Genomic DNA, 57,025 nt, shown 5'->3' with positions numbered 1-57,025 from the left:
GAATTCCTGGATCAGAGATTAAATTCCTTCCAAGCCACATCAACATCTCGTGTAGGCCTTCTTTGATATGTTGATTAATGGAACCGTGAAGTGAAGTGAAAGTTGCTCAGTTGTGTTTGACTCTTTGTGACCCCAGTGGAATTCTCCAAGCCAGAACACTGGAGTGGGTGGCCTTTCCCTTCTCCAGGGGATCTTTGCCACCCAGGGATCAAACCCGGAGTCTCCCGAATTTCAGGCAGATTCTTTACCAGCTGAGCCGTAATGGAACAACTACAGAACGTGACTAAGTGGAGCATTATCTCTTTACATTCTGAGTGGAGAACAGCCAGGCAATAGACACTGGAGTTTGCTTGCTTGAAAGCAAAGTTAAAGACGTTTTCCTTTGTGCTGTAACTTCATGGAACTGTTATTTGTGGTGGTAGTGATTTGTTTTATTAACTGTGTCCTAAGAGAAAGAACATGCATGAATAAGAACCCCATAACCAGCTTTCTTCACATAAAAAAAAAATGTGAAGTGACATGACAAATGAATCTGCTAAGAAATTCCTCTCATTTGACTGAAGCCAAAACTCCAGAGACCAAAAGCAATAATCATTGCTACTTTCTCCTGCTGATGCTTAGCTCAAGATGTTTATTCAAGAGAGTTGAGGGAAAAGAAATACAAAATATAGGATTTTCAAGCAGTGCTTTGAAATTAAGACTAACATTCTTAGGGAAAGTAATTTCAAAAGCAAAAAAAAAAAAAAATATGACACTAGTCCCCCTTCTTATTTGAGTTCTTATTTGAGGACTTTTATCATCATCTGGAACAGGATTTCTCAATCACGGGTGCACATTGGAAACATCTCTGGAGTTTTAAAGTTGTGCCTACAGTTGGACTCAAGCATCAGGGATTCTGATTCAATGAGTTTGAGGCTGGGCGCAGCATCTATAATTTTTAAAGTCCTAGATAAGAATGTATATATGTGTGTGTGTGTAATATTTTTAGTAAATATATATATGAATGTATATGTGTGTGTGTGTGTGTATATATACATATGTTTTTTTACCTAGGAAGCAGTTTTAATGGTATGACCTCTGTTACCTAAAGGAAAGTGGCATTCTGCATTTTGTTCTTCAGTGGAATTTACAGTCACTAATACACCCTCCATTTATTCGAATAGGGAAACTGAGTCAGACCACCACACACACCACAGACCACACCTCATCACCACTGAGACAGTCATTACCAGAGCTGAAATCACACCTGGGATTTGCTTAACCCGTAACCATTCCCAATTATTTGCAGCTATGTAAGCGGTAGTTAAATTCTGCTTGTCAGGGTTCCTCTCTGAACTGTGCATGGCCCCTACCTAGCTGTGAGCAGAGTGTCAATCTATGACAGCAGGACACTTAGCATTTATCTTCTCTTCCTATCTAGGAAAAAGCAAATCCTGTATGATGTAGCCCTTGTCTCCCTTCACTCACCCCAGCCACACAAGCCAACATTTTCTGCCTCAACACATCAGGTGGTCTCTAGACAGAACAGGCCTGCCCGGGTAGGGAGATGGGCTGGACAGCCGCTGGCATGGGGCAGGCACCAGGGCAGGGGTGCGGCGCTGGGCTTCGCAGCAGCCCAGTCTGGCCGGGAGCGCTCGAGTTGCGCTGAGGAGTGTCTGCTCAGTTTCAGGGAGTTCTGCCATGAAGTAAGGAGTGCTTGGGGGAGTCTGGTCCCAGGAATTCAGAAGTTGTTGAAATCTGGAGATCCACTCTAGCTGCACGTTCAGAGTCTGGAAAGGCATTGAATTAGGCCCCCTCTCTGGCTCTGTCTCCTCAAAACTAAAGCCAAGGAACAACAAGCTGATCTTCATGAGATTCATCGTCTGCTTTAATGCACACGGACAGCTATCTTCCATAAATGTTTCATGAGTTGAAAGTCAGGAGGAATTTGTCACAGGAATCTTTGACAAAGAAACATTTAAGTAGTTTAACTGACTTTAACTACTGACTTTTTTTTTTGGATATTTCTTTTGCTGACTCCCTTATATAGATTGGGCTTCCCTGGAGGCTCAGATGGTAAAGAAACTGCTTGCAATGCAGGAGACATGGGTTCAATCCCTGGGTGGGAAAGATCCCCTGGAGAGGGCATGGCACTGCAGTCCAGTATTCTTGCCTGGAGAATTCCATTAACAGAGGAGTCTGGTGAGCTACAGTCCGTGGGGTTGCAGTCGGACTCACTGGGCAACTAATACTCAAATGCCTCAGCAGCACAGACCAGCCGCTTCGTCGTGTGGGCCTCACCTGTATGTTTGGCTGTGGCTCCCACATTTCGGAGCCCCCAGCGCTGATGACCGTGCTGAGGACTGGACCGCTGCCTCACCCAGGAATGTCCTGCCTCAGAGAACGTGGGCCTCTTGCTTCTGACTGAAGTCTCCTTCCTCTTCCTCTTCCGCCTTGTAAAGACAGGCTTGTGTGGCAAAGCCCGGCTCAGACGTTGTGCACGCCTGCATGCATGGCCAGTCACTTCCGTCGTGTCCAACTCTGCGACCCCGTGGCCTGTGGCCCGCCCGGCTCCTCTGTCCACGGGATTCTCCAGGCAAGAACACTGGAGTGGGTTGCCATTTCCTCCTCCAGGGGATCTGCCCGACCCAGGGATTGAACCTGCTTCTCCTGCATTGCAAGCAGATTCTTTACTGACTGAGCCTCCAGGGAAGCCTGGCTTAGACAGTAGCACGTGTCAAAAGTGGTCCCTGCTTCAACTCCTGCCCTGGGTTGAACTGACTACCCCACCCCCGCACCTGTGCCAGCCCCCTCAGGCGCACTCACCGGCCGCCAAGGTTGAGAGTCACTGTCTTAGGACTGGTATCTATTACATGTTTATTTGAAATTCTGCAGCAAACCAGGCTCCTCTGTCCATGGGATTCTCCAGGCAAGAATACTGGAGTGGGTTGCCATGCCTTTCTCCAGGGGATCTTCCCAAGCCAGGGATCAGACCCAGGTCTCCCACATTACAGGTGGACTCTTTACCATCTAAGCCACCAGGGAAGCCCTATGCTTCTCTCTTTCTCTGTGTGTATATATATATATACATGCATATACAATAAATTATTATAAATGAATATATTTATTTATATCTATATGTTAATATAGTATATTTTATAAATACATTTATATTATAAATAAAATGTTCTATATAATGAATATATATTATATATATTAAAATATCTGGGAATTCCCTGGTTGTCCAGTGGTTAGGACTTGACATTCTCACCGAGGTGGCCTGGGTTCAGACCCTGGTTAGGGAACTCAGACCCCGCGAGCCAAGTGTCCTGCTCGAAAAGATACGTGTGTGTGTTAACGGCTTTGTTGTCTTACTCTTTGCAATCCAGTGGGCTGTAGCCTGCCAAGTTTCTCTGTCCATGGGATTCTACAGACGAGAATATTGATGTGTGTTGACATGCCTTTCTCCAGGGGACCTTCCTAATCCAGGGATCGAACCTGTGATGTATATATGTATGCATATATACATGTACAAATATAACTATATATTTAAAATATATCTGATTACAATTATTGCTTGTAAGTGGTAGAATTATGATTAATTTTTGCACTTTTCCACATTGACAGAGTTTTTTCATGAGGATATTTTAATAGTCATTTTAAAGCAGCCTCCTCTGGCACTTTTTTTCTCTCCTGTGACTCTTTTATCTAAAAATGCCCGTGCTTCTCCACGCCGTTGTTCTCTACCGCTGCATACCATTAGTTTTCTGTGCCCTTACCACAGTTTGCACACATACACCTATGTATTCACTTGTCGATTTTCTGTCTTTGCCTGCTAACTACAAACTGCTCAAAGAAAGGACTATGCTCTTCACTCACCAGTGAATACTCAAAGCCTAAGAGGGCCTGGCAGAGAGTGGCTGCTCGAAAATTCTTGTCACTTAATGAATGGCTGGACAAATGAATATGTGATATAATAGAAGGGAGTCCAACATGCCTTGAGGGGGAAAGAGAATGAATACTGTTAGAAATGATCCAAGGGACTTCCTTGATGAGCCAGGGGTTAAGACTCTGTGCTACTAATGCAGGGGCCTGGGTCTGATCCCTGGTCAGGGAACTAGATCCCACGTGCCTCAGCTAAGGCCTGAAGCAGCCAAAAAAAAGAAAAAGATCCAAGAAGGTATCACAAAGAAGGAGACACATGAATGAGTGTGGGAAAATGAGTAGGATTTTCCTGGGCTGCGAAGAAGGAAGCTTTCAAGGCAGGGAGAACACCCAAGGCAAGGGAACAGAGGCGTGATACACAGGTTTGTGAAACAGAAGTCGGGCGTGGCCAGCAGGTCGGCAGTTATATGAGGAAATGGGTTGGAGCCTATTGTAAACAGTCCTTTTTTTTTTTTTTTTTGAGCATTGATTTTACATTGGAGCACAGCCAGTTAACAGTGTTGTGATAGATTCAGGTGGACAGCAAAGGGACTCAGCCATACATACACATGTATCCATTCTCCCCGAAGAATCTTGTAGGACTTCCCAGGCATTCCAGTGGTTACGACTCCGTGTTCCCAATGCAGGGGGCATGGGTTCAATCCCTGACCAGGGAGCTAAGATCCTGCATGTAGTACAGGTGCAGCCAATAAAATAATAAAATAAATTTTTAAAAAATGAATCTTATAAGTAGAGAGGATTTTAATTTACAAGGCAAGCTTAATACAAGTAGACACAAGAAAAGGGGGACAAACGGCAAAACTCTGGGAAATACCTTCCTGAAGAAGTAGAGAGAAAACGAATTTAAACAGAGCAGTCCAAGAGAAGGAAAACCCAGAGAGGAAAGTGTAACATGAGGCAAGGCAAAGAGAATTTTAAGGAAGAGGCCAAGAGTGTCAGACAGTTCAAAGAGACCAAAGCTTCAATTTGATCATGAGGAAGCCCCAGACAAATCCACACTGAGGGCCAATCTAGAGAATAGCTGATCAGTTCTCATTTTAAATGTCACAGTCAGGTAAGAAAAGGAAAGATGAGAAGCTGTCACAGATGGGAGGAGATTCAGGAGATATAATACCTAAATGGAGAGTGGGGTTCTTGGACTGGATCCCAGAAGAGAAAAAGAATATTAGTGGAGAAACTGGTCAAATCCAAATAAGAAACGTGAGTCAATGAACCCACAGATGAAAAAAAACAAATAGAGTGGCCATTCTCCCAGCCACAGGAGAGAAAGGGGCCTTGGCAGAATGAACCTATGAAAGTGCTTCTAAATACTTTGATGCTCACTAACGTGACGCAGTGAAGACAGCCAACCAAATGAGGCTAAAGTTAGAAGCACTCCACACGTCTCGAATTAGTAAGAGCAGAGATTACATTACTCATTCTATTTTCCAACCCTAGTCTGCTAAGCGTTTTTCAGGATCTCCCTTTCCTGAAGGTTCAGTAAATGCTTCTGCGTGTGCTTTGCTTTGTGATGGCAACCAAGCAGCCTTTTTCTTTTTTCTAAGCTGGTCATCTGTTCCAGTTTCCCAGATTTTCACATGAGTGAGTGATAGCCCCTCAGTCGTGCCGACTCTTTGCGACCCCGTGGACCATAGCCTGCCAGGCTCCTCCGTCCTTGGGACCCTCAGGCAAGCATGCTGGCGTGGGTGGCCCACGAAAACCAGGAGAAGACTTGGGAGAGTAGGACAGACATGTGGACGCTGCCACGTGTGAGACAGACAGCCACGCGGGGCCTCCCTGAAGCACAGGGCGCTCAGCTCCGTTCTCCACGAGACGGAGGGGCTGGGCCTGGGGCAGGCAGGCGTTAGAGGGACGGGGCACTGTGCACGCGGGCTGACTCGGGTCACCGGGTAGCAGAACCCAACACAACACTGTAAACCAGATACCCCCGTAAAAAGTGAAATAAAAACTAGGACAAAACGGGTGAACTGAAGGATATTTGGGGATGTTCATATGGGGCTTGATAGAAAAGAAAAAAGAAAGGTAATTATGGTTCTGAGAAAAATACAAATAATAATGCAAATATACTTTTTTGATCCAAAAACAGCATCAAATTTGTAAAATTTCAAATAAAATGCTTTCAGATATTTCACTGAGGAAAGTGAGGTTATTTCTTTATAGCTTTTTGTCAGGTTTTATCTTCAAAATGGCTACATGAAATTCATCAAGACATTTTAACGATTCTCTCTTCAAATTATTGATAGTCATGCATGTGTGCTAAGTCGCTTCAGTTGTGTCCAGCTCTTTACGACCCTGTGAACCATAGCCCACCAGGCTCCTCTATCTACAAGATTTCCCAGGCAAAAATACTGGAATGGATTGCCATGCCTTCTTCCAGGGGATCGTCCCAACCCTGGGATCAAAACCACACCTCTTATGCCTCCTGCGTTGGCAGGCGGGTTCTTTACCACTAGTACCACCTAGGAGGCCCTTGATAGTCACTACCTGCAAAAAAACTGGGCATGAAGGTAACCAAAAATTCTTAAAACCATTATTTTTCAACCATTCAAAACATTATAATAGTTTAAAATATATATAAGGAATCTAAGGAATTTTCCTTTTCTCTCATTGACAAATGACGTATTGAAATCTGTATATTAATATGAATGAATTTGAGCTTTACTTTAGCTTATCAAATAATTTAAATAATGAAGCTATAATTTGCTGAGTGCTATACATTAGTAAATATAATGTTCATCTGTACAAAGTCAGTTTTCATTCCAATTCCAAAGAAAGACAATGCCAAAGACTGCCCAAACTACCACACAGTTGCACTCATTTCACATGCTAGCAAGGTAATGCTCAAAATCCTTCAAGCTAGGCTTCAACAGTGCATGAACCAAGAACTTCCAGATGTACAAGCTGGATTTAGAAAAGGCAGAGGAGCCAGAGATCAAATTGCCAACATCCTCTGGATCATTGAAAAAGCAGGGGAACTCCAGAAAAGTATCTACTTCCGTTTCATTAACTACACTAAAGCCTTCGACTCTGTGGATCACAACAAATTGTGGAAAATTCTTCAAGAGATGGGAATACCACACCATCTTATCTGCCTCCTGTACACAGGTCAAGAAACAAGTTGGAATCAGACACATAATAATGGACTGGTCCCAAATAGGAAAAGGAGTACGTCAAGGCTGTATATTGTCACCCTGCTTATTTAACTTACCTGCAGAGTACATCATGAGAAATGCTGGGCTGGATGAAGTACAAGCTGGAATGAATATTGCCGGGAGAAATAGCAATAACCTCAGATATGCAGATGACACCACCCTTATGGCAGAAAGCGAAGAGGAGCTAAAGAGCCTCTTGATGAAAGTGAAAGAGGAGAGTAAAAAAGCTGGCTTAAAGCTCAACTTTCAGAAAACTAAGATCACGGCATCTGGTCCATCACTTCATGGAAAATAGATGGGGAAACAATGGAAACGCCAACAGACTTTATTTTCTTGGGCTCCAAAATCACGTGGATGGTGACGGCAGCCATGAAATAATTAAAATATGCTTGCTCCTTGGAAGAAAAGCTATGACATACCTAGACAACACATTAAAAGGCAGAGACATCACTTTGCCAACAAAGGTCTGTATAGTCAAAGCTGTGGTTTTTCCAGCCATCATGTACAGATGCAAGAGCTGAACCGTAAAGAAGGCTGAGCACCAAAGAACTGATGCTTTTGAACTGCGGTGTTGGAGAAGACTCTGAAGAGTCCCTTGGACTGCAAGACCAAACAAGTCAATCCTAAAGGAAGTCAAGCCTGAATATTCACTGGAAGGTCTGATATTGAAGCTGAAGCTCCAATAATTTGGCCAGCTGATGCAAAGAGCCAACTCATTAGGAAAGACCCTGATGCTGGGAAAGACTGAGGGCAGGAGAAGGGGGCGACAGAGGATGAGACGGTTGGATGGCATCACTGACTCAATGGACTTGAGTTTGAGCAAACTCCAGGAGATGGTGAAGGACAGGGAAGCCTGGCATGCTGCAGGGCATGGGGTCACAGAGAGTCGGACATGACTGAGCGCCTGAACCACGGCAACCGCATCATCAACCCAAGTGTCCGCCAGCGATCCACATGCCCTTCCCACTCCCTCCGTTTTGTCCAAGCCGGGGTGCATTTCTGTGTCGAGCCCAGATTTCCTGTCTTCCTCGGGAGCCACCTTGGGCAAACTGCTCCTTCTACTCTGCCTCCCTGTTGCCCTCCATTTCCTAGTCCAACCGCTAATGCTGGCCTTTTCTAATGATCTCCAACATGAATGGCAACTGAGAAAAAGGTGTGTAGAAGGAAACTTTCACATCCTGAAATTCTTCTTACTGTCAATTTAGCTGAAAATCAATTACCATTCACAGGCAATTTACAGCTGAATATGTGACTATATTTCAAACACACTTTCTGATCAAGAGCATCTGGAGAAAATTGATACATTTTTTGTGCTTCGCAGTTTACTTTCCTCCATTTTTAAAACATTCCATTAATGAAAATGGCTTTAAAACAACAGACTCTCTCCTTTGAAAACACTTTTAAGAACTTTTGATCACATGCCAAGTTTTTTGGCCGCTTCTTCAGAGGGTTCTACCTGACCCCCATTTTCCTCACTCTCTCCCCAAAACCTCAGCTTTCAAGTCCTTCAGACAAGTAAGCCCTGGGAGTCAAGTTCAGAAGGAAAATACTTTTCTGAACATGTATTTTCCGGGGGGCAAAAAAGTAATTTATTAAAAACATGCAGCAGTTTTGTCCTTTTTACGTCTCCTGTTTTGAAGTTGCATGCAGTAACTCACTTCTCTCTTAGATTCAAGGAAACCCAGAGCCAGCTTCAGTTCTTCATGAAAACAGCAGTGTTTAATATTTACAACTCCATGTGCTAGGTAGTTTTGAAGAGGAGAATATGGAAATCCTACTTGGCTTTCAGAACAGCGAAATTTCTTTCTGTTTCTCCTAATTAAGCTCAAAAAGAAAGTTCTTGAACGAGGTATTGAGTGAGTAAAGAGGAGAAAGAAGGTGAAGCTGAAGTTCACACTTCGAGATAGAACATCAATGGACAAGTCACAATTACAATTCAAACTTGATGGCTTCTTACCCTGGGCAAACCTCCAAGAGAGTTGTCAGATTCAGTATCCATGGAGAAATGAGTCCTTTGTTGGTAAAGCAAAAATTTCACCCTTTGAGAAAACAGTGGAATTTAAAAGAAGCTACCCAAAGTTAGACATGGGGAAACCCAGAATTCCATGCATCCCCAGTCTTGTGTAGCTGAAGCTTTTGGTGCCTCAATTTACCTAATTGTCAGGTGGTGATGGTGCCACCTGCCTCGACTTTTGGTACATGAAGGGCTGAGTGAGTCTCACTGAGGTATCATCTCAGGGCTTTCTGAGAAAGTAAAGGTGCCATACTAATGGCAGGCAGTTTGGTGTTGATTAACTTTTCATCAAATAAGCAGACCTCTCTAGACTTCTTGGGGTTTCCCCGGTGGATCAAACAGTAAAGAATCCGCCTGCAATGTGGGAGACCTGGGTTCGATCCCTGGGTTGGGAAGAGCCCCTGGAGGAGGGCATAGCAACCCACTCCAGTGCTGTTGCCTGGAGAATCCCCACAGACAGAGGAGCCTGGTGGGCTGCCGTCCATGGGCTGCGAAGAGCTGGACACGACTGGGTGAGCAAGCAGAGCACAGTGGGGCCTCTTGAGGTTTGTGTTCCCAACCACGCTCTTCACGCCCCTTTCCTGGTCATTTACGTGTGGATTCTTTAGTTTTACCTTCCTGATGGACCAGATTGTGTTCAGTTCTTCTAGTTTCCCCGGAGATGAGAAGAGCAAAAGAAAACAATTTGGGGCACTATTTTCTCCAGAAGTTTCTCAGCAGTATAAGGATAATGAGGACATCAGCATTTGGAATCGTAGATGCCAACTGAGATTCTTGCCAATGTAAGACATTATCTCTACAAAATGCGACAAGTAGGATGATGAGATTGTGGGCAGAGCTGCCATGTAAGATTGCACGGTGTATGCACTGCCCAGAGGCGCCCAGCTAGGGGATAAAGACTGCCTGACGTCCACTCTTCTACGCCATTCAAGCATGAGGTCATTTACTCAAGATGCTCTGCGTGGGTTTCTAGCTGGAGTTACATACACCTCAGTGTTCACAGCAGCACTGCTTACTGTAACCAAGACATGGAAACAAACTAAATGCCCATTGACGGATGAATGGATGAAGAAGAAGATATGGTATATATATACACAATGGAAATTACCCAGCCATCAAAAGACAATGAAATAATGCCATTGGCAGCAGCATAGATGGACCTAGAGATTAGCATGCTAAGTAAAGTCAGACGAAGACAAGTATCATACGGTATCACTTATATGCAAAATCTTTAAAAGTGATACAAATCAACTTCTTTACAAAAAAGAAACAGTCTGATAGACATAGAAAGCAAATGTACAGTCACCAAAGGGGAAAGGGGTTAGGGGATACATTAGGAGTTTGGCATTAACATATACACACTGCTGCTGCTGCTAAGTCGCGTCATTCGTGTCGGACTCTGTGCGACCCCGCAGACGGCAGCCCACCAGGCTCCCCCGTCCCTGGGATTCTCCAGGCAAGAACACTGGAGTGGGTTGCCATTTCCTTCTCCAATGCAAGAAAGTGAAAAGTGAAAGTGAAGTCGCTCAGTCATGTCCAACTCTTAGTGACCCCATGGACTGCAGCCCACCAGGCTCCTCCATCCATGGGATTTTCCAGGCAAGAGTACTGGAGTGGGGTGCCGTTGCCTTCTCCGATTTACACATTGCTCTATATAAAATAGATAAGCAACAAGGACCTACCGTGTACCACAGGGAACTAAACTCAGTACTCTGTAACGACATATGAGGGAAAAGGTTCTGAAGAATATATATTTTATTTATATATGTACAACACTGAATCACTTTGCTATACACCTGAAAATAACACATGATCAATCAACTATATTTCAATTTTTAAAAAATGCTTTGCCTGCCCTGAGAGGCATTTTCTTCATTCATGCAAAGATTTTATGTAGACTAGAGGTCTTGACTGTAGGCAATTGTTTAGATTCTGATGGTGGTTGGAGGACGCAGTGGGAGCAAGTAGAATTATGGCTTTTTCTTTCTTCTTTAATCCAGGTCAGCCGCGTCTGAGGCCACAGACTCCTCCAGCGGTGCTTCTCACGTCTCCTGCCTCCCTCTTACACGTTTTTTAAACAGTTTTCGGCTGCACAGGGCCCTCGGAGCCGCATGCAGGGCTCTCCCGTCGCGGCGAGCAGGACCTGCGCCCCGTTTCAGAGCCCAGGCTGCTCGTTACAGCGGCCCCTCTTGTCGCAAAGCACAGCCTGGAGGAGCACGGGCTCCCAGAGCTGCGGCTCGTGGGGCTAGTCGCTCCAGGCACGTGGGGTTTTCCCGGACCAGGGACTGAACCCTGCCTTGGCAGGCGGACTCTTTCCCACTGCACCGCCAGGGAAGTCCCTCTTGCGTATTTTTCCTCACTCGACTTTTTCCATTCTTACTTGCTGTTCCCTTCCGTCTATCCCTTGCTGTCCCATCTTTATCTGCCCTTTTCCCTCACTCCCAGGAGACAGACAGGAGCCATCTCTGTTTTACAGGCCTCTTCCTGAGCCTTAGTCCACAGTGAGAGCCTGTAATCACAAGAGTCGCTGCTGCTACGGCTGCTAAGGCGCATCAGTCGTGTCCGACTCCGTGCGACCCCATAGACGGCAGCGCACCAGGCTCCCCCGTCCCTGGCTCTACTCACTGTCAATTCTCCACACAGCTACAAAGTCGTAGACATCCTGCTTCTCTGTTTGATCCTCTGACTGTCCTGCCCAACACCCCTCCCCTGATAAACGGATCCAGGGCCCGCAGCGCAGACAGACCTGGTCCTGCTCCAGTCATCGGGTTATTGGCATTAACTGTCAGCTGTGGAGCCTCAGTCAGACGTGTTGTCACTTAAGATGGGGGTGCCTGGGATCCCATGTTTAACCATGAGAAAAGAAACTCAAAACAGGAGAACTGGGGGCAACTCTCTGGCTGAGGTGAATTTTGGAGAGGTTGACTTGAAAGAAGCACCCCTAAAACATGTGATCATTCTTCCCTTCACATGACTTTTAAGCACTTTTCAGATGGGCTTGAACCAAGATTTGCAGTCTCCTTGCCTGCCTCTTGGCCTCCTCGTTACTTCTCCATCTGAGATGATCAACTTTTCTCTAAAGGGCTCATACCACAGCTTTCTAATTGACTGTCCCCTGCTGGGAAAGATTGAAGGCAGGAGAAGGGGACAACCAAGGACGAGACGGTTGGATGACACCACGGACTCAGTGGACATGATTTTGAGCAAGCTCCGGGAGATGGTGAACGACAAGGAAGCCTCGTGTGCTGCAGTCCGTGGGATCGCAGAGTTGGCCTCAACTGAGCGACTGAAAGCAACAAAGATGTCACAGCCCACTCTCTTAGCCAGGCTGGGCCAGAATCTATCCTAGGTGGTCCAGCATCTTCCCCTCCTCACGCCCTCACACCCTCCCAAGCAATCCTCCCCACCCCTGTGATGCTGATACCCCTGACCACAGGCGACCCTCAAGGCTCCTGCTCCCGGCTGGAGGGCTTTCCTAAGCTGTGTCTAGCGCTGCTCGTGGTCCTGTTAGACACGCTGACTCAGTACCTTTGGACAGCTCAACCCGGCCTGTCCCAATCGGAACTATCGTTTCCCCTCTCTGCTGCCACACAGACCTTTTTCATTTCCCAGTTTGGGGAACAGTCATCAGAGATCCCAGAAGTCAGGAGTCACGCCCACAATCACCTCTTCATTTTCTCCTAATTTCTCCCAATTCTGTCCCCACCTCTTACCCTCACCCTCCCTGCCAGCAGGCCACCACCACCTCTTGCCGAGACAGTTTGATGAAGGCCCAGACTCACAATCCTGTGACCAGTCTCTCACCTTCTCAAATCACCCTTTACTTGCTGCCAGAATGAGTTTTCTAAAGTGCAAAGTGAGACCTATTATTCCTTTAATTAGTTCAGTTCAGTCGCTCAGTCGTGTCCGACTCTTTGCGACCCCATGAATGGCAGCACGCCAGGCCTCCCTGTCCACCACCAACTCCCGGAGTTTACTCAAACCCATGTCCATCGAGTCGGTGATGCCATCCAACCATCTCATCCTCTGTCGTCCCCTTCTCCTCCTGCCCCCAATCCCTCCCAGCATCAGGGTCTTTTCCAATGAGTCAACTCTGCATGAAGTGACCAAAGTATTGGAGTTTCAGCTTCAGCATCAGTCCTTCCAATGAACACCCAGGACTGATCTCCTTTAGGATGGACTGGTTGTATCTCCTTGCAGTCCAAGGGATTCTCAAGAGTCTTCTCCAGCACCACAGTTCAAAAGCATCAATTTTTCAGCACTCAGCTTTCTTCACAGTCCAACTCTCACATCCATACATGGCCACTGGAAAAACCATAGCCTTGACCAGATGGACCTTTGTGGGCAAAGTAATGTATCTGCTTTTTAATATGCTGTCTAGGTTGGTCATAACTTTCCTTTAATAGCACTTCTCAAACTCCTCCACTTAAGTACATCTAATGCAAGAAGAGTGAACCAGCCCCCAGGAGGTTTGGGAAGGGTCACAAGAGCACAGTCCACAGGCGGGGCCTTCCACAGCCCAGAAGGCCCCACCCACAATGTGAAGTTTCTTGTCAAGTCCCACTTTTTAAACTCATTTTGTCAATTTGCATTCTACTCTATAACATATCTGCTTTTGTTTTGAAATTAAAATAAGATGTCCCCAAATCTTCAAGCAAAATTCATCTATAGAAAGGTGCGTGTTTAATCCTATGGCTGGCAGAACTTCGAAGCCCACTAGTTTGAGAAGCACGGGTCCGAGCTGGAATGTCCATTGCTTTGCATGTTATTTGCATGACTCGCCTAAAGGTGTCCATCTGTCTCTGCAGCTCCAGGCCTCCGCCCAGCTCCGTGAAGTCCAGGCACGGAACCGCTCGTCACTCTGTGACCAGCACACTGGCTCCCATCTCGGAAAGGTTACCTGTGTCCTGTTTACGTATGCTGTCTCCTCAAACCAGACCACACCCTTCCCCCATCTATCCGCTTATCCTCTAGATCCAACTCGAGTATCACCTTTCCGGTGAAGCTCTCCGTGATGAACTCCCCTGGAGACTGAGTTCACTGTCCCTCACTGAATGCCCCCCAAATCCGTACGTTTTCCATAGCATCATCTCACTGGATCTTGACTTTTAATGTGATTTTATTTGTAGAATAACTGCTTTACAGTTCTGTGTTGCTTTCTGCCGTGCATCAGCATGAATCAGCCATGGGTGTAAATGCCCCCTCCCTCTTGAACCCGCCCCCCACCCCTCTAGGTGGTCGCAGAGCACCTGGTTTGCATACTGTGCGCGCTTGCTGCGAGCTCAGAGCTTCAGCTGTGTCCAGTCTGTGACCCTATGTGACTATAGACCACGGCACAGCAGTCTCCTCTGTCCACGGAATGCTCCAGGCAAGGATCCTGGAGTGAGTTGCCAGGCCCTCCTCCAGGGGCTCTTTCCGACACAGAGATAGGACCCGCATCTCCTAATGTCTCCTGGCAGGCAGGTTCTTTACCACTCGAGGCCCTGGGAAGCCCAGTCTGTGTCTCACTTGATCTTAATTCTTTGCTGGGCCTCCCCTCCCTACCTGACCGTGGATTGTTTCGGGGCAGTGTCTGGATCTGACTGTAGCACCCTCCAGGGCAGATCTGGCTGCCCTGAAGGGCCATGGGCATGTTCAGTTCCTCTTTCGTTGCTCACTCCTTCCCGTCTGTCCAATAGGATGACCCCCAGATGGACAGGAGCTCTCCAGTCAGTGGTGGATCCCTAGCTTTCTTCTCCTGCTGTACCCTCCAAACAAGCTCTGAAGACCTGACGCGTGTAGATTCTCAGTGAATATCAGTCAAATGAATGGCCCATGATCAGCACCATTGTTTTCTCAATCTTACCTTTCAGAGAATCCTGGTATCTCTGAACTTCCAACATCTAACCACAGGCCAGCACTTATTGGACATTAAATAAATGTGTAATAAATAAGCAAATGAATAAGCTAACGTGTGTGCATTTCAGTGTTTCTTTAAAAGTGCATGTGCTCATTTTAATTTTTCATCCTAACACCTGGTGTTTTTACCAACCTGTTAGAAATTGATTTTTCACTCGGAAATGGGATCTTGACAAACTGGTGATGAATGAATTTTTTTTGAAAGCCTTAGCTGTAACCAGTGTGTTTTTGTTTTTTTTTTTTTTAATTCTGGCTCCTTTAGGAATTGAACTTTTGGGTGGCTTTGATCTCTACCATAGCTAATATAACTTAGTGGGTAAAAACCATGGTCTATCTCTGTTAATAAGTATAAATGCACAATAAATGTGTTTTGAAGCCTGGCGCTACTCCTAAGCATTTGGACAGAGCTAAGAGCAAGTTCTTGGTCTGCCTCCAGGTCCCCAGTGAGCACCCAGCGAATTCTTTGTTCATAACTTGCCCATTCCCATCTGGATGTAAAAATGGAATGGTAGAGGATGTTATCCTTAGCTTAGCCACTGTTTGGTTATAACCTGGCTGCCAGGAACTACGGTCAGGCATAAGCCAGTGAAGCAACTTCAGACTAGAGATGATTTTGGCTTTACCAAATCTTAGAACAGTGTTCTTCCTTTTTTTTTAATTGAAAATTTTCAGTAAAAAAGCTTGTGACCAAACATCCCCAATATCCACATATGTATTTATTTGTAAATTTTATACACCCAAGACCATATGTAAATAAATGAATGAACAAGTTAAGTAATGTGTGTGCATTTCAGTGATTCTTTAAAGGTACATGCACTCACTTTAATTTTTCACCCTGCCATGTGGTGTATTTACCAACCTCTTAGAAATTGGTTTTTCACTTTGAAATGGAATCTTGACAAATTGGTGATGAATGAAGTTTTTTTAAAGCCTTATCTGTTATCAGTTCTATTTTTTAATGTATCTGTAACTATGAAACTTCTATAAAACTCACACTACTACAAAACTCTATTTGCACATCTAAAGACAATGTGCAAATGAATAGAAATAGAAGTTATATTTTCTTCCTTCACCCCAATGGATTGTCTCATGAGTAGCCCACTGTCTGAGGGGCTCACAGCTTTCTCTGGAAGGCTTGGTTAGAATAAGATTCTCCAGTATTAGGCCATTGACTACATGGGAACCCAGTTCACCCACCGGCTTACTCCCTTCCATTAATCCTATCAAAAGTAACTGGCTTGAGACTTTTCAGAAAAAATTAGAATTCAGTGATAGAGTGATGATTTAAAAGGCTTTATTTCCAGTGGAACCAGCTTCTTATGGTCATGCTAAATGCCATATTTCATTCCAAATGAAAAGATCGAGGCTGCTGATTATATTGTAGGATAAGGAGAAAAGCAATAAGGCTGCAGGACATTCTCAAAGCAGGTTAAAAATGGCATGGCAAGGAAAAGGAGGGTTTTCTCTCACAAAGCCACAGACACTGGACAAATCAGCTTTCCTTTTGAGCAAATCAGCCATCGCCAACACGGCCCACCGCAAACCCTTCAAGATTTGTGGTAGTAACAAGTGCTGCAGTGGCAGTCGGTGTGGTTCTCCACTCTGACGTTTCCCATCACCGTGGCCTAAAGGGGACGGAAAAAAGGGTAGATGATAGACAGACGCAGGCGGATAGACAGCTAGGCTAGCAAAATTGAAAACTGCTCGGTAAACTTGTCTCTAGCCAGCTGAACTGAGTAGATGCTTGCTACGTGGGAATTCTGTGCTGGTCCAGTGCCTAGCAGGGGGCCCAGGTTCCCATCCCTGTCAGAGAACTAGATCCCGCCTGCCACAACTAAAGTTCCCACATACTGAGTGCTACAGCCAAGACCCTGTGCAGCCAAACAAATAAATAAGTCCTTTAAAAAATAGATGCTTGCTATATTTGCATAGTCTCCTTTTCAGCTGATATTTTCATTCTGAATGTTTCAATGTGCACTGTGTAAGTATTCTATGTTCTCTCCCAACCTGCCCCGTATCACCTCTGTCCACTTTCTTCATTCTGGATAGATCCAGCCTGTGTCCAGAAGGCCGCTGACTGTCTTGATTAAAGCAGACAAGCTCAGCCCTTCGCTCTACAAATGCCCACTGAAGGACTGGTCATTAGCTGCCTCCAGTGTGAAGCCCATGGATGTGCTGTGAGGTCATTTCTCTGGTTGAACTGTTAGAAAGTTTCTGGGGCCCTGTAAGTCCTCACCTTGGTAAACGCTTTGGCCACACAGCATGTGGCTTCCGAGGTGATGTTCTTGGGGACCAACATTGTCTTCTTGGACCTCGCTGGAGTGGGGTATGCCCTGGAGAAGCAGCAGCCCATGCACTGATAGATTGGAGCATCTGGCTTGGAGAAGTATTTGTTTTCCTTTAGCTTGCATTCAGGACAACCTATCACCAAAAAACAGAAGTTTAAAAGAGAGAGAGAGAAAGAAAAAAGAGAGAAAGAAAGAAAAAGGCTAAGAGTAAAATAATCCAAAAAGAATTTTTAAAAACTATGAATTATTCCTTATTACAGGACAACAAATATTCTTTTTTTCTATTGGAAATTAAAATAAATAAATACTTTTTGGTTGTATGTTCACCTCCATACACAATATCTGTTTGTCCTGACTACAGTTATTTTCAAAGGAAAATAATTTTGCAGTTGGGCATGGACATCTCAGTGGTAGAAGATTCTTTAGGAATGACTTCTCACTTCCAGTGCTGATAGTATGTCTGTAGGGAATGCAAGACTAGACAGATGAAAACACCACGCTCATCCAAAAGAAGAGTTTTGCCCAGAGGCAAAATATTTTGCACTTTAGAATCTACTATTCCTTTCTCCCATAGAAACTCCAAATATTGACAGAGGAAAACTTGTCAGAATCAAGAAAGCTTGGTGAGTGGGACAGCCTGCTGCTAGATCTGGCATCTGCACTTGGAACAGGGGTTAAAATATTACCACTTGTCTGGAGAAAAACCATCACCAATAGTAGCTCACAGTTTCATAGCAGATGGGGTGGTATCAGCTACTATACGAGATTTTTCAGAAAATAGAGCAAAAAAATTTACTGCATAAAGTGGTTTTGTTTTCTAACTCGTTAACTGATATGAAAATTCATCTACAAAGGCAATGTTAAAAAAAATCCCAAATCTTCTGGGAGAAATGCAAAAAAAAAAAAAAACCAACAAGCTAAACTGAATAAGGAGCAGTTTTTGCTTGCAAAACTCAGATAAAGAATAATCAGGAATCTATTTCAGATGGAAATGAACAAGCTGCTATTTAAATGGACATGTAAAATAACATTTTCACTGTACATTTTTGGAAACTAATTTAATGTTCACAATCTAAAAATGCCTTGATATATACCCAATGGCAAAGATTTATCACATTTGAAAAGGAGGTATAAATGTAATTAATGGAGTTATTGATGTTCATCTAGAAATGTGTGCTTTCTTGTTACTGCAAACTCAAGTTTGGTCACACACCCTGCATTGTAAACTCTCCATCAGGAAAGGAATGGAGAATTTGCAGAAACAGAGACAATATGGCCAGAATGACAGCTGCATATTTTCTGTAGTAATCCATGGCTCTTCTGCAAAACAGACATAGGAAAAAAAGTTACTATAAAATTGACTTAACAGGCATAACCACACCCAGTAGCTTTAACATTGCTGCAACTAAGTCATCAATGTCTTAACTCCTTGGCCTACAGCTCCCAATACACTTTAAAGCCACAAATAAAAAAGCAATTTCTCTTTAGGAAAGGGGTAGAGAATTGACTCTTCTCATTTCTTATATCAACCAGTATAACCAGGCATAATGATAACAAAAAGAAATTCTGTTTCCAAAATCGTAACATCCTGTTAAGAATCTTTAATTACCTTATTTATAAAATATGAAACTTCAATAGATAATATCTAAGGATATCTATAAGATGGATAGATGGATGGATAAATAGACAAGCTTAAATATGATTTATAAAATAAACAGTATTTGAGCCCATCCTTCCTAGTTCCACGTGGGAGAACAGAAGGAAATGACAATGCCTCTCTCGTTTTTTATTCACTGGGGGTAGCTGAGTTGTAAAGCTAGTTATGAATTGCAAAGTAAATGCTAATCCAACAATGTGGCAAGAATAGACAGCAGGTAGATTAATCAAAGCTTTCCTAAATGCACTTCCTAACTTATCTATACCTGCAGTACAGCTTTACCTAAGCATTCTGAATGCATGAATCATGTTAAGTAAGGTCAGCGAATGATTAATCACATCCAGATATTAACTGCATTTAAGAATTGGGTTTTATCTCTACATGTTTTAGAAAAATCTCGTTTAAGATAAAAGGGGCAGACTTTTATCCTTGTTTATTTAAAGAGCTTATGTTCAAACCATGAAAGATAAGAGACAGAATCAATTACCTGTGAAAATACAATTCAGAACACTTAAAGAATTAACACCAATTTTACAGAATCACTTTTATAAAATGGAAGAGGGAACAGTTCCCAACTCAATTTATGAGGCCAGGATTACCCTGACACAAAAGCCAGAAATATACAGAACAAAGAAAGAAAACAAGAGATTGGTACATCTCATGAAATTTATTTTTTTATCTCATATTTAGATGGGCAAATCCTAAACAAAATAATAGCAAATTGAATACAGTAATGTATAAGAAAAATTATTCAACACAACCGACTGGAAATAATTCGCAATAGTCAAGACTGGTTCAATATTTGAAAATCACTTAATTGTAATCCACCATATCAAAAGAATAAAGAAAAGAACCATATGATTATACCAATCGACACAGGAAAGCTTTTGACAAAATCCAATACTCTTTCATAACAAACACTCTCAGCAAACAAGAACCAAAAGTTTTCTCAACTTGATAAAGACTGGATAAAGAGCATTTATAAAAACCTACAGGTAACCTACAGATAATATCATACTTAATGTGAAAAACCTAATGCTTTCCTCTGAAGCTCAGAAACACAGTGAGGGTGCCCATTCTCATCACTCTTATTCAATATAGTACTAGACATTCTAGCCAGCGCATAACCACAAATTTAAAAGGAAGAAGTAAAACTGTCCCTATTTAGAGATGATATGATCATCTACATTTAAAAAAACAAAACAAGGAACCTACAAAAAAGGTCCTGGAATTAATTAGTGAGTTCAGGAAGCAAGATTGAATGACAAGAACAACATACAAAAATCAACTACATGTCTATATACTAAAAACAATAATGTGGAAACAAATTAAAACACAAATACTATTTATACTCACTCCAAAGAAAATAAAATACTTAAGTATAAATCTAATGAAATATGAACAAGACTTGTATGCTGAAAATTACGAAGTATCGATGAAGTAAATCAAAGAAGACCTAAATAAATGGAGAGACAAATCATGTTCATGGATTGGAAGACTCGACATAGTAAAGATGTCAGTTCTCTTCAAATTGATCCCTATGCTTAGTGAAATGTCCATCAAAATCCTAGCACAGCTTTTGTACACACAGAGAAGTTAATGATTACTGAATGGCGAAGGATCTGGAACAGCTGAAGCAATCGTAGAAACACGGAGGGAGGAGACAGGCTTCCTGGTTAAGCATTGAGTCTTATAACGCAACTGCAGTAATCAGAACAGCATGATATTAGCAGAAGGACAGACAGGACCGAGACCAATGGGACAGAACAGAGAACCAAAACACAGACTCTACATAAATATGCCCAGGCGGCTTTTGACAAAGATGTCAGAGCAATTTAACAGAGGAGTTCGACATTCCAACAATGGCTGCTATAACAATTGGACATCCATAGGCAAAACAAATACAAAAGCAGGACATATAAACAAAACACCTCAGTGTAAATCTCACACCTTAGATGAACATTGATTCCCTGGGGTGGGGGGAGGAAGGCTCAAGAGGGAAGGAATACGTGTATTCTTGCAGCTGATTCATGTCCTTGGGCGGCAGAAACCAACACAACATTGTAAAGCAATTATCCTCCAATTGTAAATAATTGTTTTCAAAAAGTTAAAAAAAGAAAACTAATTCAAAATGGACCATCCATTTAACTGTAAAATGTGAAATCATAAAATTATTAGGAAAAAAATTGGGGGGGGGGGCAGGTTCTAGGTGAAGAGTTTTTAGAGTAGACAAAAAAAAAAAAACTTATAAAAAGAAAATCGATATATTGGACCTCATCTAAATTATGAGTTAACTCTCAAAGAGGACGAAACTGCAAGATACAGACTTGGAGAAAACGTGTGCAAGCTGCATATCTAACAAAGGACTAGCATTTGGAATGTATAAAGAACTCTCAAAAGTCAGTAGAAAAAGAAATCCAGTTGGAAAATGGGCATTGCCCTGGAAAAGATACATAGAACCCAGGGATCAAACGCAGGTCTCCCACATTGCTGGCAGATTCTTTACCAGCTAAATGGGCATTGCCCTGGAAAAGATAAATAGAGCCCAGGGATCAAACGCAGGTCTCCCGCATTGCTGGCAGATTCTTTACCAGCTAAATGGGCATTGCCCTGGAAAAGATATATAGAGCCCAGGGATCGAACGCAGGTCTCCCGCATTGCTGGCAGATTCTTTACCAGCTAAATGGGCATTGCCCTGGAAAAGATACATAGAGCCCAGGGATCAAACGCAGGTCTCCCGCATTGCTGGCAGATTCTTTACCAGCTAAATGGGCATTGCCCTGGAAAAGATACATAGAACCCAGGGATCAAACGCAGGTCTCCCGCATTGCTGGCAGATTCTTTACCAGCTAAATGGGCATTGCCCTGGAAAAGATACATAGAACCCAGGGATCAAACGCAGGTCTCCCGCATTGCTGGCAGATTCTTTACCAGCTAAATGGGCATTGCCCTGGAAAAGATACATAGAACCCAGGGATCAAACGCAGGTCTCCCGCATTGCTGGCAGATTCTTTACCAGCTAAATGGGCATTGCCCTGGAAAAGATATATAGAACCCAGGGATCAAACGCAGGTCTCCCGCATTGCTGGCAGATTCTTTACCAGCTAAATGGGCATTGCCCTGGAAAAGATATATAGAACCCAGGGATCAAACGCAGGTCTCCCGCATTGCTGGCAGATTCTTTACCAGCTAAATGGGCATTGCCCTGGAAAAGATATATAGAACCCAGGGATCGAACGCAGGTCTCCCGCATTGCTGGCAGATTCTTTACCAGCTAAATGGGCATTGCCCTGGAAAAGATATATAGAACCCAGGGATCGAACCCAGGTCTCCCGCATTGCTGGCAGATTCTTTACCAGCTAAATGGGCATTGCCCTGGAAAAGATATATAGAACCCAGGGATCGAACCCAGGTCTCCCGCATTGCTGGCAGATTCTTTACCAGCTAAATGGGCATTGCCCTGGAAAAGATATATAGAACCCAGGGATCAAACGCAGGTCTCCCGCATTGCTGGCAGATTCTTTACCAGCTAAATGGGCATTGCCCTGGAAAAGATATATAGAACCCAGGGATCAAACGCAGGTCTCCCGCATTGCTGGCAGATTCTTTACCAGCTAAATGGGCATTGCCCTGGAAAAGATATATAGAACCCAGGGATCGAACGCAGGTCTCCCGCATTGCTGGCAGATTCTTTACCAGCTAAATGGGCATTGCCCTGGAAAAGATATATAGAACCCAGGGATCGAACGCAGGTCTCCCGCATTGCTGGCAGATTCTTTACCAGCTAAATGGGCATTGCCCTGGAAAAGATATATAGAACCCAGGGATCGAACGCAGGTCTCCCGCATTGCTGGCAGATTCTTTACCAGCTAAATGGGCATTGCCCTGGAAAAGATATATAGAACCCAGGGATCGAACGCAGGTCTCCCACATTGCTGGCAGATTCTTTACCAGCTAAATGGGCATTGCCCTGGAAAAGATATATAGAACCCAGGGATCAAACGCAGGTCTCCCACATTGCTGGCAGATTCTTTACCAGCTAAATGGGCATTGCCCTGGAAAAGATATATAGAACCCAGGGATCAAACGCAGGTCTCCCGCATTGCTGGCATATTCTTTACCAGCTAAATGGGCATTGCCCTGGAAAAGATATATAGAACCCAGGGATCAAACCCAGGTCTCCCACATTGCTGGCAGATTCTTTACCAGCTGAGCACAGGGAAGCCCGAGAATACGGGAGTGGGCAGCCTATCCCTTCTCCAGCGGACCTTCCCAACTCAGGAATTGAGCCAGGGTCTCCTGCATTGAAGGCAGTTTCTTTACCAGCTGAGCTACTAGAGAAGCCCATATAGAAGGCAAATTAGCACATTTAAAATATTCTACATCAACCGTTAGGGACATGGGAATTAAAACCACAATGAGATATTACATACCTAACAGATAAAACAAAAATAACATCAAATGGATGCGAAGAAACAGGATAATTCAAACTTTGCTGGTTGGGAATATAAAATGGTACAACCTCTGTGGAAAATAGTTTGGAAGTTTCTTATAAAACTGTATGTACATGTACTTACCATGTAGACCAACAGTTACACTTGGGCATTTGTCTCAGAGAAATGAAAACTATGTTCAAGTAAAACTTGTACACAGAAGTTCAGAGCAGCTTTACTTGTAACAGCCCCAAACTCAAATGATCCAGCTGCCCTCGGGTGGATGGAGAGGAACGGTTGGTTATGCAAACACTGGTAGCTCCATACCAGAGAGCATGGTGTGGCAGCAAAGAGGAACGCATTATTGACAGACACGCAACTTGGATGGATCTCAAGGGTATCATGCCGAGGGAAGGCTGCATACTGTATGATTCCATTTATATAACACTTTTGAAATAATAAAAGTAGAGAGGTGGAGAATAGATGAACAGTTTTGAGGAGTTAGTATTGGAGAGGGAGTTGATGGGAGTAAATGAGTGTGACTATACAAAGATGGCATCAGGGAGCCTGTGGCGACGGAAGAGTTCTTTATCTTGATTGTGATAGGGATACACTAAAACACACTCAGGGTGAGACTGCAGAGAAACACACACGGCACTGGTGAAATCCACAGCAACTCTGTGCCGCAGCAGCGTCAGTCTCCTGGCTTCCCCTCTGTCCTGCCGTCACGGAAGGTCCTCTGGCGGGGTTTGCGGTGTGTGTGCTCGCTGGCCCAATTGTGTCCGACCCTCTGAGATCCCATGGACCTGCCAGGCGCCTCTGCCCGTGGGGTTTGTCAGGCAAGAACACTGGAGTGGGCTGCCATCTCCTCCTCCAGGGGATCTCCCCAGCCCAGGGCTCAGACCCTCTCTCCTGTATCCTGCGTGGAAAGGCAGGTTCCTCCCCCACTAAGCCCCCTGGGAAGTGCTCCTGGGGGAGCTCGCTAAGAGCACTCAGGACTTCCCCGCGTGTTTTTCTGCAACTTCCTCTAAATCTACAATTTATCAAAACCAAAAGTTTCTTTAAAAAAAAAAAACATTTCACAATGAGTCTTAAAATTTCACATGATTCAAAACTTGTGGCTATTTTTCATGTGGACTGACATAATAAGACCATGCTTTTGCCAGATGTTTATATAAACCCATACATCTTATAAGAATAATTTGTCAGACAGCAGAACTAACAGTTTATAAAACAGAAAGCAGACTATGCACACATTGGTAAGGCTAAAACATATGTATGTCATTATTTCTACCTGATCTGTATACTTATGCCTAGTATTTAGGGGTTTTATTTATCTTCATCCATGATTAACACTGAATAAATATTGTCCTAAGTCAGTGGCTCTCAACAAGTGATCTGAGGATCCTAAAGACTTTCAGTGGGTCTGGGAGGTCAAAATTATTTTCACAATACTAAGATGTTATTTGGGTTTTTCACCCTTACCCCTCATGAGTGTTCAGTGAAATATTCTAGAGGCCATATAGTATACGATACTGTAACAGAGTGAATAAAGAAGCACGTGAGAATGTAGCTGTATTCTATTAGCTCAGTGCTGTTTAAATTTTTGCTTAAAAGTAAAACAATTCCATTCTTCCCACTGACTTTTTTGTTTTGGAAATTGTCATTTTTTAATAAATATATTTTATCTATGCTAACATGTTTTTTAAGTGGTTTTTAATTGAATAAATATTTTAAAACTCATAACATAATCTCTAAATCAAAAACTATTAATAAATATAAGTTCATTAAAAAATTCTTTGAGCTCTTCAATAATTTTTAAGATCTTAAACTGTTTCTAAGATTCAAAAGTTTGAGAACAACTTCTTAAGTGATATACAAAGTCACAGGGAAAATATCAGAATTGCAATGGGTTTCCTTTTTAAACTAGTATCATTTTCATGCTTTGATATTGCAGCTCATATATTATGAAAATTCAGCATTATGCAGTGAACAATTATATCAGAATTAATTCAGAGAGAAGCATTTATAACAAGATGGCAGAAAGTGAGAGCACAGTGCTGCTGCACATTTTAGGCTTTGCTTTATGCTGAGGGGAAGATTTAAAAAGCAGAACCAAGTCACCATAGCTTCAGCTTTTAATGACAGAAATGGCTTTGTCTTCATTTTAAAAAGAGATGAGATTAACCAAGCAAAAAGGGATTAACCCTCAAATTCTAGGTGTTTCTGAAAACATTTTAACAAACATTTTCATCAGTCTAATCATGCTGAGGTCTTTCTGTTTGGGAATTTGGAAGAAAAACGTTAAGATCCAGGGCAGGAACAATGATTATGTTCAGCTGGGATTTATGCGATTTTGCAAAAAATGCTTGATCTAAATCAGATATACTAATCCCAGCCTCTCCATATTCTGAGTGAGGGCACTGCAGGCATCACAGACTCTAGACATCCAACGCCACAGTCCATCTCAACATCCACTCAACATGCCCTCCCCTCCTGCCCCATCAAAATAACATGAGGCCAAGGAAACGTGTGTGTGCTCAACTTGACCTGTGAGGCCTTTCTCCCGTTTCTCAGCCCATCACCTTAGACTTAGTTTAAGGAGCTGCCGGCCACCAGCTTCATGGTGAATATTTCATCCTACCTCAAAGGCAGAATAAATAACTCTGCACCGCATTTACCTGTAATTTTGCTTATGATTTTTAGATAAAGTTCCACAATCTGTCCTGAATACTAGCCAGTTACGTACATTTGTCTTTCCATCCATGTAACGCTTCTAAAGGGTAAAAACTGTGACCCCAGCCTACCCCCTTTCTAGCACAAGGCCTAGAGTAGATGCAGTTTTGCTGTACCATGACTTTGTGTGCATGCATGCTAAGTCGCTTCAGTCCTGTTCAATTTTTTTGTGACCCCATGGACTGTAGCCCGCCAGGCTCCTCTGTCCATGGGATTCTCTAGACAAGAAGACTGGAGTGGGTGGCCATGCCTTCCTCCAGAGGATCTTCCCAGCCTGGGGATCAAACTCATGTCTCTTATGCCTCCTACATTGTCAGGAAGGTTCTTTACCACTCGCGCCAACTGGGAAGCCCCACTGGGACTTTAGATCAGTAATAGTATCAGTCAAAACTTCCTTGTGTAGAGCTGTCGTTCATACTGAGGAACAAGATAACTCTTGAATGACAACTTAGAATAAACGTTTAGTTAAATAAAATATTTTCAGATAATAAATTCATTAGAGACAATGTAGTCTCACTTGGCTATAAGATTTGTAGCTGGTTAATATATGAATGTGTAAGTGTTAAATATGCTGCAGGTAGGAGTCATTTTATGAAATGATATATTAAAAAAACATTAAGATCCAGGGCAGGAACAATAATTATGTTCAGCTGGGATTTATGCGATTTTGCAAAACACGCTTGATCTAAATCAGATATACTAATCTCTGAAGTGACTTAGCACGCCCGCATGCATTTTTGTGGCCGTTTTTGAAAAGTTCACCTGCTGTAGCGGTGAAAACTTAGGGAGAGTGAACAATAAAAAGGCTTCTCTTTGCAGCTCCTCCACTCTATTTTTATCAGAAAAAAAGTGGTTATAAATTAAGGTGCCAGGATTGAGAAATCTATTGTCCTAGTCTATCTATCCTATTATTAAAAGGCTTCAAGGCAAATTAAGTGTACATAGATACATAAATATTACATGTGTATATTTACATATGTAATATGTGTGGATGTGTGTATATGTGTTTGTACATGCATGTATGTACATGAACACACATATATGTACATAACATATATAAAAGATTATTCCAAGATGACAAGTCTTTGGTACAATGTGACATCCTGCCCTTTATTTATCTGCAAAGATGCTGTCATTTCTATCCCCACAGCCAGAGAATGAGGTTTTCAATTTTTATGAAGGTGGTAATAGATGGGGTGATTCATCCATACTCTTCATACTGGGAGGTGCAACTGATTCATAGCACACTTTTGAGATGACTGGTTAGGAGTAAAAGCATAATTCTGTGTTAACAAAACAGATTAAATCTAACTGATTTCTAGAGGGTTAACCTAAGGTTTCACCTCATTAGTCCCATCTAGCCCAGCTGACAACCAAGAAGAAGAAAATAGGCTGCCTTCAGTGAAGGATCGCTAATGAAAGGGACCCTTGAAAGAAAAGCCTTTAATCCCCAGCACACTGCCTGGCACGAGATAGGGATTCACGACATGTTTGTTAAACTGAAGAGAGGTCTGTAAGCTTCACCATCTTGCCTGGTACGTACATGTCCGTGCGGTCACTTCAGTCGTGTCTGACCCTTTGTGACTCTATGGACTGCAGCCCACCAGGCTCCTCTGTCCATGGGATTCTCCAGGCAAGAATATTGGAGTGGCTTGCCATGCCCTCCTCCAGGGGAATCTTCCTGACCCAAGGATCAAACCTGCTTTTTTTATATCTCCTGCACTGGTAGGTGGGTTCTTTACCACTAGCACAACCTGTGTCTGGAACAGCGAATAGCAATAGTTCGGCCTTGATGAAAGATCTGAATGTGGACAGTCGTGGGGTAAGTGGAATGTTCAGCATCCTTCATCCTTTATCCTACCAACTCCCAGGGAGTGGATCCCCGAACAGGCTCACCTCGACCTCCTATCAACTGACCACCACTGTCTCTTGCTGGATGGCTTGGTCAGTGCTCAGGAAGCTCAGCTTGAGCGGCCTTGACTTCTCATTTTCTTTCTTCATGTGCTCTAGTGTCAGTAAGTGGTTTTTTACCCTGGTCTTATAACAGATTTTGAATCCCAGGTCCAGCAGTGTGTGTATTTTGCAATCCCACGCTGCAGCCCCAAACCTCAATAATCCTCCAAGTTCTCAGTTCTTCCAAGTAGACATCGAAATTTCTCCTAAGCCCCAAAGTGACCTTGAGACCCAGCAGTGCATTCACTGATGGTCAAAGGATGGCTGAGAGGTCGGGGGGAATGGAATGGGGAGACACTGGTTAATACTCCCAAGATCTGTCTCAAATCCCCTCATCCATTCTTTGATATGAATAATTAATATCTTCTCTAATATATGAAAATCTGAGCTTTGGATGATTTGACAGTTCAACATTGTGAAACACAAGATTTAAGGTCCAAGTTGAACCTTTGAAAGATTTAAAGACTGAGTAAGTACCTGCTACATACCAGGCACGGGGCCAAGTATGAGTGACTCAAATATGAGTACGTTTCCTGCTCTCTGACCCAGATACAAAGCTGAGTAAGTGTGAGTTCAAGTGGCGAATGCTGCAGCAAAAGCATCTGCAGACGTTGAAGCATCTGATAGGCTGGGGACAGGAAAACGGAGGGGCGAAAAGCTAGTGAGAATACAGAACGCATGCTTCATGGGGACAAAAGCCACGACAGTAGGAAACAGATATTTTGCCATTTTGCCATTTGTTCTAGAGCTTCAGGTATTCAGCAGTCCTCATAATTTCCCCAGTCTAATCACAGAGGTGGCAAACACTGTGGTCACAAACCGCTCCCGTTCCCAAAGGAAAGGCAGTGAAGTCACAGAGCTCTGCAGCTGTGTCCGGGCTGGGATTTCTGTTTATCAGCTACTTAGCAGTGCTTTATGGCTTCGCAAAATCCTAAAAGGGACTCAACTTACTTTCCACATGAAGTGAAGAGAAAGAGCGAACAAAAGGGGCGGTCTCAGACAAGAGACATAAAGTGCAACGTGCACAACTATACTTTGTAAACAGAATCAAACCAAAGCAAACAAAAAACAGGGGTTCCTGTAAAAACAAGAACAAAAGATGGCCTTTAAACATTTTTTTAAAAAAGGCAAAGAGCAGGCAGTATTTAGAAGGGAATTGAAATGCTCACAGAATTATAGGAATTTCAGCTCCTTTATGATCCCTTGCAACAGTCATGTTTGAGAAGCTCCCTTTCGTTATGTTCTGTGTTACGCCCTCCTTGTCCTCTGTCCCTCAGTCCGGACCCCGCCCGCCTCCCGCCCCATCCCGGGTCACAGGGCGCTGAGCTGAGCCCCTGGGCCGTGCAGTAAACTCCCACTTGCCGGCTACGCTAGCACAGTGATGTACTCACATACGGCCCTTCCGACCCGGGTGAGGGGGCACTTCCCCGGAGTTCTGATTGGCATTTCTCTAATAATGAGCAGTGTTGAGCATCTTTTCATGTGTTTGTTGGCCATCTGTATGTGAGAAGCCTCTTTTCTTAACTGACTAAATTTAAGGGACTTAAAATAAGATGTACACGTTCCACTTTAATTGTTATATTAAGGTGCTTCAGACTGTTGTCATAATTATGTAATTAAAATCTGAGCTCTACCATTAGACCCTTCTGGCTTTTCTAGCCAATAAGCATTTTTTAACTTCTCTGCAAACTAAATCAGCAAGAAATTTAGATAGGACAAATTCTATGCACCATAAAAATACTGTTTTAAATGAGAAATTCAAATATTTGTTGTTTAAAACTACTCTATCTTTTTTTAATTCAACATTATTGCAGTTATAAATGCTCTCAGGAACAAAACGTTGACTAGTGTCAACTTATCACACGGAAAAGTAAAACATCCGGAAGCCAGAACAGTTTTACACAGCGCACTATTGTAGCAATGTAAGAACCTTCCCTGTAACTTTTAAAATTTGTGAGAACATTTTTAATGTTTATTTGAGCTATTTTCATGCATTTGGCATACCAACTATGATTTCCATTTAAAAGCACTAAGTCATACAAACGTTGCCCTAAAGTCTCTCATCTGTGATACGGGCCTGAGATTGTAGATTTCTCATTCCCAGCGCCCTGCTTTATAAGCATTATTTTCCTGCGATAAAAACAGAGCAGAACTGCAAAAAGCAGTCCCCTTACGGTTTATCACCCCTAAGTTTGCTCCGCTATGGAAGTGTACTTCCCGAGATATGGACACAAAAAGCGCTCTCGGTCTCATTCACTCTGCAGCATGACCCTGCTACTTCCACACCCAAAAGCTGCGTGTGTGTCTCTGCACCCCGCGGCTCTAGGCGGGCTCCGTGGCTGCTCACGCCGAGGGAGGCCCCTCACCGCAGGCCAGCACCGCGCCAGTCACGGCGGCAGCCCCGCGCGGACCCGGCGCTCCTGCTTCCCGCGTCCTCGGGGCCCGCGGCCACGCGGGACGACCACGCGGAGACCACCGCGCTCCCAGAAGGCTGTGAGCCACGTGGACCTGCCCTGAGAGTGAGCCGCCACATGGAGAGAAAGAGGCCCGAAAGCAATGCGTAAAGCGGCCCTCGGGATGACCCGCCCCGGCAGGCCTTCGGGACTCTGGCCCCAGCCACCGGCAGACCACAGACGCATGAGAAGCGGAAGGTGAGGGCTGCCCGAGGGCCGCCCAGCCGGCCTGGGGGCTAAGACTTCGCCTTCCAGGGCAGGAGCTGCGGCGTGGATTCCTGGTTGGGGAACTAAGATCCTACATGCCTCGCAGCCAAGAAGCCAAACATAAAACAGAAACAGTAGTGTAACACATTCAACAGACACGTAAGTAAAAACTGCCCAATCCACCTGCAGAACCTTGAGAGATAATCGCAACTTTCTGTTTTACCCGCTAAGCTTTTCAGTGCTGCGATGCACAGTAAGAGGTAACCAGAACAGCTGCCCGTCTTGTAATAAAGCCTCTCCTCTGGGGTCTGAGATACGGGACCCCAGTCTTTCCTCTCCTCTTTCTTCTGCTGCTTTTCCTCTGCGGGGTGTAATTTATCTAACACACATTCAGTTAATCTATTAGGGAGAAAAGTGTGAAAAACTTGGAGTTAGCATTGTTCACAGTACCTGTCATACTGAAATCAGTAATAATAATAACTTCCACTTTAACAAGAAAACCTACCATTAACTGAGTACTTGTGTGTGCTAGGTATTCTTTTGAGCACCTTCAACACACAAATATATTTAATGCTGATGGTAACACTGTGAGGTATTCATTTCATTTTGGCAGAGAGATAAAGAAATTCTATAAGTGAAGTGACCCAGGCAAGTTTATAACATTCATCACTGGCAGAGCTAAGATTTTAGAATGTCTCTTTACAACTCCAAGCTCTGAATCCCATATTCCTAAACTGCCTTCAAATTTTTATATTTCACAATGAGCTTCTTAAACTGTTTTTTCAGGTGATATGCTATAATTGCTAAGTTGCTTCATTCGTGTCTGATTTCTGGCAATCCTACAGACTGTAGCCCACCAGGCCCTTCTATCCATGGGGATTCTCCAGGCAACAGTACTGGAGTGGGTTGCCATTTCCTCCTCCAGGGGATCTTCCCTATCCAGGGATCGAACCCGTGTCTCTTATGTCTCCTGCATAGGCAGGCGGATTCTTTACCACTAGCACAACCATATACATAAATAAAACACTGACGTCTTTTCGTTTAGAGCAACATTATGCTGTACCAGCTTAAAGATCATTTGCTTGTGTAGCTTTTTATTTTGCATATGTTTCTGACTTCACCTTCTTCAGAACAACCTTAAGAAAGGGATTTCATTCAGATAAAGAGACAATTTATATCTGATCAAGTTATGAGAACTAGTGTCTGATTAATGGGAGTGAGAAAAGCAGACAATCATTGGCTTTTTAAAAAACATTTTTTTTGGATGTAGATCATTTTTAAAATCTTTGTTGAACTTGTTACAATAGTGCTTATATTTTACGTTTTTTGGCCTCAAGGCATGTGGGATCTTAGCTCCTGGACCAGGGACAGAATTCATACCCCTGCATTGGAAGATCAAGTCTTAGTGCCTGGATCACCAGGGAAGCCCCACGCATGAGGTTTCATATCCATTCTCTCTACAGTTCTATAGGGAAAGCATTATGGCACCTATTTCAGAAAAGTGAAAGGATTTGCCAATATCATTTGGAGAGTGAGCTGATCCTAAGATCGTGCCCTTCACCTGCCCAGAAGCACACAGGTAATCCAAACTCTTCAGAGCATTGATTTAAGCATGGAGCACGCTGTTGTCTTTTCAAATTCAGTTCCTAACACTGCCCTTGATTCAGCTCCCACTCTAGCCTCAGCCCACTCTCAATCACTCTTGCTCTCTCCCTCACAGACCCCGTGAACAAAGAATACTGGAGCCTTTCTGTAGTGTTAGCTCTGAGGAATCAAGGAATTAGCGGATTCTCTTGTACAATATTACAGTGAGTGTAGTCAGTGCTATGGTCTTTCTGATAGTAACATATGGACAGGAGAGCTGGACCGTATATAGAATGTGAATGCCAAAGAAATGATGCTTTCAAATTGCCATGCTGGAGAAGACTCTTGAGGTTACCCTGGACATCAAGGAGATCAAACCAGGCAGTCCTAGAGGAAAACAACCCTGAATATTCATTGGAAAGACTGATGCTGAAGCTGAAGTTCCAATACTTTGGCCACCTGATGCGAAGAGCCAACTCACTGGAAAAGACCCTGATGCTGGGAAAGACTGAGGGCAGGAGGAGAAGGGGACGACAGAGGATCGACAGTTGGATAGCATCCCTGCCTCAGTGGACATGAGTTTCAGCCTGCTTCAGGAGATAGTGAAGGCCAGGGACGCCTGTTGTGCTGCAGTCCATGGGGTTGCGGAGTCAGACACAATTTATCGACTGAGCAACAACAACGGGCAATGCTATAATGTTACACACCAAACCCAGAATTTGCAAGGATCATAAATTGATAGTAAACTACTCTGGGATTTACAGTCTATAAAAATGGAAGTTTGGTGCTGTAGATCATGCTGTTCTCAATGGAAATATGAACTGATTCCTGTGCACTTTCTCTTTGTAAAAGCAGAATATCTTGATCTATTTTTTAACAAAATGCACATTACGTTCTAATTTTACTATTTTGTCTCCTAACGCTTACTTTGAGTTTTAATGTATATTTGAGAAATACACAATAAAACTGAGAATTTGTTCTGGAACATAATAAATTGCTTTTCTCACACTGTTCACATGCTACTATCTTCAGCAAGAAATGGTGAGAAATATGACTCAAAATTCCAACAACTCTATTACTGCAAAAAAAAGAAAGAAAAGGGGGAAAAGAAACTTAAAGCAAAGTCAAAGTTAAAATGAAGACACAAACTTTTCATAAATGGTGATTGTTCTTATCACTTAAAAATAACTCAAGACTATAGCTAAGTATTAGAATCAAAATATTGGGTGACCAATATTGTGAGTAATTGAATTGGTGTTAAGTAGTTATTTAAAAGACATCTTCAGAAGCTTAAAAATATTCCTCTGTTCTAATATAAAATATCTTCTTTTTGGATAGAGAGAGGATAGTAGAACATAGGAAAACAAAGTTCCCATGAAAGTGACATGAAGCTTCTGTATTCCTGTGAGACCCATGTAGTGTCAGCTCATAATTCTTCTATTTGCCCAAATCCTGTTTCTCAAAAATAATGGGGGGTGGGGTGGGGCAGGGAAAGCACTAGCTCCCATTCTACGAAGCACTGATGCAAATGTAACTGTTAGCAAACATTTCTGGAAACTCAGCAGAACAAACAAATTCGAATTAGCCAAGTGATGTTGAATTGCAAGGTCCATCAGTAACAGTGGGAAATACTACTGACACTTACCTTAGTGGCATTCTATGAAAGAAGGAAAAGGAAACATGTTGTTCAAGAGATTTCAGTGTTACAATTCAAGTCTACCCAAGAAGATCTGTTTGAAAAGATATGCAAAGCTATGGTCATTGTGCTGAACAGGTGAGCTGGTTTACCACTGACCAGCTTGAATACAGCTGAGCGTCGTTTAAAACCTGATGACGAAACAGTATCAGCAACTTCCATAAGGTCTACTCTCCCCCTACCTGACCCCTGGAAGCCACTGAAACGGATGCCTTTCAAATGACAGCCAATATTTCTTGAGAAAAATTTTTAGTTACTGACAGACACTCACACATCACAGCAGGAGACAGTTGGTTTCTGGCTTCAGTTAGATAACATCTTAGCCTGTGATCACAGACCACAATTTTGCAGACTTCCTCCCAATTCAATCATGAGTGCTGAAAGGAGAATGCGTAAATGCCTGTCTCTCTTCTTATGAGGGTTTATGCACAACCAGCTCCCTTGTGTCCTCAAATATTTTACCCCTCAACTAAAATCCCACAAATTATTTCATTCATATTACCGTCCTCTGGACTTTTTGCAGAATGTAGTCAGGGCAGTTGATTGTGGATCTGAAGAAGAATTTTAGCTTTGTCTTGTGATTTCTCAGCAACTGCTTTTATTAAAGTCTTCACCTGCCTTATATACCAGCAGAGTCAGAAAAGCTGCATGTTCCCACCTGCATCTAAGCCCAGGGATCAACAGTAAATTCCACCCAGTGATTGAATGGTACTTCACATAATTACCATGGCATCCATTTGATCTTATCTTGTTTCAGCCCTTAGATTATTTTTTGTTTTGAGCCATTTTCAGGTGGTGTTGACTGCAAGGTCAGCCTATGAAACATGAGTACTCTGTTATTTTCTACATAATTTTATCAAGACTTATACACAACATCCTGAAAGTTGACACTTTCCTATAAACAAGATCCTACAAGTATTATATTTAATTAGCTAAGTACCTGATGTTTACTTAAAAAAGCAGGGCTGTAAAATTCAGATTCTAGATACGGAGCGTTTCTAGCCTTACAACATTATCCCAGTAGAAAACAGAAAAAGAAAACATACACGTATTTAGACTTTTCTAAAATTAAACATGCATCAGGCTTTAATAAGGATGCATGGGGAAGGCATAAGGCGATGCTAAGAAGGACTGACTGCTTCCCAATATTTCTGCCTTTTCCCCCTCACTTTACTTTTGTAAAGCTCAGTTTTTCCTAAACAGAAAAATATTTCAATGTCGCAGCTTGCCAACTGTGGGACATCTTGCTCCAAGATTCCCAGTACACTGTATTCCTAAAATTCACCAAGAGCCTCAGGCTCCTATGAGGACTGCTTCTATCCTGCCTTTAGGGTTGTGATCCTAAAAGCCGTCCCTGCCTCCGTCTACTCTGCTTAGGGCCATTTCTGTGAGAACTTGGACACAAGGTACCAAGTACTTCCCCAGGGGGAGATCCCTGTAAACACAAAAGGCGATTCTCGTTTAACAAGGAGAGAGGGACCAAAGGAAACAAAATTGTTCTGGGGCTTATTATCTCCAATATGTCGATTTGTTTGTTGTAGCCACACGGTCCGGGAAACACACCCTCTCAGAAGGACAGTGCAGATAGTGCATTATTACCCCGGCCGGCCCCGGGCAGAGTCTCCTCTTAGGCGAGGACCCCGACCAGTTTGTGTGAAAACCTTATATACCCTAAGTGTGTGTGCCCAAACCCGCCTCCCCAAATTCCCTGAACTAGTCTGAACAAAGGAGAAGAAAGACACAATCAAAGTTAACCTGTGATTCATCTGCCTTAAGCCTAGGTAGTTAACAGTGGACAATTATCAATAGGCCTGTGGTCATACCCCAATAAGCATAGTAGAATGCATGATTCTATTCAGTTACACAGATAATTAAGGTATTCTTTTAGGTATTGGAGAGTCTAGGTACCAGCCCTGGGGCTCTTCCATCCCAGGGGGCCTGGTTTTCCAGTTGGAATGCCGTTTCCACAGATCCTGGGCTTAGAGCTCGGAGTCCACAGTCCGGCCCGAGACGCAGTCCTGCTTCCACAATGGAGCCTGTTTGCATCCTCCTTCAGCTTCAGTTCTTCCACCTTTTTCAGATTTCCATACCCTCCTTCCACAGTTTCTTCCAGTATCTACTCTATCCAATCACCTTTAAAAGATATATGTTTTTTGGCTGCGCTGGGTCATAGTTGTGGGATGTGCAGGATCTTTAGCAGAACAAGGGATCTAGTGCAGGGATTAGACCCGGTCTCCTGTAATGGAAGTGCAGAGTCTTAGCCACTGGGCCACCAGGTAAATCCCCTGTTCACCTTTTCCTGGTGATGATTGGGATCACCATTCTTCATGAATTTCTGCCACGTAAATCCCAAAGGACTGGCAGTGTATTTTCAAAGTAGCAGGCTTATTTTGGAAACCTAGAACCTTTATAGCTTCAGGAGAAGAAAGCCTTTCCTGTCTTGTGGAAAAATTCCTTTGTCCTCCCTCCCTAAGTCATTCGGTCATTTCACTCTCCATTATCCTAGTCTCTCCCCTCCATTTGCGCTTTCTTTCAAAACTTCTTTCTTTTGTATCTGGAAAATTAAGTAGAATTTATGTTTCTTGTGTGATATTATTAAAGTATTTTCACTTGGTTTATGACTAGTTATGGATTCCATTTTTATTCCACATGTTTCTGTGTAAGAATTAAGAATATTAGAGGATTCGTATGAACATTTTATAGTGTTTTTAGAGCTTACAGTTTTTTAACACAAATGTGGTAAAATAAACGATACGAAAGAGTTGTCAAAAATAATCCCTTCTGGGAGGTGGGTTGTAGGTACAAGCTTTAGGGGACATATACAGACCTATGGCTGCTTCATGTTGATGCATGGCAGAAGCCAAAAAAATATTTTAAAGTAATTATCCTCCAGTTAAAAATAAGCAAATTTAAAAAAATAAAACAGTTTCTTCTACATGTCACCTCTTCCCGACCCCAGATCCCAATTTCTCTACTTGTAGTGCTGTTTCCAGTTCCTTATATATGTTTCTACGTATAGCCTATGTATACATGAATAAATACATTAACTTCCCATCCTTGTCCAAATTCTCCTTAAAACAATGAACAGAATATAAAATTGGAGGAAACTCTGCATTTGTCCTCAGACTTTAGAGAAACATATTTCTGTTAATATAGGATAAATTATACTTTTCTATACTTTTTAAAGTATAGAACACATTTTACTTTTCATTATAATTGGGGAAATTAAATTTTAGTTAACTGGGAAAATGCAATTTTTATTTATAATTGGGTGAAGTACTATGAACAAAAACATTTTAAATCAAGCAATTTTACACAGTTGCTTCCACGTATTATTGGCAGGACTGCTGCCCTCCTGACAGCTTTCCTTCCCCCTCCTTTGGATAACTTGTAGGGCTGGCGGGTGGGAGGTCCAGATCTGTCAGTCACTTACCGTTGCCTCTCAGATGCTAAGGGGCTCCTCCGGTGGCTCAGGCAGTAAAAAATCCACCTGCAAGGCAGGAGACCTGGGCTCAATCCCTGGGTTAGGAAGATCTGCTGGAAAAGGAAATAGCAATGCACTGCAGTATTCTTGCCTGGAAAATTCTGCGGGCAGAAGCCTGGCGGGCTACAGTCCATGAAGTTGCAAAAAGTGGACACAACTTAATGACTCACACCAGCCACCATCTCTGTTGCTAAAATCTGCGATGCCAGTTACAAAGAGGCAGACTGGCGAAAACACTAGGTTTTTACCTGAAAACTGGATTTGCCTCTTGGTGGATGTCGAGCCACTAGACGCAACCAAACTGAAGATCAGGGGAAGGACGTATTTCTTATTACTTGCAGCAAGTAAGGAGAACACACAGATCTTTCCCAAAGCAGTATCTCCCCAAAAGGCAAGATTGGGGAAGTTTTAAGTTAAGGGTATGTGCTTATTCATGAAGGAGCTTGAACTCAGCATAGAACTGGGACAGAGGTCAACAGAGTCCTAGCTTTAGTTGATTGAAGTCAGGAGGGTCAACAGGTACGCAGGTCAGGAAGCAACAGTTAGGAATGGACATGGAACAACAGACTGGTTCCAAATAGGAAAAGGAGTACATCAAGGCTGTATATTGTCACCCTGCTTATTTAACTTATATGCAGAGAACATCATGAGAAATGCCATGCTGGATGAAGCACAAGCTGGAATCAAGATGGCAGGGAGAAATATCAATAACCTCAGATATGCAGATGACACCACCCTTCTGGCAGAAAACGAAGAAGAACTAAAGAAAAGGGCCTCTTGATGAAAGTGGAGCGTGAAAAAGTTGGCTTAAAACTCAACATTCAGAAAACTAAGATCATGGTATCTGGTCCCATCACTTCATGGCAAATAGATGGGGAAACAATGGAAATAGTGAGAGACTTTATTTTGCGGGGGCTCCAAAATCACTGCAGATGATGACTATAGTTGTGAGATTAAAAGACGCTTGCTCCTTGGAAGAAAAGTTATAACCAACCTAGACAGCATATTAAAAAGCTGAAACATTACATTACCAGCAAAGGTCAGTCTAGTTAAAGAGATGGCTTTTCCAGTAGTCATGTATGGATGTGAGAGGTGGACTATAAGGAAGGTTGAGCACTGAAGAATATGCTTTTGAACTGTGGTGTTAGAGAAGACTCTTGAGAGTCCCTTGGACTGCAAGGAGATCCAAGCTGTCCATCCCCAAAGGATATCAGTCCTGAATATTCATTGGAAGGACTGATGTTGAAGTTGAAGCTCCAATACTTTGGCCACTAGACGCAAAGAGCTGACTCATTTGAAAAGACTCTAAAAATAAATAAATAAATAAATAAAAAATGAAAAGACCCTGATGCAGGGAAAGATTGAAGTTAGGAGGAGAAAGGGATGACAGAGGATGAGATGGTAGGATGATCACCGACTCAATGGACATGAGTTTGAGTAAACTCTGGGGGTTGGTGATGGACAGGGAGGCCTGGCGCACTACAGTCCATGGGGTCTCAGAGTCGGACACGACTGAGCGACTGAACTGAACTGAGGAGGGCCAGTGTAATCATCCCACCCTCCACATGGGTGGGGCCTTGGTTCCTGCAGAACTCAGAGATATGCATGTGTTATTATGTACTGTGTATCACTATACATCCCTTGAGAAAGAACTAGAACGCTGCTTTATCCCTGCACTATCGCTTGCCTTTTCTGTTTCTGCATTCCTTTGTTCCCTTAAGATTATTTATTACTTAATGACCTGTACGAGAAAAGAATTTGAAAAATAATAGAAAAAAACATTTTTAATAAAAGTATTTTTCAAAGTGAGTCTTCCTTGGTGGTCCCATGGCTAAGAATCTGCCTTCCAATCCAGGGGACATGGGTTCTATTGCTGGTCTGGGAAGATTCCACACTTTGAAGGGCAGCTAAACCTGTGCTCCGCAACTAGAAAAAGCCCATGTGCCACAACAAAGACCCAGTGTAGCCATAAAAAAAAAATTTTAAGATTATAAATTACTGAGGCCTGTTTAAGGGCAAGCTTGTGGCCAGCTTTAGATCACAAAATGGCTTAGGTGAAAAATCACTTCTCTTATATCTAGAAAGCCATTCCTGGTTCTCTTTCTCTAGGGACCCCCTAACTTAACTGGTTCCAGATGACAAGGAAAATATCCATCCTTACTAGGCAAAGTCCTGAAAGCATGTCATAGTACAGAGTAGGCATCAGGAACATCTTTTCATAGCAGTATGACACAGTGACTGCAAGGAGATCAAACCAGTCCGTCCTAAAGGAAATCAATCTTGAATATTCATTGGAAGGACTGATACTGAAGCCCCAATACTTTGGTCACCTGATGCAAAGAGCTGACTTATTAGAAAAGACCCTGATGCTGGGAAAGATTGAAGGCAAGAGGAGAAGGGGATGACAGAGGATGAGATGGTTGGATGGCGTCACCAACTCAATGGACATGAGTTTGAGCAAACTCTGGGAGATGGTGAAGGACAGGGAAGCCTGGAGTGCTGCAGTCCATGGGGTCACAGAGTTGGATGCAACTGAGCAACGGAACAACCACAGCTATGTGACTCGGAGAAGTACGTACAGGCTATGCTAAAATGCACGGATTTTTCCTAATGACATTTTGTCATTTACACTATTTTTTTTTTTCAAAATAACTACCCTTGTAAGTGTTTCATATACTCAGTTGATTTGTTTTATAAAACATAATTTAATCTTTCTAATAGCTAAGTATGATTATCATAAACATGTTGCCTCAATCAGAAAAACAACTGAGGTATGTAAAATCTTTGCTTTTTCAAGTAGCTTTTGCTTCAGTAATTGCAAAGATGCATTACATGATTTTAAATTTTCAAGCAACACGGGAGTATTTATAAAGAAAAATAAGTCTTCCTCTTAACACACTCCCATTCCCAAAGGTATCCACTTTTAACAATTTCTTAATGTTTCCAGAAATTTTCTGAGTACATAAACACATTTTATGGGGGGTTACTGTATACAAATAGAAAAATAATAAACATATTGTTGAATGTCTTGCCTTCTTTTTTTAAATCTAGCAATGTATCTTGGTGGTCTTTTCCATATCCAACTACACAAATCTAAACATACTTTTTAAAATAGTACCCAGTAGGAAATTCCTTGTGGGCTAGCTGTTAAGACTCTGTGCTTTCACTGCTGAGGGCCTGGTTTCAATCCCTGATTGGAGAAATAAAATGTGCAAGTGGCTTGGTCAGAAAAAAAACAGTACAAAGAATTATGACTCATGAATTACTTAACCAGCCTTCTAATAAATATTATTTGGATTATTTCCAAGGTTTTAACTATTACAAACAGTACTATAATTGTTATCTTTGCTTTGATTACATGTACAATTATAGTTCTAGGATACACTGAGAAGTGGAATTGCCGGATCAAAGAATTTGCGTATTTTAAACTTATTTAGGGATTACCCAAGTGCTCTTCTCCACCACAACCACCCCAAAGCTGATGTCATGAAGTATGTCAATTGCTGTGAAATAGATGAAAAAAGTATCTAATTTTTGTTTATATAATTTTGAGCAAGGCTAAACATCATGTCACACATTATAGATCATTTATGGATTATTTTTCTGTAACTACCTATTCAAAAATATTCCTCAAGCTGTTAATTTTATCTTTAATTTATTGTATCTATTTTATATATAGTAGTTTGTATGTGCTAATCCCAAACTCCTAATTTATATCCTCTCTACCCATCCCCCACCACCCCCCACTTTCCCGTTTCCTTTGTCTGTGAGTCTATTTCTACACAACACGATAAATCCACTATACTTCAGTTTTTTAAAAACTGAATACCATAATAAATTTACTTACTCAAAAAAATAGAGAAATTAAACAGAAATCATATCTTTAACAACCTGGTTGCTATAAATTAAAAGTATTGGAATTTTTCCCTCAATATTCTCTTTGACTTGTCGTGAGCCTATGAAGACAGAACTCCTAACCTCAACTTGACTCTTTAATGTTGCGTAGCTGTTTCTTGTAGTCTGTACTGTGTTCCAGCTAAATCAGATTGATCAAGCTGTTTGTTTAAAATACAGATTCTTGGGTCCCATCTGGGACCTCCTGGATCAAATTCTCAGTCAGCTGAGCCAAAAGATTTGCATTTTCTGTACCAAAGCTTGCAAACCACGGTTGTGCAGCACCACTTAGCAAGCCAGCCGTGTCGTTAAGGTGTAATGCCGTGTGGTTTCATCTGCAGCTGTCCCTGTAGCACAACTAAATTGAAAATGGTAGAGTCGCTTGTTCAGCTCTGCAAGCCTCCACTTCCCACCGACAGCTGGGACCCCAAGCCCCAGGAATCTGCGATAGAGATAGCCCGAAGCACCAAACGACTATCCCCGTGGTCACAGACTCGAAGGCTGGCAGCAGACAGCTTCTCAGCGAAGATGAGGTTTTTAATCAGCAGCAGCAGGTAGTTGACTGACAGCCTGAAAGAACAACCTGAGACGTGATGTCTAAGCCACGCAGAAGCAACAAACTCTCCCCAGAAGTGATGGACAAGAAGCAGGCCAACTTGACACATGCTAACCACCGGAGAATATTCCCTGCTACTTCAGTCAAAACAGCATGGCCCAATCAATAATGCAAACATCCTGTTTCCCGGGCTAACAGACTCTGTCACTGGCATCCTCAGAGAGATAAAGAGAGCTGCTGCTACAATTATGCATAATCTTCCTCTAGCCTGAAATGTCAATAGAGGAGGCAAATAATGCTGCAGAGAAAGAGAGGAAAATCCCACAGGTGAGAAGTAATTTGGTTAACATTTTTCCTTTTTTTGGGCTTTGCACATATCTCCTCCCACTTTCATTTCAGAAAGCTTTCAGTAGTGGACTATCAATGAAAGGCTTCACGGAAGAAATGGGTTTTGTGCAAAACTCAAAAAAGAAGCAATTGAATTAATAGAGTAGTTTAGTTATATTTATAGTGCATGAGGTGAGAGAGAAATGAAGACCAAAGGAACTTCCTACCCTCATTCTGCTGAAGTCTTAGGGGACATTAGATGTGATGTGGGTTTGCCTAAATCCTCTCCATCCTGAAGGGCTTGGCTATTTTGCTGGGAGAGGTAAGGGTGCTACGTTCAGAAAATTGTGTCTTTTCCCTCTGTGTCTGTATCAATGGCCATGTGCAGATTCAGAGACAGTGAAGAACTTGGTGGGAGTCCATCATAGTTACTTTCTTTAAGTAAAAGACATGTCCTTGGATTGACGCCTTTGGTGGGTCACAGGTGCCCCATGATTCCCTCAATAAGCAGGGCCAGCAGTGCGGCTGTCCTGGTGTGAAATCTTGGCAGCAATTCAACACAAAGTACGTTTAAAGGGAAAGAAGGAAAGTGAAAGCTGCTCAGTCGTGTCCGATTCTTTGTGACCCCAGGGACTGTACAGCCCATGGCATTCTCCAGGCCAGAATACGGTATTCCTTTCTCTCCTCCAGCAGACCTTCCCAACCCAGGGGTCGAACCCAGGTCTCCCAAGTTGCAGGTGGATTATTTACCAGCTGAGCCACAAGGAAACCTTGTCATGAACATTGTCTTGACACTCTTGCACCACACACCTAACCACCCCAACCCCCAGGCTCTAGTTGAACAGGAGGGTGGAAGGATTCTGCCTAAGCTCATAGTCTAAGTGCTGCCTAAGGGAATTCCCTGCTGATCCAGTGGCTAAGACTCCTTGCTCCCAAAGTAGGGAAATGGAGTTCCATCCCTGGTCAGGGAGCTAGATCCCACATGCCATGACTAAGAGTTCAAATGCTTAGTCCTGCAGGCCACCACTAAAGATCCCAAGTCCCGCAACAGAGATTCCGCATGCCACAATGCAAGACTGAAGATTCCACATGCTGATGCAGCCAAATAAATAAATATTTTCTAAATAAATAAATGTAGAAGGACGTGCACTCATCTTCTCTTTCAAGAACTACAAAATTGCAACTTACTGCTAGACAACCATTGAAAGGAAAATGTTGGATCACACCAATAAAAGATTCCCCGTGTCCAAGGGCAAAGAAGAAGCCCCAACGGGACAGTAGGAGGGGCAAAGTTGCATTTAGAATCAATGGCTCCAAGAGCCGCTCAAAGAAAGCCTTGTGCACACCAAGACCCTGAGACCCCCCAGGGACTGAGCCAGACGTGCCTTTGAGTGTCTGAGTGTCTCCTGCAGAGGCATGGGTCAGTGGTGGCCTGCCAGGGAGCAGGGGTTCTGGCTGCAGCAGACCTGGGTCACACAGCATTACCCACCACAGAGCCACCAAGCAGATGACCCACAAACTGCAGAGCAATTATACCAAAGAAATCCTCACACTGTTAAGAAAGTTCTAGGACCCATAACAGAGTTCCCAACCTGGGGATCCAGCAAAGGGCCTGAGAACCCCAAGGGAATTTGACTTTGGAGGCCAGTGGGATTTGCTTACAGAACTTCCACAGGACTTTTGGAGGGCACAAACAAGACCACGTGTGCGCCAGGAGCCAGGAGAAAGGAGCCGCGTCCCCAAAAGAGACTGAGTCAGTTTTTCCTGTGAGTATCAGGAGCTTCTGGTGGAGGCATGGGCGACAGTTTGGCCTCAGGCCAAACAGGGAGGGAACATAGCCCCACCCATCAACAGAAAATTGGATTAAAGATTTACTGAGCATGGTCCTGCCCATCAGAACAAGACCCAGTTTCTCCCACAGTCAGTCTCTCCCATCAGGTAGATTCCATAAGCTTCTTATCCTTATTCATCACAGGGCAGACAGAATGAACACCACAATCACAGAAAATTAACCAAACTGATCACGTGGACCACAGCCTTGTCTAACTCAATGAAAGTATGAGCTATGCCACGTAGGGCTACCCAAGACGGACGGGTCATGGTGGAAAGTTCTAACAAAATATGGTCCACTGGGGAAGGAAATGACAAACCACTTCAGTATTCTTGCCTTGAGAACCCCATGAACAGTATGAAAAGGCAAAAAGATAGGACACTGAAAGATGAACTCCCCAGGTCAGTAGGTGCCCAATATGCTGCTGCAGAAGAGTGGAGAAATAACTCCAGAAAGATGAAGAGATGGAGCCAAAGCAGAAACAGCGCCCAGCTGTGGATGTGACGGTGATGGAAGTAAAGTCGGATGCTGTAAAGAGCAATGTTGCAAAGGAATCTGGAGTGTTAGGTCTATGAACTAAGGTAAATTGGAAGTGGTCAGACAGGAGATGGCAAGAGTGAACATTGACATTTTAGGAATCAGTGAACTAAAATGGACTGGAATGGGCAAAGTTTATTCAGATGACCATTATATCTACTACTGTGGGCAAGAATCGAAGATGATCGAATGATCTCTGTTCATTTCCAAGACAAACCATTCAATATCACAGTAATCCAAGTCTATGCTCCAAGCACTAATGCCAAAGAAGCTGAAATTGAACAGTTCTATGATGACTTAAAAGACCTTCTAGAACTAACACCAAAAAAAAGATGCCCCTTTATTCATAGGGGACTGGAATGCAAAAGTAGGAAGTCAAGAGATACCTGGAATAACAGGCAGGTTTGGCCTTAGAATACAAAAAGAAGCAGGGCAAAGGCTAACAGAGTTTTGCCAAGAGAACGCATGGGTCATGGCAAAGATTCTCTTACAACAACATGGGATGACTCTACACATGGACGTCGCCAAGTGGTCAATACAAAAATTAGATTGATTATATTCTTTGCAGCCAAAGGTGGAGAAGCTCTCTACCGTCAGCAAAAACAAGACTGGGAGCTGACTATGACTCAGATCATGAACTCCTTATTGCAAAATTCAGAGTTAAATTGAAGAAAGTAGGGAAAATCACTAGATCATTCAGGTATGACCTAAATCAAACCCCTTATGATTATACAGTGGAAATGACAAATAGATTCAAGGGATTAGATTTGATAGATTGCCTGAAGAACTATGGACAGAGGTTTGTGACATTGTACAGTTATCAAAACCATCCCCAAGAAAAAGACATGCAAAAGGCAAAATGGCTCTCTGAGGAGGCCTTACAAATAGCTGAGAAAAGAAGAAAAGCTACAGGCAAAGGAGAAAAGGAAAGTTATACTCATTTGAATGCAGACTTCCAAAGAATAGCAAGGAGAGATAAGAAAGCCTTCCTCAATGATCAATATAAAGAAATAGAGGAAAATAATAGAATGGGAAAGACTAGAGATCTCTTCAAGAAAATTAGAGATACCAAGGGAACATTTCATGCAAAGATGGTCACAATAAAGGACAGAAATGGTATGGACCTAACAGAAGGAGAAGATGTTAAGAAAAGGTGGCAAAAATACACAGAAGTACTATACAAAAAAGATCTTCACAACCCAGTTAATCACGATGATGTGATCACTCACCTAGAGTCAGACATCCTGGAATGCAAAGTCAAATGGTCTTTGGGAAGCATCACTATGAACAAAACTAGTGGAGGTGATGGAATTTCAGCTGAGCTATTTCAAATCCTGAAAGATGATGCTGTGAAAGTGCTGCACTCAATATGCCAGCAAATTTGGAAAATGCAGCAGTGGACACAGGACTGGAAAAAGTCAGTTTTCATTCCAACCCCAAAGAAAGGCAATGCCAAAGAATGCTCAATCCTTGGTCAGGGAGCTAAGATCCCTCATGCTGTGTGGAATTACCAAAATTTAAAAAAAAAAATAGTTCAGAGAATTGAGAGTCTACAATCATTGAGTATGTCACTCCCTCTCCCTACCCATCAAATACTGTATTTTTTTTCAAATACTATATTTTTAACAATTTCTTTTGCTTTGAAAATTATTTATATCCTTTGTGATGGAGACATGCTGGATCGGGTCCTAGAAAGGTTGAAAGTTCTGACCTCAAGCATAAAGCTTGAGTCTTACCCTCTCTCTGAGTTTCATGTGAAATCTCTCTTCCAGACCTGACATCTCCCCTGGGCCTCACATCAGGGTCTTGTTTCAGGGCACTAACTAGACATTACTGTGTAACCAATTACCCCAAAACAACAAACGTTTGTTACCCACATAGTTTCCGAGGGTCAGAAGTCTGGGACCATCTTAGTGGGTGAATCTGAATCAAGGGCTCTCTTGAGACTGCAGCCCAGCTGTCACATGTGGTTGCAGTCATCCCAAGGCTCAACTAGGGCAGAGAACTGATTTCCTAACTCATGTGCGTGATTGCTGGCAAGCCTCAATTCCTCATTACCTGTTGTTCAGACAGGATATTTATACCACAGTCTCCTCCATCGGGTGGTTAACAGCGTAACAACGTGGTCGGCAGTGGGAGGAAGCAGGAGAGGGAGGGGAGGCACCCCAAACATCCACTGGAACCCTCATTCATTGTCAGTGGGAATGCCAATGGCATTGTCATTTTAGGAGAGTTTGTCCGTTTCTTGTAACATTAAATATATATTTATGCTGTGATCCAACAATCTCTCTCCTAGGTATTTATCCAAGAGAAATTATGTCCGTGCAAAGACCTGTAGGTGAAAGTTCATCAAAGCTTGACGCATAATAGCCAAAAGCTAAAAATAATTCAGTTGTTCTTCAACTGGTGAATGTATATGCCAGGTATGACACCTCCATACATAGGAATTCTATTCAACAATAAACAGAAGCAAACTATTGGTACCTGTAAAGCAGGAGTGAATCTCAAAATCATAAGGCTAAGTAAGGAAGTCTGGCACAAAAGGTGTGATTCTGGAAAAGGCAAAACTATAAGGACAGAGATCAGAGTTTTGGAAATAGAGTGAGGAGTTTGACTCCAGAGAAATACAGAGGAAATTTTCTGTCTGAGTGTAGGGGTAGGTGTATGACCGTATACTTTTTTTAATTTCGGCGGGGCTGAGTTCACAGCGGTGAGTGGGCTCTTCGCTGGGACGCACAGGTTCCTTTAATTGCAGCCCATGGGCTTAGTTGTCCTGTCCCATGTGGGATCTTAGTTCCCAGGCCAGGGATCAGACCTGCATCCCCTGCATTGGAAGCACAGAGTCTTAATGTCTAAACCACCAGGGAAGTCCTTCTATGACATTATGCTTTTGCTGATACTCATAGCATAATCTGGAAATGATGGATTTTACTGTATGTCAATTATACATCACTAAGTCTGATTTTATTCGTTGGAAGGACTGATGCCAAAGCTGAAGTTCCAATACTTTGGCCACTTGAGGAAAAGACCCTAATGCTGGGAAAGACTGAAGGCAAAAGCAGATGGGGGCAGCAGAGGGTGAGATGGTTAGATAGCATCACCAATTCAATGGACTTGAATTTGAGCAAACTCCAGGAAGATAGCGAAGGACAGAAGCCTGCCATGCTGTAGTCCGTGGGGTCACGAAGAGTCTGATCTTCAGACTTAGTGACGGAAGAAGCCTGACTTAAGGAAAATATGAAAAAAAAGGTGGAGAGGGCAAGAGAAAGGCATGAAAGTATGACAGCACAGTGCATGCAAGAAAGAGACTACAATAGTCCAATATCACAAGGAAGTAGCTGTCAAGGCAAGGGATGCCGGCGAAGAGTCCTGAGACTTTCACTCACATGTGCAGCCTTCACCTCAAACTCAATATACCCAACGTGAAAGCCCCGTCCCTCTGCCCTAGAAAGTACCATCTCGCCTGTTGAGGATGTCCTTTTCCTCCTCACTGAAACTAAAGCTGGAGTCATCGCCCACGTCTCCCTCTATCTGCCCGGCCGAGTCCACGCTGCTCTCTTGCAAGGCCGTGGCTTTTGTGCTTTGGCGGTGGCGGCACTGATGGCCACGAGGGTCTTCAGCTTCTCTCGAGTTCCATTTCTTTTTCTTGCCCCACTGCGCTCACAGAGCTCTGGCTTTTGTTTCTTCTCACCGGGGTTAGAACACGGCAGCCCTCCAACCAGTGTTTGTGCGTCTAGTCACTCACCCTCTCGCCAGATGAGTCTTCCTAAAATACCAACCTCATCCTACCATGTCCTAATCGAAAATTGATTCAAGCTCTTTTGTCAACCAAAAGACCCTCTGCTTGATCCGAATCTACCTTTCACGTTTATTCCTCAGTCCACCCAGGCCAACAACCTGCTTCAGAGCCAGCCAACCTGAGTTGTGCAGTTCTACCCGTGTGTATTTTCTTCAAGAGAGATCTTACAGTTCTGAGTTGCCCTCTCCTTCCCTCTCCATATATTTGTATTTTTTAAAAATATATTTATTTATTAGCGTATTCGTCTATTTGGGTGAACCAGGTCTTAGTTGCAGCATGCAGGATTTTTCAGCTGTGGCGTGTGGGATCTAGCTTCTGACCACAGATCAAAGCCGGGGCCCCGGCCTTGGGAGTGCAAAGTCTTAGCCACTGGACGACCAGGGAAGTCCCTCCTCTCCAGGTATTTCAATCCTCTTCTCCCAGCGTGACTCAGCACAAGTCCTGTATCCCCCCACTTTCACCTCTTGATCCTCAAGGTGCTCTTGCTTCCTGCTCTGAACTCTGGATTGTTCAGTCCTCCGGAGTTAGTGGTTGTATTGATAATGGTATTTCTACAGCCACTGAGAGATTGCAAACTACTTTCCTTTTCATCATCCAGTTTGAGGACTTCTCAACAAACCTAGGAGATTATTCTTATTTCAACGGTAGAAAATCTGAGCCTCCATAATGCAGGGTGATTTGCCTAAGGCCACATAGCTAAGAAGGAGATTTTCAGTACATTTTTGAAACGAACAAATGAAGACAGAACTAGGAAATTACTTAGCAATCAAGAGGAAGAGGCAGGACTGTTTTTAATAGAGAAGAAACTATTTAGAGTCAGAAAAGGACTATGTCAAGTCAGGATTTGACCATGATTGCATCATTCAGACCACAATGTCTGCTTGGCTTTTGTCAGATCAGTAAGATACGGTAAAGGGTGGTACTTAATCTAAACAGTTCAACAGATGAACTTGAAACTGGAAAACAGTACCCTAAGCAAGCACTTATTTCTGCTTCTGTGACTGTTGGAGCTGGCTGTGTGGGAGAGTTAACTACTATGTAAAATGTGGAATTAAAATTAAAAAGCTCTGATGTATATTTTTAGAGGACAGAAACAATTAAAATTAAATGTAACTCAAAATTCAGTTAGTAGAGTTGGCATTTAAATTGGCTCTTTAATTAGCAAAATTCTATATGATTAAAGTAGTCACTTGAAAATGTCTTTCAAAGTAAAGCATTTTAGTATGCTCCAGTTCTTAGACAATTGACATCACTTGATCTTTGGGTTCTCCTCTGGAATTGACTTGTTATGCAGGTTGAGTCAAGGAACTCTTGGACTAATGTTTCAGAAAGGAGCTTATCAGAATGAAAGAAGAAAGAGAATCTTACTTGACAATAAAATATCCTGATCCTTTAAATACTGATAGCATCTTCAGGGTAGAAGGAGGACAGGGAGGCAGCATTTTCTTCGTATTAAAGGCTCGGGCCTTTATCTCACAGTCCATCTGAGTTACTGGATGGGTGACTGTCTTTGAGGGTGCTGATGAATCAGAAAATTCTTGCAGTTGTACTTCCGACCTAAAACATTTTTTAAACTTTAAAGACACATTTTTTAAAACCCCATGTGAACAACCATATGGTCTTTGAGAAAGGATATCTAGTTTATTCCATTTTTTTTTCATCTAGAATTATACCAAAACCATGACCAGCAGATAAGAAACCAATTTTTAAAACTCCCCAGGGTACACATGAAAAGATACTCAACATCACTAATTATGAGAGAAATGCAAATCAAAACTATAATGAGATATCACTTCACACCAATCAGAAGGCCATCACCAAAAAATCTACAAACAATAAATGCTGGAGAGGATGTGGAAAAACAGTAGCCCTCTTACAGAGATGTTGGGATGTAAATTGGTACAGCTACTGCGGAGAACAGTATGGAGGTTTCTTAAGAAACTAAAAATAGAACTACCCTATGATCCAACAATCCTACTCCTGGGCGTGTACCCAGAGAAAATCATAATTCAAAAAGATACATGCCATCTAATATTCATTGCAACACTATTGACAATGGCCAGGAAGTGGAAGCAACCTAAATGTCCATCAACAGAGGAATGTATCGATAAAGAGGTGGTACACATATACAATGGAATATTCTGTTCAGTTTAGTTCAGTCGCTCATTCGTATCCGACTCTCTGCAACCCATGAACCGCAGCATGCCAGGCCTCCCTGTCCATCACCAACTCCCGGAGTTTACTCAAACCCATGTCCATCGAGTTGGTGATGCCATCCAACCATCTCATCCTCTGTCGTCCTCTTCTCCTCCTGCCCCCAATCCCTCCCAGCATCAGGGCTTTTTCCAATGAGTCAGCTCTTCGCATCAGGTGGCCAAAGTACTGGAGTTTCAGCTTCAGCATCAGTCCTTCCAATGAACACCCAGGACTGATCCCCTTCAGGATGGACTGGTTGGATCTCCTTGCAGTCCAAGGGACTCTCAAGAGTCTTCTCCAACACCACAGTTCAAAAGCATCAATTCCTCAGCACTCAGCTTTCTTTATAGTCCAACTCTCACATCTATACATGACCACTGGAAAAACCATAGCTTTGACTAGATGGACATTTGTTGGCAAAGTAATGTCTCTGCTTTTTAATATGCTGTCTAGGTTGGTCATAACTTTCCTTCCAAGGAGTAAGCGTCTTAATTTCATGGCTGCAGTCACCATCTGCAGTGATTTTGGAGCCCCAAAAAATAAAGTCTGACACTGTTTCCACTGTCTCACCATCTATTTGCCATGAAGTGATGGGACCAGATGCCATGATCTTAGTTTTCTGAATGTTAAGCTTTAAGCCACTTTTTCACTCTCTTCTTTCATTTTCATCAAGAGGCTTTTTAGTTCCTCTTCACTTTCTGCCATAAGGGTGGTGTCATCTGCATATCTGAGGTTATTGATATTTCTCCCAGCAATCTTGATTCCAGCTTGTGCTTCTTCCAGCCCAGCGTCTCTCATGATGTACTCTGCATATAAGTTAAATAAGCAGGGTGACAATATACAGCCTTGACGTACTCCTTTTCCTGTTTGGAACCAGTCTGTTGTTCCATGTCCAGGTATAACTGTTGCTTCCTGACCTGCATACAGGTTTCTCAAGAGGCAGGTCAGGTAGTCTGGTATTCCCATCTCTTGCAGAATTTTCCACAGTTTATTGTGATCTACACAGTTGAAGGCTTTGGCATAGTCAATAAAGCAGAAATAGAAGTTTTTCTGGAACTCTCTTGCTTTTTCAAATATTTTTCGAATGGAATATTACTGAGCCATAAAAATGAAATCGCACAGTTTGCAGAGACTTGTGCTGTGCTGAGTCACTCAGTCGTGTCCAACTCTCTGCGACCCCGTGGACTGCAGCCCGCCAGGCTCCTCTGTCCATGGGGATTCTCCAGGCAAGTATACTGGAGTGGGTTGCCATGCCCTCCTCCAGGGGATCTTCCCAACCCAGGAATCGAACCAGGGTCTCCTGCATTGCAGGTGGGTTCTTTCCTAGCTGAGCTACCAGAGATGTGAATGGACCTGAAGACTATTGTACAGAGTGAAGTAAATCAGAAAAACAAATATCAAATGTTAATGCATGCATGTGGAACCTAGAAAAATAGTATAGATGATCTGATTTACAAAGCAGAGATAGAGACACAGACAGAGAACAAATGTGTGGATATAAGGGGGAGCAGCGGTGGGGGTGGTGGTGATGAGTTGGGAGACCGGGACTGACATACAGACACTACTGAGGCGATATATAGACTAGATAACTAATGAAAACGTACTGGATAGCACAGGGGAGTCTGCTCAGTGTTCCGTGGTGACCTAAACAGAAAGAAAATCCAAAACGGAGGGGTCATATGTAAACATATAGCTGAGTCGCTTTGCTGGACGGCAGAAACTAACATGACATCATTGAGCATCTGTGCTCCAATAAATTAATACAAAAATAAACTAAAATCCCCAGGACAGAGACTAGCTGGATATTTTCCAAGTACATTTCCTCTTCTGGGCACCCAGATAAACACTCCCCAACCCCTGAGCACTTAGAAGAAGGGACTGTATAATCAGTTCTTGTGAATGCGATGTGAAAAGGGATGTGCCTCGTCCATGCAGGCAGTTAAGAGGGCTTCCCGCGTGCTACCTGGATGATGCCGGGGCGCCTCTGAGGTGACCTGTTGAAGGTGGAGAGTCACAGCTCAGAAGGAGCCCTGAACCCCAGCCAGCTGTGCACAGAAGACCCTCCCACACCTTCCACCCTCCACCACTAACCGCGCTGATCTTCACAGTGAGCAAGAAATAAACTGTCATTACGACAAGGCATCAGAGTTTCAGAGATTGTTTTTCAGACCACTGACTGTTGGCCTACCCACTATCTCTTTGCTCCCCTCAAAAGAAATTTCTACCACTATGAGCTACCATGCAATGTCTAGACAATTTTTTTGTCCTTACATTTTTTTGTTCTAGTTGCCTGCTCAAAGCCAGTGGATCCTAACTTGGAAGCCAAGGAATTGTTCGAATTTGATAAAATTTCAAAACCCCTGTCCCTCAGAATATAAACCAATGCACTCAGGCTCTCAATTGTTTTTAAATGGAGGAAAATTGCTTCCCAAAGCTGTGTCAGGTTCTTCCACACAATGAGGGGACTCAGCTATAAGCATGCACGTATCCCCTCACTCTTGGACCTCCCTTCCACCAACCCTGTCCCGTCCGCTCCGAGTCACCGCTGGGCCCTGAGCTGGGCTCCCTGCATTACACAGCAGCTTCCCGCCAGCTCCCCATTTTACACGTGGAACCACAAGTGTTAGTCGCTCAGCAGTATCTGCGTCTGTCGCTCAGTACAGACCCCACGGACTGTAGCCTGCCAGGTTCCTCTGTCCATGGGGATTCTCCAGGAAAGAATAGCCTTTGCAATTTCCAGGGGATCTTCCCAACCCAGGGATCGAGCTCAGGTCTTCTGCTTTGCAGGCAGGTTCTTTATATTTGAGCGTAGTGTACATATGTCAAGACTATTCTCCCTTTCTTCCACCTTCTTCCGCTTCTGTCCACGTGTCCTTCCTCCACGTCTGCGTCTCTATGTGTGCCCTGCAAATAGACTCATCTGTACTGTCTTTCTAGATTCCATACACACGCAGTAACATACAGTGTTTGTTTCCTCTTTCTGCCTGACCTCACTCTGTACGACAAACTCTAGGTTCATCTACGTCACTTCGTTCCTTTTTATATCATGCCCAAAATTTTGCTTAAAACTTCAAAATATTTTCAGCATCCCAGACCCCAGGCTAAGATCCTTGCTACTTGCAATTAGTATATTAGGAAGGTAGAGGAACCTCAAAGTCTTAAGTGCATATTATTTTCAATCTTTCCAGTTTTACTTGTCATCCCCTTCATTATACAGCTACCCAGTCATATTCATGTCTTTGATCTTTGGATTTTAAAAATGCAAAATAAAACCTAGTTCTCCAACATTGATTTTTCTCTCCCAGAGCAAAGACATCAGTGTAACAGTCCCAATGCCAAATATCAATTCTGCAAACAAGCCTTTTGATTTCTGTATTGATTATGAGCAGTCTCTGCATCAGAACCATCAGGGATGTGATGGTCAATATTCTATGCCAGGCACTGTGCAACTGCTTTTGGAAACAGCACCTTAACTCCCTAGCATGAGCCTTGAGACCTTTTCAATTTTGCCCTGTCAAGCTCCCCAATCTCATTTCTCATCAGTACAGCACAAAAAATTTTTGTTCTTATAAAATCACACGGCTCACGGTGCATGGAATCTACCATGCTCTAAGACTTTTCGTGGAATATCCTCTCCCTGACTATCCAAAATAGTTATCTTTGAAGGTTCAGCCCAAGCATCACCTTTCTGGGAACCATCCCTGGCCTGCACACTCCTGGACGAAGTGTCCTCAAGCCGGCTTCCCAGGGCGGCCCCGGCCCCGGCTGCAGTGCTCATCACAGTGAAGGTCTGCGGCCGTGCCTCCGGTGGGGCTCAGCTCCGTGAGGGTGAAGACTGTCTTTTGTTGCATGCTCCTTTTTATGATTTTGTTATTGAAGTATAGTGTATTGAAGTATAGTTAATTTAAAATGCTGTGTTAGTTTCCAGTGTATAGCAGTGTGACTCCGTTATAGGCACCTGGCCAAAAGACACCCGCACCTCAGCTGTCTGTTTCCACGTTAGTTTTCCTTTCAGGGGCTCCATTCTTCTTCTTTTTTTTTTTGGAGTATTGTTGCTTTACAATGTCACATTAGTTCCTACCGTACAGCAAATCAAATCAGCTCTATGTGTACATATAACCCCTCTTTTTGAATTTCCTTCCTGTTTGGGACACCACAGAGCTTTGAGTAGGACTTCCCTGTAGCTCAAATGGTAAAGAATCTGCCTGCAATGCACGAGACCAGGGTTCGACCCCTGGGTCAGGAAGATCCTCTGGAGAAAGGAATCGCATTCCACTCCAGTATTCTTGCCTGGAGAATCCCACGGACAGAGGAGCCTTGTGGGCTACAGTCCAGAGGGTCACAAAGAGCCGGACTCGCCTGAGCAACTAACACACACACACACACAGCTCTGAGCAGAGTCCCCCTGCCGTACCCCTGGTCCTCGTTAGTTACCTATTTTATACGTAGTATCAATAGTGATGGGGCTTACCAGATGGTGTTAAGGGTAAAGAACCCAGCTGCCAATGCAGGAAACAGAAAAGAGACATCAGTTTGATCCCTGGGTTGAGAAGATCCCCTGGAGGAGGACATGGCAGCCCACTCCGGTATTCTTGCCTGGAGAATCCCCTGGACAGAGGAGCCTGGCAGGCTGCAGTCCATAGCATTGCAAAGAGTCGAACACAACTGAAGCAACTCAGCGTGCATGCACACATAAATAGTGTGTATATGTCAAGGCCAGTCTCCCCGTGCCCCCCACTTCCCTCTCCCCACCCTCGGTATTATACATTTTGTTCTCTATGTCTGGGACTCCATTCTTTTTCCTTTATGCCAGTCTCTTCTGTACCTCACAGAATATGATTGCTGGTGGATCCTAAACTTCATATGTCAGAGCTTCCATTACCATAAGTGATTTTTCTCGAGTTCTAGGGCAAAAAAGTCCAGAAGGATGCTGGCCTGACTTTGGTCATATTCTTATCCTGGATCAACTGTGACAAGTTACATAATGACCCTCCCAATAGATGCCCACGTCCTGATCCCCAGAACCTGCCTTACAGGGATCTTGCAGTTGAGACTAAATTAAGGATTTGGAAAGAAAGATTGTCTTGGATTATCTGTGTAAGCCCAATATAATCACAAGGGTCCTTATAATAAGGAGGCAAGAGAATCAGAGAGAAACAAAGAAAGAGAGAGATGTAAAGGCAGAAGCAGAGGTCATAGAGGAGAGAAGATGCTCTACCGCTGGCTTTGAGGATGGAGGAAGGGGCCACAAGTTAAGAAATGTAGACAGCCTCTGGAGGCCAGCAAAGGCAAGGAAATGCATTTTTCCCCTGAGCTTCCAGAAGGCATGCAGGTTTGCTGGCACCAATTTTATCCCAGTAGAACAATTTTGGATTTCTGACCTCCAGAACGGTATGATAATAAACGTGGTTGGTTTTAAGCCAATATGTTTGTGATACTATCTTATAGCAGCCATAGGAAATTAATATTCCAATAAAATACGGCCAGGGAATGGGCTGAGCTTGAGTCCAACTTGAGACAGATGCTGCCTCACATTGGTTTCCTGTGACCAGTATCACCCATTGATGTATCTGCGTTCTAGGCTACACTGTAGAGCTGACAGACGTGGAATTGTTTAAGCTATTAAACTCCCTTGAGGACCCTCAACATCTAAGGTTTCTTTAGGGTAACATGACCAATTGGTAAATTAAAGGTAAAGATTCTAATGCATTGACTTTCCAAGCAATTTATATATAAATATATATTCTAAAAGAACTAAATTGTATAACATATATTAAGACATAACAGTATAAGATGTAATTCTCTAAATTCTCTATTCAGTCCTGATCATTAAACGACTCCCATGCACCAGACACTATCCACCCAGGTGCTGGTGATCATAAACAAAGATTTATGTGTGAGCAAAATACAAGTGATCTCTGGGACTCCTGTGATGATCCAGTGATTAAGGCTCTGCACTTTCACTTCAGGGGGCTCGAGTTGGACCCCTGGTTAGGGAACTAAGATCCAGCATGACTCGTGGCATGACCAAAGAGCAAGAGAAGAATAACAATAAATAAATTATGTATATATATAATTGAGCTCTGCTTTCACAGTGTGTATTTTGAATAGGAGAGATAAATACTAAAGAAAGTCAAATAAAAATGTAATTAAAATGTAATTATAAATTATAAAAATGTTCTGGCAGCAAAGAGGAGATAAATTATGAAGTAAAATTTAGAGAGAATATAATTTAACTGGGAAACAAGTCAGAAAAATTTAGAGTTTTTATCTCTTCAGATTTCAAGGTAAAAAAAATCCATCAGAAGTAAAAGTAATTTAGCCACACTGACATCTTTCATCCTTAGGTAAATGTAACATATTTCCTGAATAAAGGCTCACTCTGAATTTTGGATATACACCTTCT

The 57,025-nt window shown here is 43.0% G+C and overlaps 1 protein-coding gene across 1 annotated transcript; it reads right to left on the bottom strand.

Annotated features, from left to right (window-relative positions):
* Positions 1 to 16,272: 16,272 nt before the first annotated feature.
* On the bottom strand, positions 16,273 to 34,575 carry CGA (glycoprotein hormones, alpha polypeptide). Its single transcript, XM_020879123.2, has 4 exons — positions 34,498 to 34,575; positions 18,490 to 18,596; positions 17,225 to 17,409; positions 16,273 to 16,613 (listed from the first exon to the last, which is right to left on the bottom strand). The coding sequence occupies exons 2-4, from the start codon at positions 18,587 to 18,589 to the stop codon at positions 16,536 to 16,538; spliced, it is 363 nt and encodes a 120-aa protein (XP_020734782.1). The 5' UTR covers positions 18,590 to 18,596; positions 34,498 to 34,575; the 3' UTR covers positions 16,273 to 16,535.
* Between the last annotated feature and the right edge of the window lie 22,450 nt (positions 34,576 to 57,025).

This window comes from Odocoileus virginianus, chromosome 19 (genome assembly GCF_023699985.2).
Source record: "Odocoileus virginianus isolate 20LAN1187 ecotype Illinois chromosome 19, Ovbor_1.2, whole genome shotgun sequence".
Taxonomy (NCBI): Eukaryota; Metazoa; Chordata; class Mammalia; order Artiodactyla; family Cervidae; genus Odocoileus; species Odocoileus virginianus.
This window is presented reverse-complemented; position numbering and strand designations above follow the sequence as displayed.

Coding starts and splice junctions, on each gene's coding strand:
- CGA (XM_020879123.2), bottom strand. CDS start 18,589: ATGGATTACTACAGAAAATATGCAGCTGTCATTCTGGCCATATTGTCT. Junction 17,410..18,489: donor TGGAGAGTTTACAATGCAGG/GTGTGTGACCAA, acceptor TTTTGGTGATAG/GTTGTCCTGAATGCAAGCTA. Junction 16,614..17,224: donor TGGCCAAAGCGTTTACCAAG/GTGAGGACTTAC, acceptor CGTCCCCTTTAG/GCCACGGTGATGGGAAACGT.